Raw genomic sequence first — 66,885 nt, 5'->3', positions numbered from 1 at the left:
GATGATGAAGCATTGTTTGTCAGATATTATATCCTTATGGACTTGTCTCCCATTGTTAGTTGTCACAACTGTGGATGAAATCCCACGACATTTTCAAAAACACCTAACATGTTTCAACAACGTTTTGATTATCCTTATTCCCATATTTTTTGTTTTCGTGTTCCTTCATTGTTGTACTTTTATTTCATGACTCATTAATATAGGTGGAAATAAGGATATTCGATTGCTATGCCGTGGTTTTAAAACTAGTTGGATGTTTTCTTGCAGGAACCAAAGCAAAAGAGTAAGGAGTTTAGAGGCAGTGGCAAGAGGAAGGGATTTGAATCAGATGAGGAGTCTCCTCCAAGGAAAACAACCACCCATCGACGGATGGCAGTTGTGTATGATAGTGATGAGGAATGAACTTCCTTATGCCAGATTTTCGCGGTGAGTATTCTTAGTCTCTAGAATTTAATTACAATACAGGGTACGAGTTTTAACTACGGATCATCTATGTAAGATTATTGAATTTATAATTATTTTAATTTGCAGTGATGTTCCAGCGAAGGGTGTGCGTAAGAACTGCAGCTTTCGGATGCATCAGAGGCTGAGATGACTCAATATTTTTCCTTATATAGCTATAAATTTAATATTTCATCCTTGTATACATAAAGCAGAGGCTGATATATTGATGTAGTACTTAGTCTCAGTCTCTCAGGTAACGCAATATATGTTGATTCTCTTGATAATGGTTTTAAAAAAGATCAGTGTAAATAAGTTTGTTCTCTGTATTTTCCGTTCGCAAACCTTTCGCCCTAGGGAAGGTAATGGAAACGGGAGGCACCTTCCCTTCTTACTTTCTCATAGAACGCTGACATTAGTTTGCGACTTTATATCTTCTTTTGATAAAAAATACATTAAAGAACATACACACTCAGGTTCTAGAAGGAGACTAGAAAACAAGAGTTCTTCCATATGTATATATTCAAATACCAACGTGATTTTATTAAATGATAAATTCATGAAGTTTAGTTACTATTATGTTTAATTATATAGTGTGATTTTTATTTCAGAAGTAAATGGTTTTGGTTTTGGATGTTTAATGACTCTTTTGTTGATGTTGATGTAAGTGTTTTGGGGTGGGCAGATTTAGTTATGTAAGGGGATTATCCCACGAATAGAAATGATTAGGTTGGAATGTAATTTTAAAATCCTTGGTATCTGTTCCTATACATCATCGTTACAAAATCCAATGAAATTTTAACCCTTCTGAAATAACGACAACCCAATCCGCCACTCGGGCCATCAAGGAATGAGTGATTTTCTTTGCATGAGATTGAATCCTGTCCACGTGTATGAATCATAAATTTCATTACTTTTATGAAAATTTAAGTGCACTAAATTTCCAATGTCTCTTTTTATTTTTATTGAATTTTAATCTTGTAGACTTTATGAAGTATTTCAATTACTATCAAATATAATATTTATTTTAATATTAAATATGTTTAATAATTAATTTTTTTTACTTTGTAACTACTTAAATAATCTTGGTTGACATTATTTTCTTTTCATCAAAGATTGCATGATTTTTCTAGCCGATATTGACAAGGACTTTTTTTTTTATGTTAAAATGAACTAAAGTTGTTTTTAACATCGTAATTATTGACGTATTTTTGTGCTAGTGTTTATCAAATTTCTCCATTTTACTCGGTTGAAACAATCAAAATTAAGGTTGGTTGAAAATACTTTCATTTACGGTAGATCAAACACAAAGACATGTGTATAGTTTGCATAAAAGAACCTGTGTAGATTGAGTCATCAATTCATTGATCTGCGGACTGTGATAACATTATAGTGTAATCGGAATAAACAATAACTGCTAACAAATTAAATGACAGACATGAGTTTTATTGAGATGGAGGAAGTAATAAGATTGTTCATGGGAACTGATAACTGCTGAAGCAAAACTACAGTGCTTTATAACTCGTCCTTAAAATCTTCAGCTTTTTTGGTTTTCTTAGAAACACGAGTGCAAACCCTAGCTTCCTTATAAATTTTCCCTGGTCTGCATAAGTAATCCTTCTTTGGTGCACAGTGTCTATCTTCTGAGCAAATGCACATCCCTTCCATTGCACACCCATCCTTAAATACTGTCACTCCTTCTCTAAGTCCAAGCATTTGATCTGTCCACTCGCTCGAGAAGATCCCATCTGGGTCATACTCTTCTTTAACCTTCAAAAATTTCTCTGCATTATTATACTTTTTGATTATTCCAAGAAACGCTAAGTTTCTATTTTTGCCCCAGTGGGGTAATCCTCCGTATTTGAACAATCCAATCTGTTCTATTTCTTCAAGTATATCTTGGAAAAGCCTAGGAGCCAATGGATCTTTACTGCGATAGTAGGTGATGTCAAAATCCACAGCGTCTTCTGATTTTCCAAGGTAAGCGCTGGAAACTGTAACATAGCGCATAAGGATTCCATTCGCTATTTCTAACCCACACAGTGACTTTGGCTCCAACTCAACAAGTTTTTGCACATCTTCCACGAAGTTTTTTACTACAGACAGGGAAATGCTAAACGCAGTTTGGTGAAAGAACTCCCCTTTTATTCTTGAATCCCATGGACATGCCGTAATCAATCCATCGTTCAAACTATCTAAACATGTTCCTGATGATTGCATCCTGTTGCTAAATCCAACGACAGGATATCCAAGAAAGATGCCTGCATCATCATAATCACATGTTTAAATATATTTATATTCTTTTATTTCAATCTGAAAGTTTTTTTATTTTACTCAGATCAGTACCGTTGTTAGTCAACCCATAAGCAATGCCTGACAGTAGTGCAGTTATCAACTTCGCACCGACACACTTCCCATTATCATCGCGTGTTGCTTCTTGAAATTCCTCTGTTAAATGAACATGTGAAGAAACAACTATTATAAGCAGAAAATTTGCCAATCTCGAAAAACAAGTGATCGGATTTGTTAAAGAAGAAGACTATTGAAGTTAAATAACGATATCTATTAATGATTGTCCTTTTCTTTATTTTTTTATTCTTGTACACTCATATTCAAACATGCATGCACTTGATTAAAGAAGAACACACTTGAAGTTAAATAATATATAACTGTGTTTGGATTGATCTTTCCAAAAGTACGTTCCAGATGAAAGAAATATAAAATGCATGCACTGATATAGATCATGGAAGAATAGAAAAATTATGAACAGATATATCTATCTGGAACCTGTTGATCTGACAACAGCTAATGCTGCTGAGGCTGTGGAACGAAATGGAAAGAAATTGTATAAGCCATTTCCAGATGCATTAACAGATACACGGTCATCAATTCTATAGACAGCCTTTTTCTGACTTGGGTACCATATTACATCACCAAACTCATGTTTTCTTCCAAAAGTAACCAGTTCATCTCCTAAATCTGAATCATCTTTGGTGATATATGTAATGGATCGCTTGAAGAGAGGCTCCAATTTTAGGGTAACCTGTACACATAAAACTGTAAATCAAACTGGTGATTGTGGAAGCATAGTTATACCATTCATATATATTTGAAAAAAGTAAAATTTGATTTAGTTATATTTTTCAATCATTAGATTTTTAAGTTATTTTTTTTAATTCAATAGGATGTTCTTAAGCGAAGTATTCAGTGGTATATATTAAGAAAAATATCTGTACATTAGACTGAGATGAAAGAGAATATACAGTAAAATGTAAGTAATTATCATGTTTTGAAGGAGGAGGGTGAAATTCTTGGTTTTATCTTAGCTGCATTGATTCAAGATAAGAAAGGCTTTATGACATTTATAGAGGTGAAAAAGTATTGGTGCATAATTTGGAGGTTTATTTCATTAGAAAGATTTGACTTGGCATACAATTGGTTATTAAAAATTATACTAGTTGGATCTTTTAAGATTTGAAATTTTGCCGAAATTATTGACTAATTCAAATTAAAATTACACATCAATCTTGTTGCCATTTTAAAATGACAAGAACCACAGTTAATGTAAATTGAAAGAGATGTTTTCCATAAAAAAATTAAATAAAATTAAAATAGATTTTTTGACATTATAAATCAATCATAGAAGATCAATTTCTCAATACAAGAATTATTTTTTTTTTTCGTAAAATTTAAGTCTAATTTAATCCCACAAAATCAACTTATAGAATATGTATCCGGTTATATACTTTAAATTAACTTTATTTTAATCAATGTGAGACTTTCAACACAAAAACAACTTTTATATATATTTTGGATAAATGAATTATTTGATATTGAAAAATGGTACCATAACACACTTTTACATTCATTTGACACATGATACAAGGATAAAATGATCATAAAATGGATCTTTTAAGATTTGAAATTTTGCCAAAATTATTGACTAATTCAAATTAAAATTACACATCAATCTTGTTGCCATTTTAAAATGACAAGAACCCGAGTCAGTGTAAATTGAAAGAGATGTTTTCCATAAAAAAAAGTAAATAAAATTAAAATAGATTTTTTGACATTATAAATCACTCATCGAAGATCAGTTCCTCTCGTAGCAAATAAGACTAGAATTAGTTGTTTTTTTTTTTTCTGTTTTAATAAAATTTAAGCCTAATTTAATCCCAAAAATCAGCTTATAGACGATGTTTGTATCCACTTATATACTTTAAATTAACTTTATTTTTATATTTTTGATAAATGAATTATTTGATATTGAGAAATGATACCATAACACACTTTTACATTCATTTGACACATGATACAAGAGTAAAATGGTCATAAAAGTGTAAAGTTTTATATTTTTTTAAGAAAGAAAATATTAAAAAATAAGTAAGGATATTATGAAATGAATGTAAAAAATTTAGGTGTGTTCGAATAATTATTATTCTTCTATCTTTAAATATATAAAATTAATGAATTATTTTGATTAGTATTATAACCTTATGAAAGACTGACATATGTATACCTGAGAAAGAACTCCAAGAACCCCGAGGGAAACTCTGGCTGCATCGAGAGAAGGGTGAGATTGGTTGAGGGTTCGAACCTTAGCATAGCCATCTTCCTGTCCAGCAGGAGTAACGATTCTCAACTCTACCACATACTCATGAACGGCGCTTCCTTTGCCCCACAACGTGCTTCCATGAGCACCTGTTCCCATCATTCCACCAATGGTTAAACCCCACCAGTACGGCGCATAAGGCAAGGCCAAACCATTCTCTCCGGCCGCCGTGATGATCTGTCTCAACGACACGCCACTCTGCACTGTCATTGTCCTTCCCTTCGGGTCGACGTTCAGTATCTTGTTCAGATTCTTAGTGCTTATCAGCAACCCGTTTTCGCCATCAGGACAAGCCAGCTTGGTTATGCTGTGGGAAAAGCGCGTTGCGGCTTTCACTTTTCTTTTGTTTTTGGAAGCTGAGGCCACCGCGGATACCAGCTCCTCCTCCGAGGTGGGGTAGACAACCTCGGCGGCGCGGCAAGTGGTCCGGTCGGGGAAGATGCCATAGGTGTTGGTGATGGTGCAGTTTGTGTTTTTTGAAGCACACCGGATCGGATCTTCTGGAGGAGTTGCAATCACTCCACCCACATAGATCAGTAAGAACACAAACCTTAAAACTTGTTCCTTCATCTTTTTAATGTTTTCATCTACTCACCCTGTTTGTGCTGACTATTTATACAACCATTTGCTAAGGTCAATGCTTGACTATTACCTACCACTTTACAATTTGATACTGTTTTTCAAATTTCAATGTACCGCACGTTATCTCAGTCTGCATCCCATATTGAGTAATACAAGTAAACTCAGTCTACTTGTAATTTAAATTCAGGTTTATAGGTTTAGTGTGATTAGTTTACGTCATAATTAAAAAATCTTTTTAAGTAATTAATTGTTTTGTTTGATAAAAGTCGAGATAAAATTATTATCTTTATATACCACATTTCTTGTTAGATCAAACAATGTAAATTTCCCCTCATAATAATACGCACTATAGTGTTGTTGCAAACTTTATTTCAGATTTGGAGTAAGTATTTTAATTTGGAGGTAATCAACTTCTAAAGATATTTTAATGATTCCAAATTAACCATGAAATTCCATTTATATGGTACCATCTACGTTTAATTGGCATTTTTATGAATAATTTTTTAATGTTGGTTATATAAAAAAATTGACATAAAAAATTGTTATCTATGGAACTAGTAAAATGTTTGGACTCCTCCTCAAGTGTATCATCAAATTATGAGGTTCCCGTGCTAATTATTTTAATTTCTTGGCACCACATATAACAAATTTTTCTTTAAATCACTTGGAAAAAGTTTTATTATACTTATTCAATAACCATTTTTCATTTACAAATTTATTGTCTTTTGATTAGTTACATAAGAAAAATCTTTATCAATGTTATTCAATATGTACAAATATATATACAAATCTGTTTAAAGGAATTGCTCTCAATCATTTGAAATCATTCAAACATTTCTTATAAATTATCTTGTTTCATGTTGAGACTTTGAAACATCTAAAACTTATACTTCTTGTTTCAGAACATAGGATCGAGATATACATTTTCATATTTTCATATTTAATGGATATAAAATTTGTGTGTTTCATGTAATTTTTACTAAGTCATTTTACTCTCTTTTGAGTTTATCGTCTCCCTCTCTCCCAGTCTAGATTTGAGTGGTGAATTCATGCTATCAATCGATTATAACAATCAAGTCTTAAATATTAAATAAATACCACTTTCTACCTCTTTATCTTATTTTTGTATTTATAGATTTCAATGAATATTTAATTAGGACTGAACCAATTGTCACCCGATGCCTTTTAAACGTGGTTTTCTTTTGCTAATCAGAAAATAAGACCGCCGTACCAAACGGTTGCAGCGTTGGAGCTTCACCATTCGATAACAAGTTGTAGTTTTTATGAGAATTAATTTTTTGTAAGGTTGACCAAACCTTAAGAATAGATTGGTCGATGTTTATTGTACACTTATAATATATTTATATTCAATTCAATTACTTTTGTAACAATATACTTCTCAACCATATATATTTTCATATATTTTTTAAATATATTTACGTATAATTTAAAAACACATTTTCATATCTAATGAATATAAAATTATATAAAATTTGTGTGTTTCATGTATGCCCTTTTTTGTACTTGTGTCAATCCTAATATTTATTAATTAACCATTTTTTATAATAATAAAAATAAAAAGTAAAGATAATATTGTAAAAAGTTTAATATCAAAACACATTATTTTATCAAAATAAGTAATTAAAATTATACAAATTCCAAAATAAAATTCCAAATAAATTGATATGTCTTTAACAATTAAAAATAAAAATAATTATGAAGAAATAAAAGGTATATATGTACATGTTTATCTTCATTCTCCTAACAGATTTAAAAAATTTAATATTATCTTTCTTCTATTGTTACTTAATGATTTCAAATATTTAATGTCTATATAAAAAATAAATATACAATACTATGTGCATTTTTTTTTCATTCATCACTCCATCTTTTATTAGAGCTAACCATGCTTAAATGAAATGAAGTTTTTATACGGAAGACAAAGTTCATTTAGTCTACAAGTAAGAGTTATTTTCGTAAATCACACGAGATAGTTGTGAACATGTATAATATTTAATTATTAGAAGTCCCATGACTTAATAGATTAGATATCGTGGAATTCAATAGTGCATTTAGCAATTGTTTATTAATTGAATTGCTGTCATTGTTGACAATTTCGTAGGTTCAACAAAAATAATTATATCCTTTAATATTGCATAATCTAAGGACTCTTTTGGTGTTATCTCCAACGCAAGTTCGACTGTATTTTAATGGAAATCACACACTTGCATTTAGGAGATGAATATAAATGATGATATATATTTCTACAAGAAATACTACATTCTTATATTAAAGTTGGTAAATAGAAATTTGAATTAAAATATACTATAAATTCCGTTTCAATGAAAAAAAATGAAGAGAATTGCTACTATGCCATTTAAAGGTTTAGTGTTTTTTTAAAGGCTGATATGGTGAATTTTGTTAATAATACTAATTAAAAAAAATTATGGTTTAGTACTTTATGTTATATAGTGAAATTTATACTAATTAAAAAAGTTATGATTTATTGCTTATATGATAAAAATTAAAAAGCAAAATTAATTTGTATGTAGAAATCAAGTTGTAGAATTTTTTTTATAGGGTATGTAGAAATCCTTAAATGATAGAATTTTTTTGTTTATATATAATATGATACAGAAGGATTTTTTTGGATAATGTTTGTGAGATAAAGTTAATGAAATTATTTTGTTTGAAAATGGTAAGTTGTTATGTGCATGTAATATTATATATTATAAGTTGAGAAAAACTGAAAAAAAAAATACTCACTTACCATATGTTAGATTTAGGAGTACATGAGACTTACTATAATATTTATAGACTTGTACTGAGTTTGATTAATGTCAGTTCTACAAATATCTACTATAGTAAGTCATTAATAAGACTTCAATATTTCTGCTGTGTATAGTTATCGGCATTCATATATGAAATTAGAAGAGAACTCAAAGTGGTACACTTCTTAATGTTTTCATCCCTCAAAATTTCTGATTATTTATCTTAATGTAGCTTAAATATTAATCTACTTGCTCTTCTTTAATTCCCCATATATAATATATAACAACATGTCATAGTGACAAGTAAGCAAATGATGTGTTTTGAACTGTTCAAGGTTGATGACCAATATATAAAGTTTCTATGCGTAATGTGGTGTGCTGAGAGATTAGCCACTCCACGTTTATTCTTTTATATCTTTTTTATTTATTTCTGTTCAATTATGCAGATAAGTTGTTTGTTGAAAGTCATTTGAAAATTGTTGCATCTTAAGAGCCTGAACCAGCACAAACCTTTGCTTCTTTGTAGACTTTGCCTGGTCTGCAAAAGTAGCCTTTGGTTGGTGCACAATGATTGTGATTGGAGCATATGCACAGACCTTCTAATGCACACCCATCCTTTGATACCATCAACCCTTCTTTCAGACCAAGAACTTGGTCTGTCCACTCGCTGGAGAATAGCCTTTCTGGATCATACTCATCTTTCACCTTCAGAAACTTGTCTGCATTTTTGTACTTGTTCATCACTCCTTCAAATGCCACATTCCTGTTCTTACCCCAATGGGGTAAACCTCCATATTTGAAAATCCCTATCTGCTCAACCTCTTCAATAATGTCTTCGTACAGCCTAGGAGCCATTGGGTCTTTGCTACGGTAGTATGTGATATCAAAGTCTACGCCATCTTCCTGTTTCCCTAGGTATGCACTTGAACCCTTCACATAACGCATCAGAATCCCGTTGTACATCTCTATGCCACAAAATGCCTTTGGTTCCAATTCAACCAGCTTTTTCAAATCTTCAATAAAGTTATTTACCACAGACAACCCAATGCTAAATGCTGTTTGGTGAAAGAACTCTCCTTTGATTCTAGAGTCCCAGGGACATAATGTTGCTGTCTTTGTATTCCTATCACTGCCCAGGCATGACCCAGAAGCCTGAATCTGGTTATGAAATCCAACTGCAGGGAATCCGGAGAAGACTAAACCTGCAACTTCCAATTGTAGAGTTACGTGATTTTATTCATATTATACAGACAATTCTTAGTGCTCATTTGAATGAAATAGATTAGATGAATTCAGCACCATTGTTAGTTAGTCCATAAGCAGTGGCTATAAGGGCATTGGTTGCAGTCTTTGCAACTAAGCATTTCCCCTCTGCATCACCAGTAAACTCCACAGCTTCCTCTGTAGTCAAAAAACATAAAAGGGAAACTATTATTTTCATCAGAAAATTTTAAGAGATGTTAGTATAAAACTATTGCATGGACTAACAAAAGCAATCAATGAGTTAATCATATCAACCTAAAAAGGAGATTCATCGCTTTTGGGTGAAAATCCAAAATCAATATCTATCAACTCTTAAAGTTTTCACGTTTATACTTTCCAAATACTGAATCAAGCACGATGTTAGTATGTAACGCTGAGTAGTAGTTTACATGCATTGTGTAGTGAATTAAGAAAAACTCGCCTGTGGTTCTGAGGAGTTGTAATTGAGTTGCAGGAGTGGAACGGAAAGGGATGAAATCGTAAACAGCATTGCCTGATGTATGAATTGGAACACGATCATCAACACGGTATACAGCCTTGTGTTGATTTGGGTACCAAATTATATCTGCAAACTCATGTTCTTGTCCAAATGTTATGACTTGATTCTCCAAATTTGAATCGTTTTCTGTAACATATGTAATGGATCGCTTGAACAGAGGTTCAAGTTTGAAAGTAATCTGCAAAGTTCATATACAAATCAGCATTTTGTATCATAATCATTTTCCCAACAAAAATGTAGTGTCACAGTTAAGACGTACGTTGAAAAGAAATTTCCGTGTACATCCAAAATTACACCATTTAATTATAGATAAAATTGTTTTTTAAAATATGTAAAGTTCAATTTTAAATTCTCCACACAAAAAAAATCTATTTTTAGTTTCCTTAATTTTAAAATGTATTACTTTTGGTTCTCCAAATCATTTAAATAGCAACTTATAAAGAAGACGGTTTGCGAGGATAGAATATTTTTTTGAGGAATTAAAACAGCAGAATTTTACACAAAGATAGAAGTATAATTTATTCAATTAAAAGTTAATAAATAAAATAAAAAGTTTATTGAATAGACAGGAGGATAAATTAAATTAAACAGACAATATTTAATATTGTCAAACAAAAAAAAAATCTTAATTAAAGTAATGCTTCTATTTCTCCTTTGTATGGTACTCATTTATTTTTCTAATAATAGTAATGCTTCTTCTCCTTTGTATATTATTACAGATTACAGATTGTAATGCTGCATTTGTCCAACATAATATCGCAAATATATTCACAAAAGTGATAAGTCTCTTTTTATGATATTTATCATTGTTGATGATATCATCATAATCGATGGCTTCAAAGAAGTTAATTCATTATTTCTCATTTGAACAAACTCTGTTTCGTTACAAGGCTTGGATCCATACAATTATCACGTAAACTCATAATGACTTGATTACCTATACTTTGTTTGTTGTTAGACTAATTAGTCTCGTGTATGCCTTGTACGAATCTTTTTCACAGTAGAACAAATTTTTACTATTTTCTTTTAATTTTTGTGTAAATTCATTAGTTTTTCTCACACGTTAACGTACCAATTTCTTGTTCACATGTTTTGGCTGTATTCTAGGAAGGTGCTACACAGTGATAGATAATCCGTAATAAAAAGATAGTATGTTCTTCGTATTGTATATTAAATTAAAAATAAAACATTATATGAATCACATCACCGTGAGAAACACACATTAAAAAGTGATTGAGTAAAAAGAATGTGATGATCAGAAGGTTCAAAACTTGAAAGTAAAAGTTGATTAGATTAAAAGAAACAAAAAGATAAAGAGGAAAAGGAAGTTGAAGGAGGAAATGGTGCATGCATGGTAACATACGTACCTGTGAAATGACCCCAAGCAAGCCGAGTGAGACTTTTGCTGCATTGAGATGCTGATCATGATCTTCTTCTGTAAGAATATGAAGCTTGGCATATCCATGTTCAGGAGGTGCAGGCGTAACAATTCTAATCTCCATCACCTGTTCATGAACCGCACTTCCTTTCCCCCACAAACTGCTTCCATGAGCTCCTGTCCCCAAAATGCCCCCCATCGTCAAACCCCACCAGTACGGCGTGTATGGCAGGGCCAAGCCCGCCTTGGCTGCCTCCTCCACCAGCTGCTTCAACGTCACGCCACTCTGCACCCTCGCCGTCCTTTTCTCGGCGTCAATTTCCATTACCCGGTTCAGATATTTGGTGCTTATTAGCCACCCATTCTGACCTTCAGGGCACACCCACTTGGGGATGCTGTGGGAGAAACGGGTCGCAACTTTCATCTTCTTTCCGTTTCGAGAGGCTGATGCAACCACTCTGAGAAGATCTTCTTCCTGTGTGGGGTAAAACACCTTTTGTGCTTCACAGATGCTTCGATCAGGGAATGTACCATAGGAGTTAGTGATGGTGCAGTTTGTGTTGTGTGAGGAGCAGTTGATGGGATCCTCCGGAGTAGAGAATGCGACGTAGAAACCTAGGAAGAACAGAAGAAAAGCAGTTGGTTTGAAGGATAACTGCGACATCCTCTTCAAGCACATCATGCAGCAGAGTTGCTTTTGTGAGAGCGAGTTTTTGTTATGTTTTTCAGAACTCTTCATGTTTGTGGTTGCTATAAATAAAGTCGAGTACAGAGCAGAGGAAGGTTGACGTTTGAGGGTAACATGCGTTTATAATCATGAGCTGAGAAGGAACCTATGCATGTTCAAACATCTGGGTTCGTACTCGCTACGTGTCGCTTTAGATTAATTTTTACGTGACATGTGTGGTCCCAATCACAAGGTGAAAATGTTGAGAAAGGAGATTGTAGTAAAACATGAGAAGAGATGATCTACCACTATATCAACACCACTCCACGAACACAACTTCACAACTATAAGTCCTTCCATTGTACATTTCCAACTTCAGCCTGGCTTTCTATTATGGATCTTTAGCTTCAGTTTGGTCTTTCCACCATATATCTAGTTCTAGTTCGATCTTTCTATCATGAATTTGCAGCTCCATCACAAATTTGTTGCTTTAGTTCAACTTTTTCATTACGGATTTTCAGCTCCAGCTTAACCTTTTGACTACAGATCTCCAATTCCAGTTTGACCTTTTCATCACAAATCTCAAGTTCTAGCTCGACCCTTTCCCCATGGATTTCCAACTCCAGCTCGATCTTTTCACCACGGATCCAACTCCATCTTAGCCTTTCCATCACAAAACTCCATCTCCAGCTCAGACGTTCCATCACAAATGTTTAATCAAATTCTTTTACATGTTAAATTGATTAAATGTGGTCCATTCTCTTAAATTGACTTTAATGTCGTGTGAAAGTGACCATTATAATAGAAGGTTTAGTTATTAATTTAGTCTACATATTATCTTTTTGGACTCAATTAAGTTCCTATCTTATCTAAATAGAGACAATGTGATATAAATCAAGGTTAACACAAGCAACCACATACGAGTTCAAACTCTCTTCTCCCTCTCTAACTCCTTTCTTCTTTAGGTTTCACAATCCCATCGAAATCGATCGCTTTGAAATATCCTTTTTCTCATTATATTTAACTTTTTCTCATTATTTTTCCATGTATAAACATAATAAATATCCTTTTGTTGATAAGCCTAAAACCAATGTATTGGTATATAATTTTATCTTTCAAGTATTTTCCTTCTATCGATATGCCTCTAATATATGCATTAGAATCCTAAAAAGCATGATCTTCAAAATTATTCTATATATGCATTAGACTTAAACTTTATATTACATGCTCAGTAATCTGAATAATAGTGTGTAATCACGATCTTAATAAAAAAGAAACATGTGAAAGACTGAAGATTAACCCTGTGAATTGTGAAAATCAAATAAACAATAAAAGAGCACACTTTTAAGCATCTCTAAACCTTGATTTTCAGTCACAGGCAGTTGAGTGATCAGAATTCGGCGCCGACAGCACCCCATTGCCGCACTTTGCCACGGTCCTCAAGCTCTCCACGAACGCCTCCGTCTGTGACTCCTGCGACAATATCTCCGCTAGCTGTTCCGGGCTTATTGCCAATTTCACCTTCCACACTCCTTTCCTCGGAAACACTTCACCGGTTTCCGACCACATCCTACTGCTGTTGTTATCATAGGTACACATTCTGTACGGCGTTAAGGTCGCACTGGCGGCGGCGTTGTTGGAAAGTTGTCTGGCGATGTTCTTGGTGGATGACAACCTGCAAGAAGGGTCGAGAGGGAGAAGGTAGTAGAGCTCCCCGGCATGAAGCTCATCATCACGGTGGAGCGGCTCCGAGAACAATTCGCGGCGGCTTTGGAATATTCCGTGGCCGGAAAACTCGTTGGTTATGCAGTCGGCGGTTATGGGGGTGTAGAGCTCCATGATGCCTCCGTTTGGGGTGATGACCTTCACCATCTTATCCTTTTCCCAAGCACCTTCAGCTTTGGTGATTCCTCTGAACGCACAGTTCCCCATTGATGGATTAACTGACGAGGTTTTTCTTGATTATGTTTTTATGGGAAGATGACTATTAACTACCCGACACATAAAGCATCTAATTCTTTTCTTCTTTCTTTCCGAACCTTTCGGGGTATCTTTCTAACATGCCCGGACCCACTTAGTTTGTATCATTAGCAAAGCAAGATTGGATCATTATTGTAATTTTCGTTAATCATCAGTACAGTAACACTAGATTAAGAATATAAATTAAGAAGAAAGGCATTTAAGCAGTGATGTTTGGAAAGAAAATTGATAATTAGTAATGTAAAGAATGAGTGAAAACGAAAGCGTTTAAAGAGGGAACAATGTCTGAAAAGGAGGTGGAAGACTGTGATGGAGAATGGTAGGAAGGAGGATAAGAGGCATGGCGTCCAGGTTTAGCAGATGATCGTCAATGGACACCATGATGGCTTCATGGAAAGAGTGCCTCTCCCACTGTTTTATCTTTGTTTTTTTTGGGTGAACACATGCACACTGAACTGAGGATTGTAAATTAAGCTTCTTACATTAATTTTTATATATATAGTATATTTAGATGACGTGTTATTCTTTTCCAAAAATATTAATAAACATATAGATTATGTAAATAAATTTATAAGGCGTAGATAAAAAATATAACCTTATTTATATTATTTTATTTACTACAATATAGTAGTGATTTTTTTTATATAAGGTAAGGTAAAATTAATAATGATAAGAAGCCCTCTACTGTGACAAAAGTTCATTAATTATATGTACGTTTATTAATTCAAAAGTAATATGTAACATATGATAGTGAGATGTAAATTTATAATTTGAGATGGTGTATATATGACTACCACAAATTATAATCCTTAGATTAGACATCATAGGTTGCACCAAAAAATGAGCCAAAACAGAAAAGAATAAAAAAACGAAGATACAGTAACGTAACGAAGAAAATGAAATTGGGCCAATGGTTAATAAATGGGCTAGAAATCAATAGGCCCATGAACTGGTTTATGAACTTTTAAACCTAGAATCTGCAATCGTATTTCATTAGCGGCTGCAGCAGGGAAGCAAACTTCTTGTTCCTGATCTTTTATCTTTGAAGGTACAGGTTTTGCGGTTTTGCGGTTTTGCGGTTTTGCAGTTTTGCTTTTGACGATTTTGTTTCAGTGTTTCGCCTTTGTCATATGTGACTATGCTGTTTTGATTTGTTTTATTTGTACAATTGTCTGTGTTGCAGTGTGAAAATGTCTGTCGGGGAAACTGCTTGTTCATACGCATCTCTCATCCTTCACGATGAAGGAATCGCTGTCACTGTATCCTTTGATGTTCTCATAGGTTTACCGTTGATGAATTGTTAGTAAATGTATGAAGCAATTTATTTTACTTATTTCACTTTTTTTTTATTGATGGATTGAGTAATTGGGATTAAAACAAAACATAAGTTATTTTTCGGAAGAAGGTTTAGGGTTCGTATCATGATTCTGTTAACGTACTTTTGTTGAGTAATGTGGGTTTAATTTAACCCGTGTTTTAAGGTAGGAATTCGTGTAGAAACAATTTAAACACGGAGGGAAGTGGCGATGGATTATGTTATGTTGCAGCATAATTTTTCTCTCTTGTTGGCTTGGATATCTAATCAATTTAAGTTCTTGGGCAATCGTGAACAAAAGTTTTTTGAAGGAGGAAAGGGGTTAAGGGGAACATCTTAACGTTATTTTGTTTCAATTTAATAATGGTGATTATTTGGATAAGTGGGTTTAATCTATTTCGTACTTTTGTTTGGAGATAAATAGTGGGTTTTTTCGTTTAATCGCAAATGAATTTGCTTGGATATAATTGTGTTGTTCCTTAAATCATAAATAGGCCGACAATATCACCACTTTGTTGAAAACTGCCAAGGTTCAAGTCGAATCTTACTGGCCTACCTTGTTTGCTAAACTTGCCGAGAAGAAAAATCTTGGCGATTTGATTGCAAATGCTGCAGGCGGTGGGGCACCAGCCGCTGTTGCAGCTGCCCCAGTTGCTGCCGCAGGTGGAGGTGCAGCTGCGGCCGCCCCTGCCGCTGAGGAGAAAAAGAAGGTAACTCTTTTGAACCAGTTCATGCCGCAATTTTTGTTTGTTCTCCTTTTTTTTATCGTCTAATTTGTATCATTTACATTTTTACAGGAAGAACCTGAAGAAGAGAGTGACGATGATATGGGATTCGGCTTGTTCGATTAGGGACTTTTTCACTATCATCTTGTCAATTTTTGTGGTTCTTTAACTGTTAGTTGATGTTACATATATTTTTGGTTTTCTTTTTTGTGCTAATTATTTATGTATACGACTTGATTTTGTAGTACTACGAACTAAGCAATGGTGGTTTATGTTCATTTGAGAATTCTGATCGGAGAAATGTTTACCGTGACGTTTTTTTTTCTGCCTCCACTGTTGTCTTGTCCCACTTTGTTTTTGTCTCTGACCCCATATTTTCCATATTGGATTTGTTTGCAGTTGTTTTGGTTCAAGTTTGTTGAACTAAAATGTAGTTCTGATTTCCCAAACAGCACCATATTAAACCAACGATCTTTGTCTTGGATCTGTTTTAGTGAAGATCTGCGGAAGAATTTTTTTTTATTAAACTACTTGATTGCCTGTTACAAAGGCTTTAGCGTGAGATTCAGCTTTTTGGTTTTTCATGTTTGCACCAAAGTTTAGAAAGATACAATCGCTAAAATCGGGAGCGAACAAGAATGTCTAGGTTTATTGGAAATGAAAATTTTTTCACAGCTTTCAAATTTTAAAGGATGATCAAATGAGGATGGAAGTAAGATGCTTGATTCTACAATGAAATTCATAAGTCCCATGTTTACCTTAATTAAGGAAGTTTTCGTAGCTGTTTTTTCTTTTCTGATTATCACTCTTATATTAGTTATTGGGAATATTAATTAAGATGGAAGTACATTAAAGAAATTGATTATAAATATAAACCGGTTTATTTAAATAAATAAATTACCAAAGAAAATATGTTTCGTGATATAAAAATGTCTGCTTATATTAAAGAAATTGATGGATTTATTAAAATAATTTCATGTTGTTAATTTGTATTTTATTAATATAAGCAGATATTTTTATGTCGCTAAACGTATTTTCTTTGGTAATTTATTTATTTAAATAAACTGGTTTATATTTATAATCTTCTGATAATTATAATTACGTAATTTTCTGTTTACGATAATTAGGAATATTAAAACCACTCTCCTACTAGAATTAAGGTATATTAAATGTATAATGTTGGTTCTTTTTCGGTGAAGAAAACAATAAATGTAATTCAAACCATGCGACACAAGTAAATCTATTTGGTTTGAGTTGTTTTTTTCAACGTAAAATGATTATTTTAAGACAAATCTTTTGTTGAAATACTTTTTAGACTCAATGTTTGATAGTATTTGTATATAGTTTTTTTTAATATTTGTCATTATCACAATATATATATTTATTCAAAATAACTTTCAGTACTTTATAAGCAAGAAAAATATTTTGAAGTCGATAGCAGTGTTTTCTTGCTGTAAAAAAAAACATCAAGGTTTGTTGGTTTTAATGGTGACGTAGGTTCAAGATAGTTTTCACTCAATTCTTTTTATAACTTAAATGGTTAGATATTTTAATATTGACTAGAGAATAAATTACTTCACATTTATGGTTCGAATTGGAAAAAAATATCAAACTATAAATAAAAATTAAAGATATGATTATTAAAGTTTTTACAACATTTATTTTAATATTAATTACTTGATTGATTGAATATAAATTAATTTAAGTATCAAAGTGAAGATCACTTTAAGTGAACAGTTGATCCTATATGTTTGGAACATTTTGGCACTCATGGTAGGATCGAGCGAAAAAATTTAAGTTTACATGATGACCACAAGAATTATGACAAGCAACCAAACACAAGGGAAATACTCGATGGAGATCATGATGAGGATGTAAAGGCAGATAAATGAGACAAAGAAAATATGAAGAGGAAATAAGAGTATTAAGAGATGAGAATGACATCATTCAGCAAGATAAGGGTGGTAACAATCTTGTGTCATTGATTACAACTCTTCTAAGATTAGCTAAGCAACCTTAGGAGGATTGGACTGAACAATCCAAGCCAGTAGCTTTACCGCGAGCAAGCACCATCACTACTTTGTTATAACGTTTAACACAACCGACCTTTTATCATTCGTTGGAGGGATTATAGATATTATTTTGCTCAATAACTTGAGAATGTCAATATGATGGTTCCATGGACCTAGACGAGCCCATTCAAATCTTCATGAATCAAGAAGTTACAGAGGCCGAGGTCAAGAAGTTGCATGAGGTGAGATTCATCCAGGAGGTCAAGTACACTATATGGCTCTCCAATGTGGTCCTTGTGAAGAAATCAAGCGGTCAATAACGGATGTGCATCGATTTCACTAACCTGAACAAAGCATGACCTAAGGACACATACCATTTACCTAGTATCAATCAACTAGTGGACAGAGCCTTAGGTCACTGATTGTTAAGCTTTTTGGACGTTTATTCGGGATACAACTAGATCCCAATATTCAATCCGAACAAAGAGAAAATGACGTTCATTATTGAGCGGACCAATTACTACTATGAGGTGATGTCGTTATGTCTGAAGAATGCAGGGATCACTTACCAACGTGTCATGGACAAGGTCTTCGAAGACTAGATAAGTAAAAAATGCATGGAGGTGTACATTGACGACATAATGGTAAAATCCCAATGATCAATGATACATAAAGGAACTAGTCAAATTTTTTTTATCATATTCAAAGATACAACATGCACCTTAATCCAATGAAGTGTGTGTTCAACGTTTGGCTAGGAAAATTCTTGGAATTCATATTGATTGCTTAAGACATTGAGTTGAGAGGAAACTGATCAGAATCAACTAATCTAAACATATAAGTAATCAAATTTAACATAATTGGATTGTGATTAGACTGACCCTAATCAAAAGCTCATGAAGAAACCTATAAATACAAATCAAAGGTATTGTTGAAACTTTTATGATATATTTATTACAACATTGATTATTTGACTAATCAAACCTAAATTAACTTAAACTTCAAAATATGTTTAACACGGACACTTTGAAATATAAAAAAAACAACAACAAAATATAAGAAATTACTTTAAATAAATATTCTATCCATTCGTTCATAAACAATTACCAAACAAAAAGGATGTAAAATAGTTATTAAAAAACATATACTAATTTCGTTATTTCTTAATAACTAATTTTAAAAATAATTAGACATATGCAAGTCTTTATTTTGCTCATGATCATTCAAGTTATCATTAATTTTATGTAATAATTTATACCAGTATGTGTATCTATGAATGAAAGATTGATGACATTTACCGGTAATGACTTGTATGTAAAATAAGAAAAATTTAATTTAATTTTATTTAAGTTTCAAAAGTTTAAATTTTATAAAATATATTGGTTTAATTTTATTTGGATAAACATTATAATAAATATTGATAGAGAATAAGTTGAGATAAACAAATTTTTAAAGTTAAAATAAATTTATACTTAAGTTAATTGGTATAAACAATCTTATACCAGTGTCTTTTGAACTTTAGTGTTTTTTTTTATACGGAAATGTGTATAAATAAGTTACATTTAATATTTTGTCCAATTTTTAAATTAGAAAATTTTCCTTAGCCCATATTTTTTTACTACTAAATATTTGTACTATGCTTATTTTCTCAAAAGATTACAACTTTGTCGAAATTAAAAATCAGACATGAGATAGCTAAGTGATCATATATTTTGAGTATGCTTTAAATAGGTCCAATATATACAACTTCAACAATGTTTTCTGATTAGGGAAATATCTTCTAAGATTAAGGAACTAATTTGATGTTTAATGTTTCATTTAAATTTTGCACTTTACAAGGGTCCTTCACTAAGCTAAAAAAAAAAAGATAATACGATTTAGACTCCAAATTTTCTTTTTCAGAAACCTATTATATGCTAAAAGTATGCTATCAATATGTTTAGATGTTTCTAAGTGACCTACCCACTTCCAATCTTTCTAAATGAGTAACTTTTTTACACTAATAGCCCTCTTTCCACTTTTTTGTGTGGTTTAATTATTATTATTTTTTTTCTTTGGACACATTGCAATTTAAGTTAAAAACAAAAGAAAAATGTGTAGGGCCCAACCGGGTTCGAACCGGTGACCTCTTGATCTGCAGTCAAATGCTCTACCACTGAGCTATGGACCCTTCTTGTTATACTGGGGGAAAATTATTATTATGATATTTTAACTTTAAAGTTCACCATAATTCAATATTAGGCTATTGCTTAACATGAGATATAATTTTGAAAACCTTTTAATTATGACCTCATGATTACGATTTATTTGCCTAGGTGATAAAATATACAAACTCAGGTGAAAATTGAACCTTGGGTTATGTGTTGAAGAGAAAATTATTGTCTCAACCATACACATAATGTTGATAATGAATGGTTTATTAGGGGCGATTTTGTAGGAGCAAAGTGAGATAAAAATGATGTGTCAATTGAATTAGTTGAACAATAATTTGAATAAGAGAAAAGAAGAAGAATAAGTATTAGTAGGAAAAGTTAGTTGCGTATTGGTGGCTTCTTTGTCTCCTCTCCGTGATGTGTGATTGAATGTGTAATGTGTTCTGAATTTGTGTTTTGATTATTTCGGCTTTCATGCATTTTTCTCTTCTCTCTTTTGCATTTCCTCAAACACATTAACCTCTTTCTTTTTCTCATTCGCATCTCGCCATACCATAATATTAACAATGTCTCTCTCCGCTCCCAAGTTTGCGCACCCTCTTCCTCTCCATCACAGATCCAATGGCGGCCCCATGTCTTTCAACACGTCCACTCCCTTCCTTGGATCCACTCAGAAGCTTCGTTTCATCGCCCCCATTAAGCTCAATGCTCGCTCTAATTCCACTGTTGTCTCTGTCTCCGATGCTGTCAAGAACAAGAACCTCAAATCAGCCACAAATCTGGTAACCCTTTTACCGTTTTGTTTTTCGTATCAAATATCAATAATCCACTCCTTTGGGTAGAAGAGATTTTAATTTGTTCTGCATCCTGCATAATGGGTTTCTGAATATTAAATAAAAAAATCATCTTTCCACTTATTTCAACCTACCCAATTTGTTTGTGTAAATAGTGTAATCACGAACCGTATAGAGAGTTTTTGCACTGTCTATCAATTGGAAATTGTTACAATACTTACCTTGAAAGTTATGGAAGAGTTTTGATTTGATGACATGCATAAAGAGTGTTACACTTATGGTACGTAGAGATTAAACTCTTGTTTTATAAGTTTCGTGGTTCAATATTTTATTTAAAATGTTGTAGATATTTCCCAATTTGATGGTATAGGTTTTGTATTAACTGTAAGGAAAGAAGAGATCCTTTTTTGCCAGCTATATCCTATTAGCTTCAGATTCTGGAAAATATGTTTTTTGTTATTTGGAAACGAGTGTTTGAGATTATTTTTCTTGTTTGTATTTGTGTGTGCAGCTTATTACGAAAGAGGAGGGCTTGTTGCTCTACGAAGACATGATATTAGGCAGGTTCTTTGAAGACATGTGTGCCCAGATGTATTATAGAGGCAAAATGTTTGGCTTTGTTCACTTGTACAATGGCCAAGAAGCTGTGTCAACTGGCTTCATCAAGCTTCTCAAGAAAGAAGACTCGGTGGTGAGTACGTACCGGGACCATGTTCATTCATTGAGTAAGGGGGTCCCGGCACGTGCTGTAATGAGTGAGCTCTTTGGGAAGGCCACGGGATGCTCCCGTGGTCAAGGTGGATCTATGCATATGTTCTCAAAGGAACATAATGTGATTGGGGGGTTTGCTTTCATTGCTGAAGGAATCCCTATTGCCACTGGGGCAGCATTTTCCAGTAAGTATAGAAGGGAGGTTCTGAAAGAGGCAGATTGTGATCACGTGACATTGGCATTTTTTGGAGATGGAACATGTAACAATGGACAGTTCTACGAATGCCTAAACATGGCAGCTTTATGGAAATTGCCTATTGTGTTTGTGGTGGAAAATAATCTGTGGGCTATTGGGATGTCACATCTCAGGTCAACTTCAGATCCTCAAATATGGAAGAAAGGGCCGGCATTTGGAATGCCTGGGGTTCATGTTGATGGGATGGACGTTTTGAAGGTCAGGGAGGTGGCAAAGGAAGCTATTGAAAGAGCCAGACGAGGAGAGGGACCAACTTTAGTAGAATGTGAGACCTATAGATTTAGAGGACATTCATTGGCCGATCCTGATGAACTTCGTGACCCTGGTGAGGTTTATGTTATGCTTTCTTCTCTTAGAATTTACTTCAAATATGCTGTTAATTTTTTAGTGAGTTATGTAGCATTTCCTTTGCACTTTTGTTGGTATCTTCAGCGGTATTGCATACTACTTGTACATTTATTCTGCCGTATGGTTTCTGTACATTATCTCTGTAGTTTAGTTTTAGGAGCAATTTTCTCTTGATGTTAGATGTGGGGCATGCAATTGATATTAAGATTAAGATCATGGATTTGGATCACTGTGAAACTTATATGTTAAAGAAATTGAACTTTTCGTTGTGCACTCTAAATGTGTTAATGGTGTAAAGATGAAACACTTGATAGATTGAATTTGAAATAGGGTTAACTATGTTTTTGTTACAGCAATAGTGTCACGTGATCCATGTAACCAACCTAACTAGTGGGATAAGGTTTTATTGTTGTTTTCATTCTTGTGGGTAATAATATTACCGTTTTACTAATTTCAACAAGTCAGGATATTCATGCCATGATCAAAATGAGTCACATCTTTCCGTAGTTTTCTGTCTTCTATTTGTGTTGTGTCTGCCAAGTTCATGGTAATTGTTCACCATCATCTGTATGTGCTTTGTCAGCTGAGAAGGCACATTATGCTGATAGGGATCCCATCTCTGCGTTGAAGAAATACATGTTCGAGAACAAATTAGCCAATGAACAAGAGTTGAAGGCCATAGAGAAGAAGATTGATGAGGTTCTTGAGAATGCAGTTGAGTTTGCAGATGAGAGCCCTCTTCCACAACGCAGCCAGCTTCTGGAGAATGTCTTTGCTGATCCCAAAGGTTTTGGAATTGGACCTGATGGCAAGTACAGATGCGAGGACCCAAAATTCACTGAAGGCACTGCTCATGTCTAATGTTTTTCAAGTCTGACATGTATCTGCTTGGAGTTTTCAGTTTTAGATTCATGTTCTTATTCTAATAGTTTCTAGAAATCAAACATTACCGGCAAAATGCCCTCCATAAAATATAGAGGATTATTCTTTTGGTTGAAGTTTTGTTTTTTCTTTCCTTATATTTGTTAGTATTCTCAGAACTAGTGTCAACAATGACATTTTCCAATCATTTTTTATTTGTCAGTTGTTGCAATTATACCAGCCATCTACTATTCTAATGGATTCCTATAATTTTTTCAATGAGTATCTTCTAGTGGAGCATGAATTCCATATCCACGCGGTGTCCTCCTCTTGGTATACTCATGATTTATCCTGAACTCAGTTTCATATGATTGAGTTTGGTTGATGGTTGATATAATCTAATTTACTCTAATGTTGGATATTGGATTGAATTTTTATTAGAGATTTTTGCACTGTAGTAAATTATTTTTAAATTTTATGACATGAAATTACCTAAATAAGTAATATGGTTCACTAAAATTTAAATTTACTAAAATACTTGTGATTTTATATCTTTTAAACTTAACTACGATCTCAATTTTGAAAAATTTTCAATTTGTATTTAGGATTTTAAAATTTGAATTACAACAAATTCTTCACATATAAACTTCGTCATGATTCTTTAAAGAGAGGCTAGCAGTGCCAATCACCTTTCTTGTGTGTTTTTCTTTTAGTTTTTATGCAACCTATACACTTTAAACTTTGTAAAGCATTTCAAAAGTGTGGCTAATGCTAGAACGGATAAATATGCATTCCTTCATTATTATCACCTTTTTGTGACTTTCTAGTGACATCTTAATATTTTTTTAACTTAAAATTTAAACTTCAAAGTAAAATTTAAATTCATTATTGTTCTAAATTTTGATACATTTTTTTCAATGTAAAATCCTTTTAACGTAATAATGTCAACTTCTTTTTATGTATAAACACAGTATTATGTAAAGAGTTCAAATGTTAATGTTAAATACAGTCTAACACATTAAAAAAATTTCACATTGTTAACTTAGAAAAATTGTATTTATTCAATTATAAAGTTTGAGATGATATTATATTAAAATTTGAAATAAAGATGAATTTCAATATCGTATAAAAAATTTAAGATTAAAAACATATTTAACTATATTTTTTTTAAAATAAGATTCTCACTATTAAAGTTCTTTCCTAATGCAATGAGATAATTTACCAGGAGTTATATAGACACAAGATATAATTGTTAACAAAGACACACATGATTTATGTGTTTTTCAGTAGTATAAGATTTGTAAATTAAACTTATTTTTTTACAATTTGTAAATTAAACTTCTTCAGTTGAGTGTTTGCCTCTTCCACCATTTATCTGGTTTCTTGTGTTAGGTTATAGCTACTGAAGTGAGTGTTGATAGCATTGTTTTTCACTGATGATTGTTTACTCATGCTAGCTGGTGAGCTAGCTGCATTGACTTTGGAGGTTAGCTGAAAACTTTCATGAATAATGTGAACGGATTCTATGACTAATATTGAATTAGTTTATGTCGTGGACTCTGTTTTGTAGTGATTATTTAACCATAGTATTATTAATTAACTCATATATATATATGGCAGGAAAAAAAGAAGAAGCTAGAAAACTATCCTTATCGGAAACCTGGATAATAAATTCAAAATAAAAATAAAAATATAGATTGACAAGTAATGACATTCCAAACTAGAGTATTAATTTGTGATATCTGCAGGGGGTGTCTAACATATGCAGCATATATGATGTGATTACAGAAGTGCGTAAAATGATACTTTGGACTTTGTCAGCATCATTATTTAAATAACAATTAATTATTCAAATAAATGCAACACTCGTATATTCCGCAACGAAACGCAAGAAAAGTTGTTTGGAAGTTAAATATTTAATGAACTTTACTAAACACGCATGAACTATGTCTCAAATTGATTTACAGAAAAATATTCAAAAATTCAAAATTGGAAAGTGGATATTCAGGAACAAAGACCATTTTACACTATACGAGTAATATCTTGGCCTCTCGGGCGCCAAATCTGAATACTCTGCCTATTATTTTGCCATTGAAGCTAACAATGTGAGTCGTATAACGAAACTGTAGGTTAACTTACCAAACACCAAAAGTAGTAAGAATGAATCTGTAATACTTATCACATGAAAAATTAAAGTAGAAAAAAAAAGAAAAGAATGTGAAGAGACCATATAAACCGATATTACAACTTCACAGCAGCTATTGCTTCTGGTTTAAAATCAATCCGCAGACCCAATACACGCCTAACTTCTGCTGGAGTTAATCTCCAGGTCATAGGTCCAGAGTTCTCACCCCAGAAATCTAGAATCTCAGAAACCTTTTCTAAATTTAGAATTGTTGCCATTTGAGTAAGACGTGCAAACTTGTCTCTGACAGTTCTCTGTGTCATGACACTGAAGTGACTTACCAAAGCTCTAGCATCTCTGTCAAGTTGAAGACCGCCTAGCTGACTAAATCTCTTTTGCATCATAATAACTTCTAGCCTTTTCACAATGAAGTCAATAATCAAATGAACAAACGTGTCATAATTGTTAGCTGTCATTAGTGGCTGCAGCCATGCCACATTCGTCTCAACAGCATGGAGAAGTCTCTGAACCCATGGATCATTCACCTCATTATTTGCATACTCAGCCTCCGAAAGCTCATAGCTAATTGTTCCAACGCTGTCTAATATTGGTCTTATTCGAGGTGTAATGGTTGACACAAGTTGTTCTATGCCAGCAGTCAAAGCTTGCTTGAAAGCATTGCTGCTATCTGCCAACTCAGTCAAACAAGATTTTACCTTTTCTCGATCAGCTAATGCAGGAAACACCTGCATGAAGTTATTCAGTCCGTTAATTCTGCAACTTTAAACTTGTATGTTATATAGGCAAAACAAATATACATAAATAAAGAATGACCTATACATTATAAACCAACACAGGACAAATCGACATAGCGCTGTATATATTGAGAAACAGTTCTTAAAAATAAATAGTCTGTAAGTCTGTTCCAGCTACATTCTTTTCGTTTAAAAATGAAGGAGGAGCAGTTGACAAAGCTAAAGACAAATATGAAATATTCAATTAGTAAACTCGCACGTCTCAAGAAACATCTAGTTTAAAATGGAAAATAGTTCATAAAGTGAATCATCAATACAAAAATTTTGAATTTCTAAACCATACTTTGATTGCACTTTTCTAATCAATCATCTCCGTATTAATGTTAACAGAAGGGTTGCTATAAATTTGAACATGTATTCATCACAACATTCAGGGGAAACCGATGTACATAGTTCATTGGGCAAAATCATTGCTACAATTTCTGAATTTCTAAATCATGCTTCAAGTGCATTCTTTTAATCAATTGTCTCAATATTTATGTTACTGAGAGGATTGCTACAGATTAGACTGTGTATTCATCAACACTAAGGACAGAAACATCCTCAATCTGTGGTTTTGAAGTTGCAAAAATGTCAATCTTGAAATTGGTTTTTCCTATACCGTCTATAACTTTATCCAAGATTTGTAAATATCACATAAAACTCTAAATCATGTTACAGAAATTCAGAACTACATCCTGCACAAATAAAATGACACAAACTGCCCCTAACCTAGGAACCTAAAATTACCTCATAATGGGACCCCAGGCAAACAATGAATAAGGCAAGGGTGTGCCAACTATACTTACTGCTCATAATTCAAAATTTAATGAGTTTCATTAGTGATATACAATTGTAAGGTACTAAAAATATACAACACTCACCTCAGCACACTGTTCTTCAATTTCATGTTTTAGCTTCAGAACATACTCACTGCTAACGTCCATATTATTCAAAGCTGTTGCAATTTCTGTCCCTGTCTTTTGCACACCAACGCCACCAAAGAACAACTTTGCACCAAGGTTTGGCTCTCTTATTTTTTGCTGCAAGGCTTCATTATATTCATTACCGAGTAAACTGCTGGCACCACTCAAAACGGCAACAACAGAACTGATATTGGAAGTGGATATTGCCCTCCGCAGGCAACTCTGCAATACATAAAATACATCATCCACCATAGAAGTGGTAAGGCTGTCAGGCACGTGTTCATCAATCCTTATTGCTTTCCTGACGTTCTCCAACATGAAAAATCCCTCCAAAATCACATAAAATCCAGTTAAATCTTGTGCAACCTTGCTGAAACTGCCACTACGAAAAGCTCTGGTGGCACGGGGAAGCAACTCAGGGTCAACAGAAGTAAGCCCTTTGATCTTTGAAATCATGAATTCAGTGTAGTCTTCACCAAGCTGCATAAGGGAGAGAATCTCCTCCAAATATAATTCAACCTCTCGTGGGTCAGGACCCTCAGGACCTCCTCCAACAGCAAGCAAATTGGTGTTGTGAGCATTTATCTCAGAGGACAACTTAGCCAACTTCCTATACTCCATATACTTGTTCAAAATCACAGAACCGCGAGAATCACACTCCTCCTGAAGCTCACAGATGGCATATACAATACCATCCTCCCCACAAAGACCACTCAAGATCTCACTATTCTCCTCAATCGCCAACACAATGTCCTTGAACAAATTGGTCAAACAACCAACAAAGTTGACATTACGCTGATCCATTGTCTCCACCAATTGCTCAAACTCCATTTTTGACCTCATTGCAATCACTTTCTTCAAGTACCCAACATACAACTGCAATCCCTCCTCCTCCACACCCAGCGGGGTGAAGAGTCGAATGAACCTGAGCAATGATGGATCAAGGTTCAGGCATTGTGGCACAAGTTTTTTTTCTTAACATAATATCAACTTCAATTTCTACGCACTCATTGCAAAAACTATATGTACACATTATTATACAAACAGAAAAGTCATGGTATGAATGAGTATTAAATTAACAAATGTGAAAGTGGACAAACTCATCAAATATAACAATTTGCAATTGGATGACAGGATTCCAGCGAAAAAAATTGTGCATATACAGTTTGCTCATATCTGTAATATATATGTATATGCATTACTCCCATAATTTACGATATAGTAGAAAAAAGAGTCAATCTACTATACTGTTGTACCCGCAACTTAAAATTTATAGATCCGTGACTGAACCTGAGAATGGCGGGGTGGTCGCGCTGATCCACTGCGGCAGAGAGCTTCTTCCTTACAATTCCCTCCAACTGCTTCTTCGCTGCCAACAAGCGATCCCTCTGAAGCTGATCGGAGCCGGAATCTTTATACTGCGTGTCAATTTGGAGGAAGGTCTGGACGTAGCGGGAGGCAGACTCATAGTCCTCTGCCTCCAGGGCACGGTGGACGCCTTCGAGGGAGTTGGCGCGCTCCACAATGGCGTCGATGCGGAGGAGCGAGTTGCGGACGCGCGACTGCGCCAGGTCAAGCTCGCGGACCTTGCTGCTGACCTGGTCAGCGAGGTCGGATGTGGAAGCCACATTAGAGAGCATGTAGTCGGCGTCGGAGTTGACGATGTCAAGGACATCGGAGGAGCGCTGGAGCTGGAGGAGGTGACGGTCGAGGTCAGTGCGCTGCGAGAGAAGCTCGTCGAGTTCGACGTCGACGGCTCTCTGGTGAGCGATGCACTCATGGAGGAGGCGCGTCATGGCGCCGACGTCGGTGAGCGAACGGACGTATTCAACGGCCTCCGCCGTGCCGAAATGAATTGAGCCGCCGAGAGTTTCTTCGTCCGCTACATTATTCCCGTTGACCTCAGGCGTAGTCCCCATCCTTCTCACACCATGAATTGCCCAACCTACAATCACATTCCCCTTCAGATCAGATCTGAAGTAACTACAACAACAAAGGGAGTTTATTATCTAACTCTTAATTACTATTACACTCTTTTCTTAATTATGGTACCCATGGTTTTTCTAAGAACTTATTTTCTCATGAAATATTTAACTTTATTCTTTATTTTATAATTTTTTCCTTTAAAATTCATCATTTATAAACTATTCTTTATTTATTAGTAATTTTTTCAATGTTATTTTAATAAAAGTAATGTTTTAGAAAAGAAAAAAAAAGTGTATTTGGGGTTAAATGGATTGGGTGTAAAAGAAAACACAGCACAGCATAGCACACACCGAGGCTAAACATGGCACCTAATACCATTTTCTTGCTCTCCTTCACATCTTCCTCCTTACCCACACCCTTATTCAACCACCATCTCCACACCCAATTCAGATCTTCCCGCAAACCATTCGTTTCCTTTTCCAAGGCTACGACTTTCTCCTTCACCGCCTCGGCGGCCACGGTGGATAAAGGAAGGGTCGTTCACGGAGGACAAAACGCGGAGGAAGAAACGTTCAAGCAACCAAGACCAACCGAAGTCTACATCTGCAACCTTCCAAGAAGCTGTGACGTACAACATCTACTTCATATGTTCAACCCTCATGGAACCGTACTCTCTGCTCAGGTTTTATGGCTTCTTTCACCTTTTCCTTATTTGACATTCATTTTACTATACCCTCTCTTCTCTTCTCACTAAATTATTCAATTTTTTTTTAAAAAAAACAGAGCTTGAAATCTTCTTTGCTCTATTTATCATCTTCGTTTTCATTATTAACTAGCTAGTTCAGCAGCACAAATGTTTCCCCCTTTCATAGTTATGATCTGAATCAGCAATGGTGGTAATGATGACAAGGTACTGTGTTGATGGGTGACTGCACTTTTGCAGGTTTGCCGCAGTGAGGAGACTGGTGAGAGTAGAGGGAGTGCTTATGTCACAATGGCATCTATTGACTCCGCAAAAAAGGCAATTGAGGCATTGGATGCATCGGTTCGTGAGTGTGAAACTCGATGATGCATTATTTCGTTAATGTGTTCTGGCTGTTCGTTTGTTCTGAAAATGTGTTTTTGGTTCCTTTTTCACAACTGAAGGATGTTGGTGGGCGCGAAGTGCTGGTTAGATTTTCAGCTGAGATGAATCCCAAGAGGAGGAGGAATCTTGACACGATGAATTCGTTACCCATGAGAACTATATACTATGAAGGTCCTCATAAGTTGTATGTTGGGAATCTTTCCAAGTTTACCATGCCTGAAGACCTGAGGCAGCTTTTTGGTAGATTTGGTAATGTGACCAGTGTAAGGGTGTTGCAAGATACGAGACAAGGAAAACAAAGGGTTTATGCGTTTGTTTCCTATCTTTCAGAGAGAGAACGAAATGCTGCACTATCTCTCAATGGAACGGTATATATATGCATTCTATCTCTGCCGCTTTTCATTGTTGTGCTTCTTATTCATGAGCTACTGTCTGATACCTGGTCTGGTCTTTCTGGCAGGTGCTTTGTGGTCGAACACTAGTGATTAGAGAGCGTTTAAAGAGAGAGGAATAAGATCTGACAGGATATTCAGATTTTGCGCAGTGATAGTTGCAATTTTGATTGTTTGGGAGGAAGCTCTGGTCTGGTATCCATAACTGAGATTGATGGGAGAACTTGAGAGCTAGAATATGTCAGCAAGTGGGGGTAGATCTACTGTGAAAAGTCCATCAAAATCTGGATTTATTCCTTGTATTCAAATTTCCAATCAACAATATCTCTGTATATGTGATAGTTCAAAACATGATTTTTTGAGTGAAAAAGTATTCAACTTAAGATCAAGAAATAGAACGGCAGACCTGATAGGAAACTTCAGTTTATTTTCACATATCTGTAATTCTTTAAATTAGCAGCGACTAATTAGGTGCAGGATTATGCTCACTTGTAGAGCAAGCAAAAATCAAAATGAGAAATATCACTGAGGCAACTCTTTACCACTGCCGTGCAGTTCAAAGTAATATTAAATGATTCTTCAGAAAATATAATCAAATTTTCAGCATAAGTTTTGGGAATTTCTGAAGTAATATTTTTAGAACAAAATTTTCTAAACTAAAAGTTTGACATAAACTTTTCAGAATAAAATTTTTAGAACAAATTTTTTAAAAATGCCTATAATGTCTTTTTGGAAAGTTTTCCTAACACTATATGTGTTTTGGAAAGAACTTTCCGAAACACATTAAATGCCCTTTAGGAAAAACCTTTGCAAAATGATTTTTTTTTTCCATGTTTTCTTTGTCTGCAGCAGTAACAATGGTGGAAGCGGCGCGGGAGGTGGTGTGGTTCAATTTTGGGGAGTGTTTTAATCTTTTTCTACTATTATGCGGTGCAGTTAGTAATTGTGGGGCTGTAGGAATGAAAAGCCTTTTTTTTAACTTTGATTGTTGTTTTTATTGGGCCTTTTTGTTGGGCCTCGATTTCACTTCTTCTTTCATTCTCGCGCTGCAAAACATCAGAGCACAACATAAACAAACCCTTAAGCCGTTAACCACCTTCGACGGCGCAGAGGTTTGATATTGGTTTCATTTGTTGAAACTGAAAATGACGGAGATGGAGATTGAGGGTGAGAAACAGCACAAGTTCGATGTGGACCTTGGGCACCTCATGGCTTTCGACTCCAGTCACACTTTCCCCTCTCAACCACCTCTTTCCAGGTACCCAGGTACCGTCTTCTTCCTCTTCTTTAGGGTTTTTGGTTTTTGACACTGTCCTTGCTTACTTTAATTGAACACAGGGAGGAAATCGTCAAGCAGTGTTTGCTGAAAGGCACTCACTTGATTCAAGCGATCGCAGATGCTCTCTTCACCTTACCATCAACCGAAGATGTAGATGGCCCCCTTGTCAACTTGCCTACGCCACTAACTAAACTGCCAAGAGAAAAACATGTAATCCCACACTCAAATATTTATTATTCTTTAATTTCAAAGGTTATGCAATCTATTAATTGTGACTTTTCACTTTAATGCTCGTATTCCTGATCCTTATTCTATTGTATTGCAACTTTCAAACGGCTAAATAAAAGCCTCTTCCTATATATGTGTTTGCATTGCAATTAGCTATTCAATTGTATTGGTTCTGTGATTCTATCGTCGTTCTTTGCTTGTAGTATTTTTTGCTTCATGTCTAATTAGTTAAATCACTTGCTCATCAATTTTTATGATGCTTTCAGCTTCCAAAACCTAAGCCTCCTACTAAATGGGAAGTTTTTGCCAAAAAGAAAGGTTTGTCTATTCATAATGCACTTGTGACTCTCAAATAATCTTAATGCTGTTCATGCAGTCCGTGTTGGGCTTAGTGCTCCCTACTTTTATTAGTTGAACTGATGTATATCATCCTGTGTTATTTTTTCAGGCATACAGAATCGGAAAAAAGACAAGATTGTGTATGATGAACAATCTGGAACCTGGAAACGGAGATTTGGGTATGATCGTGCAAATGATGAAGACGCTGTACCTATCATTGAGGCAAAAGAAACTGATGGTAAATGATCGAACATCCTATTCCACATGAACTGCTACCATGTTTCTCTTAATGGTCACGAATTAGGTGTAGACTGCCGACACTCTACTTTAAGTTGTCACTTTCGGGCACCAACAGAACCACTACAATGTGTTCAGCATATGATAAAATTTTAACATAGGATACTTCATGGCAGACCTTTATAAGGTCTGTGTACTAAAAAACAGTTCTAATGAGAAAAATTATGAATCAGGACAGCATTGGCTCTTTAGAAGACCCAGGTTGTACAATGGAAATATTTATATATATCAGGGCATGCTCAATGCCTAGTCGGACATATGGTTGGCATTGTGGGTTACCAGAGCATTAAACACGGAATCTGTTTAATTGAATACCCTTCGGTCAAGATTTCAAATCTTGAGGATTTTATTTTCCTACCATTTTGGGGTTGTTATTTTTGGTTATGAAATTTATTGTATGTGATAATGTGGAAGTTAGATAGTGTTTATATGTCTATATTTCAAACCATATAGATATTCGTTTACACCATTTATGCTTAATGTTATTATTCTTTTGACGTCAACATATCTTTTCATGAATATAAACTTGTAATTAACATTTTTTGGCTTTGTTTTTAGTACACTGATTAAAGCTATATTTATGTCATATTAGTAATGGTATTGTAACATTTTGTAGATCCAGCAGAGGATCCTTTTGCAAAAAGAAAAGAAAATAAGAAGAAAAGAATTGAAAAGCAGGATAAAAATCGACTACAGAACTTGAAAGAAGCTGCTAAATTTGGTGCTTTACCAAGGTTTGTAACATAATGTTTTCCAATTTACCTTGAAGATTTTGTAGCAGGGAATTCTATTCGTTAATGTTCATTATAGTATACATTATTGACTTATAGTTGTGTGCACACTTTATTTCATGGATCATGGACCTTTGCGTTTTATTTTGGCCATTGGAGTCAGTTATATCTCACCTTGGAGAGTTGGGCCATCGCCTACTTTCTTTTCTCATTCAGGAAGTCTTTACTGAGTTTTCTTATACTAAACTTTGCATAAGCCAAATGATATATGCAGTTTCAGTTAGTGATATTTTTCTTTTATTTGTTAAGGCATCTGCATTGGGAGGTGCTTAACTCCTTCTTTTCCCTTACCATTACCTCATAAGCACCTACGTTGTACTTAATTTTTCAAGTGGACCATGTTTTTATTTTAAGAAAGTGTGAAATTTTAATTTTATTTTTACTTTTCATTTTATAATGTGTTTGGGTATTTCTATTGGTAAAATGAGATTATCAGTGGGATCTATTTAATTTTTTTTCAGAGCTACTGAATTAGAGAATATGGGTGCAATGATAAAAACAAGTGAAAGTGATTAATATGTAGAAGTGGATCCCATTTAGGAATCATAGGAATTGATACTGGGTTGGAGATGACGGCCTTACATGCTCCAATGGTGGAATAACTTTTACTGTTGTGGGTATATGATATTCTAGATGGAAAATCTTACCTTTTCTATTGGTGGCATCTCAACTTTATTTAAAGTCTGACTTTCTTGCATGTGGTAATTTCCCGAACTTTGGAAGCAATTGAGTAATCTAGAGGCTATTGTTGTCCCCCCAAAGTCCTATCTTTTGACTAAGATTGTTGTAGGGTGTTGACCTGGTGTTTCTTGTTTTCTTTAATATACTCTTTATTGTTTTTCTCCCTGCTACTCATCATATGTTCGTTATTGTAATGAAGTCTGAACACATTATTATGCAGCCATGTTCAGTTGGCAGCTACAGCTTTGCCTATAACAGGAACTCAGGCAGCGCCCAAGAAAGTTACAAAGGATGAACTAGGTAATGTAGCAGGAATCGCAGCAACTGCAACAGCCAGTGGTGGGAAATTTGACAAGAAATTGCTGGGTGAAAAGCCTGCAAAACATAAAGGAAAATATCGAAAGGTTGTGCACTGTAAACTCACAGATAACTGTTTCTCTTAGCCATGTAAATTGTTATAGAAGCACCCATTTTTAACTAAATTGACTTATCAACTTCCATTGTTTTATTTTCATTTAGTTCCTGCCAGTGGTGGAAGGAACCGGGATAGGATCACTAGAGAGGGAGCAAACTGAAAAAATATTGAACAAAATCATCTCCAAGAATTCTCATAACATACTAAATGTTGAAAAGGTACAGTAAAGTCATTTAGTGACATGGATTTCAAATTTGCCCAGTTTTGTTAACTTTTTTATTTTGTCAAAAATGTGCTCTCTGAATTCTAGGCCGTCACAATGCACAATGTGAAGAAAGAGAAGAAACGAAGGAGCGAGAAAGGGAAGGCTTCACCAGCTGACAACAAATTGAAACCTGAGAAAAAGTCCTTTAAAAAGGGAAATTTCAAGAAAAAGGGAGATTTCAAGAAAGGAAAAGGGAAAGGAAAATAATTTAGATTTTATTAAAACAAGTTTTGAAGAGTTATCGGAAGCTCTATTTACTAGTTTCAAGTTTTGTAGTCTAATTTCATATTACGATTTGTAACCTGAAAAAGAGTCTCTTAGAAAGGGAAATTTCAAGGAAGGCAAGGCGAAAAGGGGAATAGTTTGGATTTTATTAAAACGAGTATTGTAGAGTTCTTGGAAACTGTTTATTGGTTTCAAGTTTTGTAGACTAATTTCATCTATCTGTTGCAATCCTCTTTATTTCCCATCTATATATTAATTACATCTTTTATTTGGCAAGGCTTTTTAATTTATCGAATGGATGACAAATATTATGGATAAAATAGAACATGTATTATTTTACCTAATTTGTACGGTATGTATAGTTAAACCTTTTAATTTTTATAAAACAAAATTCAATATTTAGTGTAACTAACGAAATATACAAAAGAAAACTTCAGTGAAAATGTAATTTATTGAATCATTTTAAATGATTTTAAATCACATTAATTTGTAAAGTACTTCGGACTATGCCAGTATAATTGTTTAAATACAAATTAATTATCCAAAACACGTGCAACGTAACTTTACTGAACAATCAAGAACTAAGTCTTAATTGATTTGCAGAATTAAAAAAATACGAGTGTTCCAAATGGATTTACAAAAAAGAAAACCATTTTACGCAGGATGGTCCGATGGTCCGTATATATGCTTAATATCTCAGCCTCTCCGGTGGCAAACTTGAATACTCTTGCTAACTCTTTATTTGAAGCTAACAATGCAACTCACAACAAATTGTGTGTTAACTAACCAAACAACAAATGTAGTAAGAATGAAGGTGTAATACTTATCCGATGAAAATTTAATGAAAAAAAATGTGAAGAGGCCATATAAACGGATGATACAACTTCACAGCAGCTACTGCTTCTAGTTTAAAACCAACCCGCAGACCCAACACACCCCTAACCTCTCCTGGAGTTAACTCCAGGTCATATAGATCAAGGGTTCTCACCCAAGAAATCTAGAATCCCACAAACCTTTTCTAAATTTAGAATCGTTTCCATTTGGGTAAGGCATGCGAACTCGTCCCTTCTGAGGCATGACACTGAAGTGACTTACCAAAGCTCTAGCATCTGGGTTATACTGAAGACCGCCTAGCTAAATCTTTTCTGCATCATAATGACTTTTAGCCTTTTACACAATGAGGTTAATACTCATATGAACAAAGTGTCATAAGTGTTAGCAGTCATTAGTGGTCGCAGCCATGCCACATTTGTCTCAACAGTATGGAGAAGTCTCTGAACCCATGGGTTGGAAGTTGTACGTCCTACATAAGTTTTAGAATACTCTGGTGGAGTTGGCTCGTATCTTCCTAATCAAGTAGTTCTCCAAACCAATGCCAGCATCGACAATTCTAGTATGTCCTTTTATTTCAATCATAAGAACTTCCTCCAAAGCACCACTGATTTTCCCACCATCATCCACTTCACATATTACAGGCATTAAGACCATCCAAGTATCCACATGAGGAGCTTCCCCATGTTCAAGAGACTTAGTAAGAACTCCACAAGCATCCTCAATCCTACCAACATTACAAAACCCCTTCACCAAGGCGTGAACAACAGAAAAATGAGGAGAAAAACCTTTGCAGAACATCTCCTCGACATACTGACTAGCCTCATCAAGCATTCCCATGTCACACAAGCCACTCACCAAAGTACGATAGGACACAAGATTAGGCAAGCACCCATTGGCCCGCATGTCAGTAATAACCTTGCAAGCATCGTGAGCGCGCCCTTCTCTACAGAACCCTAGTATAACAGTATTATAATGAACAATATCAGGATTGCACCCTTTGACCTTCATCCTACAGAGAAGCTTGTAAGCCTCCCTGAGCTTCTTCTTCCTACACAAACTATTCAACAAAGTGGTGTAAGTCAAAGAATCCGGAACAAACCCTTTGTTGAGCATATCCTCCAAAAGATCAACAGCACCATTCACTTGACTCTTCCGACACAAGGCCTGCATCAAAATCCGGTAAGACTCGATATCCGGCACAACATCTCGTTTGAACATTTTGTTGAACAGTGAGTAGGCAATGCTAATGTCCCCATTGAGACAGAACGCGCGCATGAGAATGTTGTAGGACTTGGTGTTGGGTTCCACCCCAAACCTGTGAGCATCCTTGAAGAGAATGAAGGCGGGACGAATGTAATTACGGTGGGAAACGAGGATCTCGAGAATGCGGTTAAGGTGTTTGGGCAAAGGCTTGCAATTGAAGTGGAGAATGTTGTAGAAGGTTTTGAGGGCTTTGTCGGGCAAATCGGCTTCCGCGTAGACTCTGATCAAGTAAGTGAAGAGGGTGGGGGTGATGGGGTGGGAATCGGATTTGATGCAGCGGAGGAGATGGTCGATGAGAGAGAAGTGTTTGGAGCGACCCAACTTGAGGATGAGAATGAGATAGGTTGAGTAAGTGTGGCGGAAGTTGGGTTGGCGAGAGGCCACATCGAAGATTTCCTTGGCCAAAAGAGGGTCTGATTGCGAAGCTATCAGCTTCTGAACTCGAGTTGGTGATCCGAAAGGGGTGTTCCCGTTGCTGTTGCTGTGGAAAGCTTGTTGATTTTGCAAGTAAAAGGGTAGTGGTGGAGGGAAGAAGATGCAATTGGAAGTAACCGAAATTAGGGTTTTGGACCGAACAAAGACCCTCTGCATCTCGTCTTCTTCTTCGCTTCTGATGGGTGACGGAAGCAGAAACGATTATACATAATTAACTCCACGTGTCACAGTGGCCACCAAGACCTCGAAAATGTGTTGGCGCATAGACGACGTGGCATTTTTCGGAATATGAATGAGGCACGTGTATAATAACCAATGGTGGAGAATGGGACACGTCAGAAGGGGAAACATGGCACGTTTAGATGCGGTGGAAGTTGAGATCTGAGAGAGTGATGAGATTCACGTTCGCATGTATCTATGCATGTATGTGGCATATGGTGAGAAGATATTTTGTAGGATTTTCGCGGTTGTGAAGCAAAGTATAGAAGGCGGTTTGAAAATTCTGAAATTCTCTTTCTCTCTCTTTCTTCCTCCACTCAATTTAGCAGACTTTTAAGATATTTTCACTGCACAACTTAAGACTCAGCATGAGGTCTTCCTCTTCTTCTTACTTTTCTAGCGTTCAATTAGGGTTTTGGATTAATGCAGCAGAAGCAAATTGATTGAGAATGGGTGAAGTGGCGGGTGAGAAGGGTGTGATGCAGACTCAGGAGGAACAGAGCAACAATGGCTCCATGGTTCGGTGGGAACGTTTTCTGCCTCGGATGGTGCTTCGGGTGTTGCTTGTGGAAGCTGATGATTCGACTCGACAGATCATTGCTGCGCTTCTCCGTAAATGCAGTTACAAAGGTCCCTTTTTTTTGTCTTCTCTTTTTCTTAAAAAAATATTGTTTAAATTATGTTTCTGGAGAAAATGAAAACTACGTCTCTTTTCTCTCTAAACGTGTTTAATGTAAACAAACGAACACAGGTAGATTTTTCAATAACTGGCTTTCAATCTGGTTTGTTTCACCTACGACTTCATGTGGTCTTTTTCCTGGAGGTCCCGCTTAGCCACGTAATCCAGGCATGAATTAGCATCGCGAAGAACATAATTCACCTTCACTCTGCTGCGGGAAAATCAATTTTTAAAATACTCAGTAGATAGCAATCGACCTAGGAGTTTAATTTATGTTAACAGTTCAGCTAATAACAACGTACTTGAACTGAATAATTGTTTTTTTTCTTTTAATTAAATATAAAGGGTATTGTTTCATGCAAATGTGTATTTTGTGATGGCACTGAGTTATTTCCTTCCAAGGTAGTGTTTGAAAATTGAGTTTACCCTCAAGCTCAAGATGCTTATGAACTTCTTAATTGCAATATTTACATGCAGTTGCCACAGCTTGTGATGGCCTAAAGGCATGGGAGACATTGAAGAACAAAGCATCTGACATAGATCTCATATTAACTGAAGTGGATTTGCCATCAATATCTGGATTTTCACTTCTTAGTTTAATCATGGAGCATGACGTTTGCAAAAACATTCCCGTCATAAGTATGAGTTGACTCGGTGCTGTTAGTAGTTAGATATGGCTAATGGTCTCAAATTTGTTCTCACCTTCTTATGGTTTTGCAGTGATGTCTTCTCACGATTCAGTTAGCATGGTGTTCAGATGCATGTTAAAAGGTGCAGCTGATTTTCTTATAAAACCTGTTCGCAAGAATGAGCTAAGAAACTTGTGGCAGCATGTGTGGAGAAGGCATGTCGTACGTCATATTCTTCATTGTTTTTCTGGCAATGTTTTGATATTTCTTTTGTCTACTAGTGTGAACTTACTACTTTGACTTATATTTACTTTCCTTTTCTTGATTCAATTCATGTTTTCTATACATATAAGCGGGCCTCCTCAAAATTTAACACTGCCACAGATGGAACTTGGTTTTGCTGCAGAAAATCATGCTGCTAGCAATGATTCTAGCGGTTCTGTGGCTTCTACACCAAAAAATAATGAATGCAGCGAGAAAACAAGTGAGATTCAAGTAAGTTTTTCTCTTCCAGTCTCTTAACTTCCACTGAAATAACATGCTGTAATATGACTGTTACATATGTCAGTTTCTCAGATTTCAGTGTTATGTGTGAAATAGCAACTAATTTTTTATTGTGCTAATTCAATTTCTGAAGTATTTTCTACATTTTCATTGCTTGGCATGAGTAAGTTACAAAGACATAAACCTTGAATCCATTTTCCATTGCATTTATATGAAGCCACTCTTCTCCCAACTTGGAAATTTTCCTTTATAGGTTAGGCTGGTTTCATGACTTTGTATAGAAACTGCATGTTTTGCCAACTCCTATGTAGAGAGAACTTGTGCACCTCCATTTTTTGAAGCTGAAAGTACATGCATGGAAAATATTCAGGATATTTCACAGCTGAAGAGTTCTTCAAATTTGACCGATATTGGCACAATTAAGCATGACAACTCTACAAAATGTGAAAGGGAATCAGATAAGCATAATGACAAAGCTGGAGGTGCGCAAGTTTCCTTTATTTTGTACTTGTGTTCAAATCTTTGGCCCTTATTTTGTTACTCAGTTACAATTAGCATGTATTGCAGCCAAATCAATATTTATATCAGAAGATGAAGGGTCCAACAAAACTTTTAAACCAACAGGCTTAAGGCCAGGTCAAGGATATGATTTTGGTGAAATGAGAAATCAGGATGAAGTTCTAAGAATAGAGTTGAGCAAAGCCAATCCTGCAATTAGTGTTGATATTCGTGGAAGCAGTGATGAATTGGAAGGTCCGTCTACTGGGGCCATTGACTTGATTGGTACATTCAAGACACTTCCAGAGAGCACTGATGAAAAATGTAGTTTCAGTAGTGGTAACGTTTCCAAGTTTGACTTTGATACACAACTGGAACTTTCTATAAGAAGATATTTTCCTGGAGGCTCGTACAAAGCTGTATTTGAGGAAAGGCAAATATTGAACCATTCAAATGCTTCTGCCTTTTCTAGGTGAATTCTCTATTTGCCTGCTATTGTTGTAGGTCAAGAAATAAGTACCAATTCTTGCTTTGAACTTCCAAAAAATAGATATTTTTTAATAATTTGTTATAAAAAAAATTGCAGGTATGGTAGTAGTAAATTGTTGCAGCCCCTTTGTCCAACACCATCAACTATCTCTGCAAAATTAACAAACGTTAGTCATGATTCTCAGAAATCTCCTAAGTTATTTGAAAACGCTACTACATCTCATCAATGTGGTGCAAAAGATCAAACTAAGGATAAAATCACCACTCCAGATATTGGTCAATCTGGACAAGTTGATCCAAAATTACCGAACAGTCAAGTTGGATTCTTTCCTGCTACAGGGGTTACTTATGATCACAAGTCAACTGGAAATGGAAATGTCTTCCCTTCTATGCTTTATTCTCAATCAGATGTCCATACCATATGGACTCCAAAATCATTGTTCCAGAAAGAGAGTTCTCCGTTTCCCACTAGTACTTCCTCCCAGTCTAATCCTCAAAGTCGCAACTCAAAACATCATCACTGCTCTGACGATGCAACCCATGATTCAATTCAAAATGTAAATCACCAAAGCCATTTGGATTTTGAGACACAGGACTCTCCTGCTGCTAGTGAGACTGCTGATACTGCCCTTTACCATGATACAACAAATCATAATTGTAGTGGTGTATACAGAAGCATAGGCTGCACAAGTGATGGAAATACTACTTCAGCCAAGGTAGCCAAGGACAACCACGAAAGTTTCACTGATATTGGTCACCTTAGTCATGATGGATACATAGGGACAGATTCTCATCGCACCAGCCAACGAGAAGCAGCTCTAACAAAGTTTCGACTTAAGCGGAAAGACAGATGCTATGAGAAAAAGGTATTGCTACCGTGCTATTACTGCTTCTGAAAAGAGCTACTTCTGAAATATTTATGGTAAAGGCATTATCGGGGCGTCATGCGATTGCTTGCTGCCATGTATTTCTGAAATTGCCAGACTTTAGGATTTGAAACTTCATTAGTTTAGCATTTATGTTATTAGCGGGTCTAGTCAATTTTGAAATTCCTATATCATATTTTAACTAAAAATCTCACAATTTAAATTGTGATTACTTTCTTATCTATGTTGCTTAGACTAACATATTTGGTTATTGTTGAATAAGCAGCTGCTTATTGTTGAATTTTTTGCATAGGTACGATATCAAAGCCGGAAGAGATTGGCAGAGCAGCGCCCTCGGGTGAAAGGGCAATTTGTTCGCCAAGTAGACAGTAGTCATCCGGTATCAGATCTGGGTGGTGATTCCTGAAATTATTTTCTTATGGCTTATTGAAATTACCTTCATCACTGAATTAAAATTTGACTTCCAGAACTGATTTGCCTGTCTCGACAAGGATTAACTATAGGTATAGTGTGTCTGGTGAAATATGTACCTTTTAGCGTTGTTAGTATTTTCTTATGACTGGTCATCTTGGTTGTCTTTTAGAATGTAGGATTGTAATTATTTAGTAGGATTGGTTTGAAATTTTGATTTTATCTCGTGTATATGTTTCTCAATTGAATGCTAGTATAGGGTTATCCTTATATAGGCAGTGGTATGCTTTCATCTTAAAGGGTTGAAATATGATGTAAAATGGAGTTATATTTTATATGGATTGTAATCTTTCTTTAATATTTCCACTGATCATTTGGGCCCCCTTTAAGAGTACTAGAGTCTTGGTTGCACAATCAAGTTAAGCTAGTCAACGTAGGTACATTGGTATTTTGCTTGAAATTTCTGTAATCACTGAACATTGGGAAAAGCACTTGGACCCCACTGTTCATGTATTTCACTTTTCTTTTCCTAATTCATGCTAATATATTATTTTCAGATTCTATTTTTATGTTTTTAATTAATGTGAAATTTAATGTCTAATACTACTAGACTTCATTCTTAGTTAAAAAAAATATAGCGATCAATTTTTTAAATAGAGTTAGTGATAGATTTTAATGTTATCTATAATAATTTGGATAAGTCAGTTTTGAAGTCTTAATTAGGGCAACGAAAACATAAATAGTGTTAACATGTGTGATGTGTATAAATTGTATGGGACGCGTGCATACCAGATATGGGAAACACATCGCATTATGTTGAGTTTGCTGTAGGATGTTGCGAGGTAAGGTCCAAACGGAACCAAACGTGTGTATAACTGAATAGAAAACACATAAGTGCTTGTTATCTCATCTCTCTTTCATTGCATGCAGAAACTGTTCATTTTTTAAGTCTAAGTTTATCCATATGTCGGCGAAAGGAGTCAAATCGAGGCACATCTCCTTTAGCTCTTCTTTCGGTTCCCTCTCCTCTACTTTTGTTTTCTTTTGGTGCTTCATTTATTTTCCAGAGCAAAAACCAGACCCCATGAAAAGGAAGCTATTCTTTTTGTTTTTTTAACATAAGGTTGCATAAGAAAGCAGTGAACTTTGTTGGTTCCACATTTGATTTTCAATATAGGTTTGACTATTAGTGTACACTGACATAAGCAGCATGAGAGCTAATTGTGTAGCTTACCTACGAAGAGATTAAATGAGGCTCTTGATTTAATTAAACATAAGATTTACAGTACTTCAGTGTTATATAGTTCAAGAGAAATTGAAGGGATTTAAAGTATATTTAATAAATTTGTTTGGTTTGGATACCAAAAAAGGAGAGTATAATTAAATCTTTTCAATCCATCATCAAAGAAAAAACAGGAGTAACACAGTTTTCCTTTTACTCAATTAGAAAATTTAAGCAATTCATTCATTCTGCTAAATCAACTTACTAGACTTCTTTAGTATAATATCACAGTGTAATCACGTGTCAACAGAACAAGAATACAGACGCTCCATATGTAGTTGTCACATTTGATCACTGTGATGTCAAATTAAATAAAATGAAGATCTACAGGCTTACTGTTTTTTTCACTAACTAATTTCTACCAAAAAACTTAGAATATTCCCAATTCTCATGGGATTAATTTATAAATTAATTAATTAGTTAATTCATATTGTTTTTATTCACTCATCTTCGCTTGACAGTTAAAGCAAGTGTAATGAGAGAGAAAAACACACATAAATAGTTAGGAGTCTGGGTCTGCAAAAGAAGTGATGAGTAATCAGAATCAAAATGTACACTGACAGAGATATATTATTTGCAAGATATAGGAAAAGAAAAGTGAAAGGGATAACAAGGAAAAAAGAAAAAAAAAATGGATTGAAAGAGATGTAAAAGCACTTCAATACCAAGTGAACCAATTCCAACTCTCCTTTGTGACTTTTGCGATCTATATAACATTATTACAGCATCTTTCTTTTGTACAGACTTAGTTAAAAATATGCAATTGCTGGATAATGATTTACAAAACACGATTAAAGTGTGTCAAGAATGAGAGTTGCTTATCATAAGCAAAAAAACAAAATAAAAAGAGACAGAGACACGTGTATATATGAAAAAAATGTGAAGTAAAAGCACTAAACAATTTGCTCTTAGATTCCTCTCCTATATTGACCTCTCATTTCTCCATCTTTTTCCTCTTCTTCACTGCCAAACTCCATAGTCATACACTGCAACAAAGGAAAAATGTCGAAGGACAAACATTCCAATGATCCGAGACGCGCAGCATGCACGGCCATCACCATCTTCCTCCTCTTAGCAGGTGTTACTCTTCTCGTGCTCTGGCTGGTCTACCGTCCCCACAAGCCCCGCTTCACGGTGATCGGAGCCGCCATCTACGGCCTCAACGCCACCACCCCACCGCTCATGTCCACCACCATGCAATTTTCCGTCCTCATAAAGAACCCCAACAGGCGCGTCTCCATTTACTACGACAGGTTATCCGCCTTCGTCTCGTACAGGAACCAGGCCATAACGCCTCAGGTCCTGCTGCCGCCGCTGCACCAGGGCAAACACACCGCGGTCTCGGTGTCGCCGGTGATCGGAGGAACGGCGGTTCCGGTGTCGGTGGAGGTGTCAAACGGGTTGGTGGTGGACGAGGCTTATGGGGTGGTGGGTCTGAGGCTCATATTTCAAGGCAGGGTGAGGTGGAAAGTTGGTGCCATCAAAACTGCGCACTATGGACTGTATGTGAAGTGCGATGTGTTGATGGGTTTGAAGAAAGGTTTGGTGGGTCCGGTTCCTCTCCTCGGAGTTACACCCTGCGACGTCGATGTATGATGTTTTTTTTTTTCTGTCTTCAATTCAGTGTAATAATGTGCAACTCTATTTTTTTTATTCCCTTCCAAACCAGAAAATTATGTAAAGGGGTTAGTTTTTTTCAAATTCAGTGTGTTAGAAAAGGTAAAAATGAAAGAATTTCCAAGTTGCAGTGTACAAGGTTATGTTTTTATTAATATAGAGGAACCAAGGTATGCGTGTTTCTTCTCTTACTCCTCAAATTATTTGTGAATGGAGCTTTTTCAACTGTGCTGCAATGGTTATGGCACTTGTGCAGCAAGTAATTGGTTACATAGCATTGATATTTTTACACCATAACTTGTCTCTGGTTAGAAAGGTGGAAAACGATGCTAAAATTTGCAGGCTATGGGAATGGAACATTTGGATTTGTAGACTCTAAAACTGGAGAAATTTGTTGATATGAAGTGAAGTTTTGTTGTAGATGTATGAACATAAATTCAATAATTGAGACTTATCTATTTATCATAGTTCATAATCTTAAATAAAATCAATAACTAATAACATTAATGCTTCAAAAAAACTTGATTTCTAAATTAAAAATTATTTATTTATTTATTTCAAAATAAAATATTGTTTTAATATTTTTAGAACTTATAAGCTATGATTAAGAAAATAATATTTAATATTGTCCTAGAATTTCAAAATCAATAAGGTTTCCTCCAAAAGTTAGGAATGAAAATAAATAGAAATAATAGATGAAGATGAAAGTATAATTAAAAATATAATAAGTAATTTAATCTGAAATGAATAAAAGATATATAGGTGATAAAAGAACAATGGTATAAATTCTGAGGTAGTGAATGGTGAGCATAGCATCTATGAAGCTTCCTCCATTGGAGTTTGATTTTGAGAGTGAAGTTTTGTTATGAAGGTATTGGATTCCCTTTTATGTGATTGATTTAGTGCATAGTGGAATGAAGAACCACAACTTAGTAGGTAAAGGAATCACTTTTTTAATGTATGTTTTATTCAAAGGGTCCAAGATTATAACTTTTTCATAATCTTCCATCTTCTGTCTAAGCCTTCTTCCTGCAAAATTTTAAAAGTTGGATTTTGAATCAAATTTTAAAAGTTAAGTAGGAAATGTAACATTCAAATTTCTTCTCATATCAATTATCTTTGTTTTTTTTTAAGTTCTATATTAAAACATGATCTGGATTTTGCTTCCTGTACTCCATAATTTCTTCGTGGACTCAAATTTTCCAAAACGAGTTATTTTCTGCATTTTTTCTGTTCTTCTTTGTCTACAATAGTGGTGTAGCAACGATAGTGGCAATAGTGACAACAGCGGTAGTAAAAGTGGTGATGTTTGAATTTTTTTCTGTTTTGTACAGTTTAGTAATTATGTGTATAGTTAGCAATTGTGGGGTGAAAGTAATAGCCCGTTCCTTTCTTTGTAAGTTTGTTTGGAGTTGTAGGCCTAATATTTTCCTACACCCACTTGTATTTACTATCGGCACTGCTATATTTACTTCTTTCGGTACTCTTAAGTTATTTTCATGAAATATTTAACAGTGTTTTTGTCTTCTTCGGTTCTTCTTCTTCCTTATAACGAGTTCTTCTTCTTCAACGACCTTCTTTTTCTTCAACGAAATTCTTATTTCATATTTATTTTGGTTGAAGCTTAGCGATATGTACTTACTTTTTCTTCATTTACACTGTTTTTGTCAAGTTTTCCAACGAGAATTATTTATAATTATTTATCATTTTAATTCAATTTGTATAATGGAAAATTTAGTTTAGAGTAAATATCGGATTTTAAAATCTAGTATATGAATGTTTCAAATTTCGAAATTTGATCTAGGTACTAAATTTTGAAATTCAGTTTAAAAGTATACTAGATTTTGAAATTCGGTTAACGAGTGTCTTAATTTTTTAATATACCAGATTTTAAAATCTAATTTAGAAGTGTATTATATTTTAAAATTTGGTGTAGGAGTGTATTAAATTTTGAAATCCAATTTAGAACTATATCGGATTTTGAAATCCGATTTAGATGATACATTTACAAAATCTCATAATTGACATGTTCTACAACTAAACTATAACAACGAATGATGTTGTTAAAACGTGATGAATATATTTATTTAAATAATTGTGTTGACGAATTTAAGATGGTAAGTGACCTCTTTTGGACACATCCTAAAATGCACTAAAATTCTTGAATGCATTTAACATTGTAATCTTGATTGATAACACATACAAAACCAACAAATATAGTCGTCATTACTTGAGCTTGTTGGTGTGACATTAATATGGCTAACTTTCTCAGCTATCTTTGTAATTTTATTAAGGGAAGTGAGTTCTTGAAAGACTAGTAGGATTAATTCTTACATTTAAGAATGGTCCTAAAGTCATTGTTAGTAGCATATACCTAGCTTTGATAAATGCGATTAGTATTGTATTTCATAAATGTTATCATTTATTGTGTCGTTTCCAAAAGTTTTCTAAAATCTAGTTTTGAAATATGGTATTTACCCTTAAAATTCAGTGCTTTTCTTAATAGATCTCATTTACTATGGATTTCTAAATCCGTTTTACCTATTTACCAAAATTAACTATTTACCAAAATTAACCATCTAAACTCTAGAATTTCAAATTCCATTCACCCTCAAGTTATTTCCAAATAAATAAGCAATACAAAAGTAAAAATAAATAAAACTTACCTTTAGAGGAGTGTTGTGCAAAGAAGAGTATGCGTAGAGAAAATGTAGAAAGGAAAGATTGTGCTTGTAGAAATTCGAAGAAAGAAGGTTGTAAGTTGGGGAGAGACACTAGGATAAACGTGAGGGGTGAGGGTTGTTGAGAAAATAAATAAGAAGAGAAAGAGAATAATTATGTTTTTAGTAAAAGTCAAAAGAAGTCATTTAAAGTATTTTGGGAGTACAGAAAGAAAAACTAGGAGTGCATATATACTCAAGTAGAATCCATGGGCCATTATCCATTTCTTTCCTTTTATCCTACCAATTATGTCAGGTTGTTCTTTATTTCACCATAACATAACAGATTGACATGAATGAGATATCTTGTGCAGACATTTTAGATGCAAGATATTTTTGCATGATCCTAAAAAAAGAGTTTGATTTGGAAAAGGGCAGGCAACCAGGAACCTCCTATCCAAGGAAAAACCATAAAAGCCCTATCCTACAACCTTCAAGCCATGTCATCACACTATCCATAATCAGAACAAACGAGTGGTTCAGCACTTCAAACTGTGGCAGAAGCACTTCCACATTCATATCTATGCCAACAAAATTACAAACACACCAAATAAATATCTCAACAACATAATCTATATTCTTTCCCTGTTGTCCTCAGAATCCATCATACCACTACTTGCAATGGCTTCAACCTCCTCCTCCACCCTCTCTTTATCCTCTTCCTCCACCCTTGTTGACGCCAAGGCTCCAAGGCAATCGCCATCTTCTTCCCCACAATGTGTCACCCTTCCCACTCTTCCTCCACCGCCTGTTCAGTCTCAGACTCGTCCTGGGAAAACTGCTGCTTTCTGTAAGTCGATTACCTCAAAACCTTCCTCAGATTTCATAAACAACTTAATCAATTTCTCTTATAACGTCGGTCTGAGTCGTGAAGATTATAACTTTCTGCTTCTCTCTACCACTTTTGTCATGCCCAAATCATGGGTAGTTCTAGCTTTTCTTCTTCACTGTTGTCAACTTTTCAAGGTTGATTCTTTCAGGTCGCAGGATTGCTCGAAATGTTATGGGAATGGCTACCACAAGAGAGGCACCGGCAGCAGAAGTTGCCACGACTGAGCTTGCTATTGCTGAGACGCCAGAGATTGTGAAGACTATTCAAGAAGCTGTAAGGATCTCAAATTATCTGATCAAGTAACGTACTTGTGCTAATTATAAAAGGGTGATGCATGTGAAGTTGGTATTGTGTTTCTGACTTTACTGATTAATGTTGGCTACGTAGTGGGAGAAAGTCGAAGATAAATATGCAGTGAGTTCACTGGCCGTAGCTGGTGTGGTTGCATTGTGGGGCTCAGCTGGAATGATCTCAGTAGGTTACTTTTTAATACTGAATTTTGTACTGTGTTGCCATCGAATGCATTATCAAGTTGTTTCTGATGTAAATTATCAAGCTGTGGTAACATAAGCAATGATTGTCACTTGTAAAACAGGCAATTGATAGGCTTCCTTTAATTCCTGGGGTTCTTGAGGTTGTAGGCATTGGCTACACTGGGGTAAGTTCATTGAACTGTTTTCAATTGAAAATGATCATCAGTAGTAGTTCATCTTCAATTTGTCTTTCTTTGCAGTGGTTTGCTTACAAGAACTTAGCTTTCAAGCCAGACAGGTAGAGCCAGATTCTGTTGATAATATAGTATGATTTTGTTGCATGAATTAACTGGATGATGAATGTTTTATTTCCATAATCTGGTTGGTGTTACAGGGAAGCTTTTCTAAGAAAGGTAAAAGAAACATATAATGAAATACTTGGGAGCAGCTAAAGCAGTGAGGAATTGGTGCTTAGATGCAATAGAGATCTGTCTTGCAGCATTTTGTTGAAGATGCAATTTGTCCCAATAAGCTTCTGACCATACTTCATCCCATGTAATGTAATCTAGCCTCAAAATAAATGTAATATTTTTAATATATCAAATCTACTTCAACATGATAAACATTTTAGTTCAGTTAATGTGCATGAATTTTAAGGACACCTTATCATTTTTTCCATTTCATTTTCTATGTTTAGCATACTTGCTAAAATAACTTGTAAAAGAGAGCATCAACACTATTAATCTTAAGTCACTTCAAGCAAATGGAGCATAAGACAAGGGAACAATTAGAAATAGGTTAGTATTCTATATGTCACATCATATAACTTACTAAATAAAAAATATACAATTAAATTTATGTTACAAAATTTTTAATATCACTAGCTAATTTTGACAACGTTTTAAGCTAACACATAAAGTAAGCCCTTTTTTAACTTCTACACGTTCAAATTTATAAATCCTTTTATATCTATAAGTTGACCTAATTAAAAACATAACTTGACCACACCTTATTTAATTTAAAGATTGGAAGAGGGAAAAAATTTTCCAAGCAACTTATGGGAAAATAATAATAATAATGCTTTCCAAAATCCATAAATAATATGGTATTATTACTGTTAGAAATAGATCTTTCTATAAAACCATTTTCATGAAAGGAGTTCTCAAACTTATGTGAAAGTTAAGTAAAATGAAATAATATTAATAGTACTCATAACTAAACAAAAAAAAAAAACAAAACACTGACATATTTTAAGTGCTTTTTTGTTATATCTATGTCCCATGTTTTAGGGTTGAATTATTCCAAGTTTTTAAGAAATAGATAAGCTTAAAATATTTAGAAGTGGGTTGCCTTTGTATCTTTTACCTGCATTGCGATTTTTTTATGAGTTTTAATAAGAGGAAACACTAATAATATATCACAGGAAAATAATATTTTGACACGATATTTGAATGTTACATTCAAATCAAATCACACGTGGTATTGTGATTGCAATTACTTATATGCATTATTAGTTATGTGCATTTAGTGTAAAATATGTAATATAAATATATAGCAGTATTTAACACATTTATTTGTTGTAAGGATAATATGTTATTGTAGAAAAATATTTTTGATAATTTTAGATGTGATAAATATGATATACTGTTCTACATTAGTTTTGTGATATTTTGTGCTAATTTAATAGGTAAGAAAAAGTAAAAACAAAAAAATTATTAAAAAAATACACTTAAGTTTTGGTTATATTCAAAACTAAAACCAAAAAAATATTAGATTTTAGTTCTAGTGATATAAGAAGTGTAATACTTTTGGATTAAAAACATTATTTAATTTTAAAGATATTAAATATCATCACTTTCTACATACACCAATATTATTAAACCATGATATTAGACATTAAATTCTTAAAACATAAAAGTACTTATAGACATTCTTTCATTATGTTGTGAGTCTTACGAAGTTATTTAAAACACATTAAAAGCTATTTAAGATTGAGTTTGATGGATTCATGATTTGCATTTAGATTGAAGGATAGGGAAGCATTGAAGACGAAATAAAATTTCAATCGAAGATGAACTAAAATTTCAATAACTTCGTCTTCTATCTTTTCCACTGTTCGTGTAATACTAATAATGTGAGTCTTCTTCAATCAAGTCTTTCCCATCTTCGCTTTGAAGGAAAAGATGGAAAAGTTGATAAGAGTTTAATGCTTCGACCTCATTGCATGTGTCATTATTCAATAGACTTCTATACTACGTAACCCTTTCAGCTCTATTCTATTCCACATGATCTTTTCAATTTTCCTCTTCCCTTATTACCCTTAATAAAATTCTCTCTCTACGTGAGCATGTAAGTTTGTAATTTGAACATCAAATTCAAATAGATTATGATATATTAATAAATTTTTCACATGTGTCACTGTTTTATTAGTTTGTATATTTAAAACGATAAATCACTTATAAAAAAAAATTGTTAAAAAAATATTTTTCAAATTCAAATAGCGTATGGTGCCGCTACTTTGTATCAAATAGAAGCTGCAACATGTCGTCTTTATTAAAAAGAATAACGAAGACCTTCTTTATGATAATATATTATTCATGGAGATCATCTCATAAGCACTAGTTTCCCATTCTATGGTAGAATTTCACATTCTGCATAATAATATTCATTACTTGTAGAATTCCATAACCCAGTTGCCACATACAGAGCATATGAATCTGATCCCACTAAACCCAGATGCTTCTGCCAATTCTATGATTTGTTGACGTGTTCGCTCTTTCCCTCCTGGGTTTTGAGTCATCATTATGAGATCAGATCCCAAAGCACCCTTAGCAGTAACACTTGTCTCCGGCACCATCGACACAATTGAGTCCACCACAATAACCTTTCCATCATCAGGAATCCCTTTGTAGCAATTCTTCAACAGCTTCACGCAATGTTCATCACTCCAATCATGAAGTACCCACTGAAATTTTTTATCCACACCAAGTTATCATGTCAATCAATCGTGTCATAAACACATCAAAAATCGTTGCTTGACAATATTAATTACCTTCATAAAAATGGCATCTCCTGAAGGAACGCTTTCAAACATGTCTCCTCCCACATGCTCCACACCTGCAGATTAGAACCACCGTGAGTTTATTACTTGTATGTCAGAGTTCATCGTAGATGACGAATTAGAGATCATACCTGAATGGAGAGGGGCATTTTCCACCACATGAGGCAAGTCAAAATTAATAGCCTGAATGTGAGGGTATTTGGATTTGATCAATTTGAGGTTGACTCCATAACCTCCACCAACGTCGACGAGCCTGGTGACATGCTCAAAACCGTTGTATAACTCAAGAATCCTCTTCATAATTATAGTGGTGAGGCCTATCATACCGTTGTTGAAAACCTCGTTAAACCTGGGATCCACACGTGGATATTCGAAGGCATGCATGCCATGGGCCCTGTCGAATGCCACACCCCCTTCTAGGATTGCTCCTTTCAGTTCGCCCCTGAGTCAACACCCCACAACTCAATAATTTGTTGCCTCAAAAGAAAACCAAAAACAACTGAAAATTAAGGAAAGATTTATGTTCCATGAATAAGGGTAAGAAAAAGTTACCAGCTTTTCAAGAAGATGTCGTCCAGAAGTAATTTGACGGAGGATCCCAATGATGCACCTTGAGGATCGGTGACAAAATATTTGGAAGCAGGAGAGAGGGTGTAGAACTTCTGAGGGTGTTGTTCTTGTTGAGAGATAGAACAAGATAGCAGAGAGTGACTCACCAAAAGGCTAAGAAGACGATCCAACATTGCAGGAGCTTCAGGGTTCTTGCTTCCTATCTCAACTGCGATCTCTTTCGCACAGAGTTTGCCACCTTTGGCTAAGATATCAAACACCCTCAGCTCAGACAATGTTTTCAAAGCCATTGGAACCACAAAAGCAACCGTCTTTTCCATGCAAAATGCCAACTCATCTTCTTCTTCTTCTTCCCTTTTAAGATACCCCTCTCTCCCATTCACAGCTTTTCTACTTGATTCTAACATTTCAGCCATGGCAGTTCAAAAACCTGACACACAACAGTTATAGTAATATTGATTTCTGCAACGCAGGTTTCAGTTCACCTGGCGATTCACCTTTTTATAGACACCAACTCATGCCGACAACATATTTCTGTTGTTAGTCAAAAGTTACTACGTTAGTTAAGTTTTACTCTTCACAGAATGAAACTTTACTTAGAATTTTGAATGAATTGGAGTTGGAAAGAGTGTGCATTAAGTCAACAAAGAAGAGTACAAAAAATTCTCTTTAAGTTTCCTAATTAGACCGCTATTCTATCTTTCAGCGGAAATGAATGGAATATTGTTGAAATGGAAAGTTCTTTGGTCATACTTAGATTGTTCAAAGCAGTCGCTAGAAGATATTTGAATTACTCTCATTAAATGAATAAACAATTTACTTTTTCTTAAAAAAATATTTAAAAGGTAATGATAATGACTTTTCTCGTATTCAATAAAAATTATTTTATTATTATTATTATTTTCTTAACGTAGTGTGCTAAAAAATTATCATATTTGTTAATATTTATTTTGTTTGCAGTTTCATTTGATTTTTTTTTTTAAATAACTCATTATAATTTAACTTAAACATGATGGACTCCGTATATAAAAGAAAGCGATGGAATCACTTTAATAAAAAATAATATCATTTTAAAATTAATAAAACTTGTATTTTAGTGAGTCTGAGTCTGAATGTAATGATCCTTGAAAAAAACATAATAGCACCTGTTCTCACTGCATCATTTTTTCCACAAAGCATTCATTATATAATTTAAACTTTTAAGTTATTATAAAATTGTGATAGCTGACAATAAATTAGTAATTATGAATTTAATATTTTGAGTTGATTGAAAAATTATATTTTCATTCCTAAAAATTGTGAGTGATTGATATTAAAGAATTTAATTAAAAGAATATAGTTTATTTCTTTTTGCAACTGATATTGATTAATTAATTTTACTACTGTAATTTAATTAAATAAGATTATATTTATTTTAATTTTAATGATTTTTATAATAAATGTTTAATTAAATGTTAACATAGATTGCCAAGTAAAATTGAATTAAAATGTTCAATTAAATGTACCTTTTAATAACTTGTAAAATAAATGTTTAATTAAATGTTAACATAGATTACCAAGTAAAATTTTAATTCTAATTAAAAAACCTTATAGAATTTTTAAATTAAGAAACTATTTTATTTCTTAATCTGAGAAAAATAATAATTTCCTATTCTAAACCCTAATATAATAATAATAAATATTTATTCTAAAAAAGACATGCACAAAGTTATATTTTAGGATTCTGTATAAATCAAATTTCACCTTTTTTTCATTACGCATTTAATGAAGAATAAATTTCATTAACATTTATATGTTTTCTTATATGTAAAATTGGTGGAATGGAGCTCCCATTTTTTCACGGTTGTTAAGACTAGTGGTTTGCTAATATAATTTTGGAAAAAAAAATGTTGTTTACAAAGCTTAAAAGTTAAAAAAATTACAACTTTTTTATAAATTGATTTATACACAAGTTACTTTTAATTTCTAAAAAGTATTTTTTTATTCTTTGAAATATTTATAAAACTTTGACCAAACGTACCATTTAATACATGAAAGAATAGTCAAATTTATTCTTTATTTTGATGAAAAAGATATAAATCAAATTAAAATAATTATTTTTAAATATTACGACCACAAGTAGTGATCAGAAGCAAGTATGGTCAATCGTGAAATTTAAATTCAAATTTGATGTCTTTACGCTAACTCATTTAATGAAAAATGTATTATTTTAATAATATATGACTAAAGATGTTTTTAATTGATAGGCTTTTATTTTTTTCTATCAAAAATATTTTTATTCTTTAAAAAATAAAACACTCTCAACTTTATTTTTAATATTATATGATACTAATTATTTATTTAGATATTAAATAAAAAATTTTAAAAATCACATAATATAATATCGAAATGGGTTATTTTAAAAGTAATATTTACATCTATGTAATATATATTATTCATTAATTCAAAATAAATATTAATATATAAACTAATTAAGAGAAAAATTTCATTCAACATGAAATAATAAATTCAAATTTAATGTTCATGTTTAAAAGCTAGACTGTATTAAGAAATATTCATAACTTGGACACTAAATCTAATATTGCTTTATGAGTTACTTAATTTATTTATTTTTTGTAATTTTATGAGTGATGTTAAAGTTGAACACATGTCTTTAGTAGGTAGCCTTTTACATGTTCCACGTCATCATGAATCTAATTAAAACTGTTGTAAACAAAGATGACATTCCAAAGAAAAATAAAAGAACAAATTTGTTGTGTTCACGACAACTAAATTTAAACATTAAAATGAAATATTACGATAATTAAATAAGTTTTAATTTATTTCATCAAGTTAATATGACCAATAAAATAAAATGGACTTTGGCACATATTTTTCCTTCCACTAATTCTTCTTGGGTGTTGTTTCCTCTACCACCATCACTTCTCTCTCCACTTCCTCAACCTTAATGCAAAATATTTTAATTACAAAAATAACCTTTTTTACTTTTAATCGTATTTATTTACTTTAAATTCAAACCCTATGTATCTATCCATTCTCACTTTTCACTCAACCACACCTTCCAACTCTCCTTCTCTCTTTTCAAATTCCTCCCAACTCCACCACATTCGTTCTTCTCATCTCCTATCTCTTATTTCTCTCTTGGGAGTCACTTTCCTGTTTGCCAAGACATGACACATTATAATAATGTGCAAATGTGTTTTTGCAGTCTTTCTGACTATGCTTTGTGTTGTTTGCTCTCTGAATGCAAACATGAAAACACTTAGCATTCCTTGCCCTTCATAATTTCTGATGTTGTTTTATTAACTTTTTTTTTAAATGTCATATATCTATACTCATGTCCTTGCAATTAGGTTTTTATGTTATGGTAGTGAAAAATATGATTGAAAGTTCTCAAACAATAGCTGTATATGTATTGGCCATTTGTCTGCATTGTGCTACTGAATAATTTTATTCTACTGGAGTAACATCTTTGAGCAAAACATTGCAAAGAATAATTGGAAAATCAATATAAGCCTTTTTATGTATTTTTTGTGAGCCACTTGATATAGTTTTTTGGCCCAACGGATATGGAAGAGAGAAATAAGAGATGAGAGATGAGAAGAACGGATGTGGTGTCTAAAAAGAGAGAGAGAGAAGGAGAGTTGGGAGGTGGGAAAGTGAGAATGGATAGATAGATAGGATCTGAGTTTAAAATAAATAAATAGATTAAAAATAAAAAAGGTTATTTTTGTAATTAAAAAGATTTTGCACAAGGTTGGGAGGTGGAGGGAGAAGTGGTGGTGGTGGAGGGAGCAACACCCATCCTTCTTTGACTTTCATGCTACCTTTTTTTGCACCTCATTTTTTCTTTCTGCACTCCCTAAAACATGTAAGTTTCAAGCTATTCTCATAAAAAATATAATAAAAACCCTGCATTTTTTTAAAAATTTTTTGGATTAGATATTCCAAAACAAAATTCTAGTCTAAAATTTTTTCCACAAAAATGACTTGTTTGAATCAAAAAATTAAAAAAAATTTAAATTTGAAAAATTTTGGAAAGTATTTCAAGTGAATAGAATAGAATAATTTAAAATATTTTTAAAAATATAAAAAAAAAATTGTGATTATGTTCACTCTATTCACGAAAGTCGAATCAAGTGAATAACATTTTATGAGGTTGGTATACTTTCAATAAAAACCCTTTTTTTAATCAACGTTACATGACACCTCGGTTTTCGCAAATAACATTTTTATCTGTACTGAAACTCTGGATGTTATGTTTAAAGACATCGCTTTTCCTTTTTAGTTCGTAGCTTTCTTCCTTTGTCTGACATTTTTTTCATTAAGAAATGAGAAAGATCACAAAGGGTTCATTCTCTTCATCATTGTGCCGGGAAAAAAAAGTATTTTATACAAAACTGGAACGCATTTCTGCCCTCTGCTTTCCATCCACTATGAAAAAAATAATTCTCTCGAAACTTAACAACTAAAGTGTTTCCTGCAATATTCTCTTTTAAAGTTGAAATCAGAAAAGAAAACGACGACGACCAGGCATTGAGGCACGTTTAAATTTTGTATTGATCAATGAAAAACCCACAATAAAGTTTGAATAGAATGATATATTACGGTAAAAACTACTTTACAAGTATAGTTTATTAATTAAAAAAATTATTATTTTACTTTCTTTCTCTTCACGATTCATTATTATGCATTTTATATTAAAAAATGATCTATTATTCAACATTAAATGGTGTTCAATTATAAGAAATAGTTTTTCAAAATTAAATACTACTTTGTTTGGATACCATCCACCATCGGGTGTGAACCAAAACTCCCATTAACACACTACACACTACAGTGACCTTCAAAAAAATGGCATCTCCTTATATGGAGGTTAGGAAAGTACGTAAATGAATGCAGTAATTTTTTTAAAAGTTATCATTTTCAAGTATTAATTAAATTAAAAATAACACAGTGTTTATAAAATTAATTTAGTTTCAAGTAATTTAGTAAGGCAAATTATAATAAGTATGTTTAAACTAATTTAAGAGAAATAAAGAAAAAGACATAATTTTACTATTACAAAATTATTTTTCAAGTTACACAATTTATATTAAACTTAAAAAAATAAATAACAAAAAAATATGTGTGATAATATTTCTTTTTATATAACTAGAATTTATTTATGTTGGATTGTTAAGGGTGTAACGTAACATTTATATTGGACTAACCACTACAAGAATGTTTAGTTTTAGTTACATATAAGTACCTAAATTAAGCTAACTTTAAGATAATTTTAACATTTATCTTTGTTTTGATTTTGTTTAGATTATGTTTAAATTGGAAAATAGAGAAATTATATTAAAAATCATTTCATTATATACAGATTGTGATTAATGTGGTTAAGCGGTAGAAATGGTGTTCAGCACCACAAAGGCGGTTAAGGAAACTTTCATGAGTTGGAAACCTCAAACATTTACATTTGAAAAGATATGAAATGTGACTTTTATAGCTCGAGTCTAAAATATGCGCTTAAGTTCTAAGAAAGGTCGTTTGAAAAGATATAGAATGAAACTTTTGCGGTTGAATACTAAAATTGGAGCTGAGCACCTTTGACAGTTTATAAATACATACCTCATGTCCTCATTTTATGCATTGAGTGAATGATTAAATATATAGTAGCAAAGTAGGAATGCAGTGTAAGAGGCTCGAGAGATTTGCTTTCATTGTAAATCTTATGTCTAGATGGAACTAGGTTTGCATTGTAATATTTTATGAGTAGTTGAACTTTCTTGTTTCAAGATTAGATGTAATCAATTTTAATTATCTATACTTGTACTTCTTGAATATTTATCTATGCTTTTATCAATTTGTCTGTGAATTAGTCTATGCTTGTTATTGGATGAATTGATTACTCGTCTTATTTCACTAGCTTGGGATAGATTATGAACTAGTTTTAAGTTGTGGTTTAACTAATTTTCCTCCCGCTTTTATATGATAAGAATAGATCTAAGGTTTTAGCTAGTTATAATATTGATTTTAATGCAAGTGATTCATTAAAATATAGTTACGGAATAATCATAGTGAAGTTTGATGATCATAAGTTGTGTGTTAGGAACAAACTTAAAGTTGCATTTAAAGAGCACTCCTAGGACAATAAATGATTTGCGTAAGTACATAGACAAGATCAATAGTGATGTAGTAGAAGATGATGACTTTGCTATTATACCCTTGCACCACCACTCACATGGATGCTTTCACATATAGCAGCTACCTCCCTTTGTTTGTCTAAATTGCCAAACTTTGCTCTTAACTGCTCGTTAGTAAGGTTCATATCTCGTATTTGCCTTTTAAAAAAAGGTTCGCCTACTTCAATAGGTAACATCACATTCGTACTATTTGGCAATCATATTGATTTGACACGTGATATTGATACTGACTTAACACGTGACACTGACATTGTCATGTAACACACTATTGACTTGACACATGACAATTTCCTTAAATTAAGAAAAAAAAATTTAAAAATAATTAAAAAATGACAAATTGACAAGTGATATATTGTTCATCTTTAGTTAATAATTTAGACAATATCATTAAAAAAATGATCAAATTAAATATAATTTATTAAAATAGGAATCACATTGAACTATCTAATCAAAATAAGTCTCGTATTAAACAAAGTTAATGAAATTAGAAAAGAAGTATTTAAACCAAGAATAAACAAGTTTTTCCAAGACCATTCCTGCAGGTAAAAGCAATCACATTATAAAATATACATTCCCAGCCAGACCTAAAAGAGAAAGTTCCCTCCATGTATAGAAAGAACATGTGCAGTAGCGAAAAGATAGAATTCATGAGGTAGTAGTGCAATCGTAAGCTTTGCAGGTTGATAGCATGTGTATGTATAATATTTGTTTATGTTAGACAAACTTGTGCGCACCATTTGGTTTACTTATATACGAAAACTTTGTGATTTCAATTGGTCATGTTTTAATTCTATAAAATGTCTTCTCTTACTCAACACACGTCAAATTTTATCGTCAAACACCAATTCCAAAACAGAAGAATTATTATGTATTGTCTGTCCAATTTTAATGGGCTTGATAAAAAATATAATTTCAAAAAATAAGTATTCAAACTCTTTCCAAATAGCTAATAATTATTTTTTAAGGATACTAATGACTACATTGACTCTCAAATAGCTAATAATTTGAAATTTGCTTATAATATGCTATGTTACAGAACACGAGCTTTGTTCTGTTAATTTAAAATGCATAAAAGCAAACATGTAACGCAAAAAAGGACAATTAGAAGTAGAGCAGAGGAAGCAGAGGCATATAACGTAGCATATGGTGTGATCTACTTGAAGAACTCCATAACCCAGAAAAGGTTGACATGACATTCATATCTGATGCCACTAAATCCAGCTGCAGTAGCCAAATCCATGAACTCTTGTTCACATCGCTCTTTCCCTCCCGGGTTTTGAGTCATCATCAAAACATCCATTTGTGAAACTACCTTATAAGCATCATTAGTCTCTGGTGTTTTTGGAAGAACTGCTTCCACTACTATCACCTTTCCATCATCAGGAATTGCATCATAGCAGTTCTTCAACAGCTTCACACACTGTTCATCACTCCAATCATGAAGTATCCACTGCACAATTCACATATTGTCAAATCTCAATGAATGAGGTTGGTACAACAACTCATACATCATTTTCCATAAAGTTCTGTCTTCAACAATACCTAAACAAACTTCTAGCCTTACAACAATGTTTTCTGCAAGAATAATTCTATGACTAAGAGTCTACTTTAAAGTTGAAATTGGGAAAAAATACGACAACGACCAGGCACTGCACGTAAGAATTGAAGATGAGAAACACGTTTAAAGTTTGTATTAATAAAAGCCAAAAAAAGTTTGAATGAAAAGTTTAAAAGTTTAAACTAAAGTCAAAAAGATGTTTCATAAAACGATAATTCCTGTCTCCTTTAAAACCAAATACTACTACTTTATAGCTAGTTTGTCTTGCTATCATCCACCATCACCACCCAACCAAAACACTACACTTACCTTCATAAATGTGGCGTCTCCTTTAGGCACATTTTCAAACATATCTCCCCCAACGTGTTCCACTCCTGCAATATTAGGTAGCTTTAGCTATTAAAACCGAACGTCTTTAACAGTGCACAGCTCATATAGCCTTAGAGAAACTAGACACTAATGTTAATTGACAAAGAAAGTAGGCAGTGACACTATTTATGTTATCGAATGGTAAAACTCAAATTTTAGCAAATTACTGTTTAAAAGGTGGAAAAGAACTTTTTTGTTTTTTTGAACTTTCCACAACCACAGGGTTAGAACGTGTAAGGATAATACCAGGATAGGAAGGAGCATCTTGAATGACGTGAGGCAAGTCGAAATTGACGCCATGGATATGAGGGTATTTTGAAGTGATCAAGTTAATGTTGATCCCAAGACCACCACCAACATCCACCAGCCTTTTTATGCCGTCAAAACCTTTGTAGGATTCCAGAACCCTCTTCATCACCAAAGTGGTGTGATTAATCATTGCTGTGTTGAAAACTTTATTGAACCTTGAGTCCAACCTTGGATACTCAAAAGCATGGGTGCCATAGACCCTGTTGAATGGAATACCCCCCTCCCGAATTGCATCTTTCAGCTCAGTCCTGAGATTGTTAAAACACAGTCATTTCACATACAATCATTATACTGATATACCAAACCGTGTTTTTGACTCAGTAGTGCGGTTTTATTCTTTTATTTTAATTGAAACACTTATCACCAGCATTGAGTTTGAACTTGAGCTGTTGCCTCCATATGATTAGCAAGAGAGAAAATGAATGAAGTGGACATGAAGGAATGAAAATGACATGTATCTAACAGCGTAATTTGTCCAAATACTTTGTAAGTTCATGAGCAACGACCAAAAATTCCACACAGCCATAATAATTGATAATGATTATTAATTACTAATCATAGCTACACCGATTTTACCATAAAAAAGACAAAACTTCACTCAAATTAGATGATTATGCAGAAACCATTACCCCCTTCCACAACCTTCAATAACAAAAAAGAACTGGTCACAAGTTTGTGCGACCAATTTTCCATCTTCATTGTTAATTGAATCGAAGAAAGAAAAGTTTGAAAATTGCCAAGGTTCAGAATTGGAGAAGTTTGAATAGTAAAATCTCTTTCTCCTTCCTGTCTAAATCGTTTAAGCTAAAAGGGGATCCCTTGTGTAAATCGTTTGTGATGAAAAGGAGATAAAATGATAATGATAGTTTAGAGAGAGAGAGAGAGAGAGAGAGAGAGAGAGAGAGAGAGAGAGAGAGAGTTTAACCAGCTGTGTAGGAAGATTTTGTCTTGGAGCAAGGCCATCAAGGGTCCCAAGGAAACCCCATCAGAATTGCGAGCAAAGAATGTGGCGAGGGGAGTGATGGAGTAGAGCCTGTGAAAGGTGGGAGGGACAAGGTTGTCGGAAACGAGAGAAGAGTGAAGAATGGAGTGAGAGGAAAGAAGAATGAGGAGACGATCTAGCATTGAGGCTGCTTCTGGGTTGGTGCAGGAAATCTTGGATGCTATGTCCTTTGCAGAGAGCTTAGCACCTTCACCCGCTTCTTTCAGCACCTCAAACACACCCAGCTCCGTCGCCGATTGCAGTGCCATCGGTAGCACCACGGAGCTCACAAGCTGCATGGCACGCGAGAAGCTTTCTTCATCTTCTCTTCCTTCTGCTTCCTTCTTCTTCTCTTCGCCGTTCGGCATTGACTTTGGAAAGTTTTCCATCTCCACTTCAACCTGCAATCTCTCACTAGCTTTTACACTTTAAACTGCACACGCTGCTTTTATTCTTCTTCGTCCTTGTTTTTCCACTCTGCAGTAAAATGATTTATCTCAAGATAGATAGAGACGTTTCATCCTCTCTTTCTTGCTCTTTTGAGAGCTTCTTTACAAAAGATATTTTTTACAAATTAAAATATTTCTTTTTTAAAATAATAATAATATTAATAATGGTAGCTATATATAAAATATAATAAATTATTAAAAATAATAATAATATTTGTCTGACTTCAGTTTGGATGATTAGTTTTTTCTTTTTTTAAGTTTAGTTTAGTTAACTTCTTAATTTTTGGACAATTATATTTTTATATAGATTATTTTAACTTAATATATATATATATATATATATATATATATATATTATTAAATTTAGAATATATCAGTATAATAATAAATAAATAATGAATGAATGAATGAAAAAATAATAAATATATGTATGTGGTAAAAAATGTGTCAAAATATATTTTTTTAATCTTGTCCTTTTGTGATCAGCCTAATGCAGTAAATGGTGGTGATCATGATGGTTAGTGGGAACATGGGCCCCAAAGTTTTGAGATACACCTAAATAATCCTATTCAGCCAAACTTTCAAAGTACTTTCAAAGGATCATCAAGGAACCAATTGTACCTTCCTTCTCCTCCTCCGCTGCCAATTTATTTATTATCATCCTGAAAATTTATTTATTTCATTTCATTATTTGCTTTATAAGAAAAATAAAGTTTTAGAAAACATCATCGTACTATAAGTTGATGGAAACTAAGTGTTTGCAATTTTTACTCTATGGAAAATGAGAAATCTTTGTATATAACGTTGGAATCAAACAAAACAGGGTTTATGGTCTTGACCTTAGTTATTCAAAGCAGAAGAAGTATATGGTTGGTGGGTTGATTGGCCTGTGTGGCTCAAAGATATCGAGGATCAGAAATGAGTATGGAGCAATGTTCAAGGTTAGTTATATAAGGATAATATATTTTGATAATATTTTTTTATAATATTTTAATATTATCTATTTGTCATTATATAATTAATTCAAAATTATTTTATAATCAATAATAATTATTATAAACATCAATATGAACCAATCAATAATACATAAATAATATTAAAATATTATAAAAGAAAAATATTTCAAATTTTATACTTCCTCCTAGCTTTAGCCATAGCCTTACCATAGTTGATATTACACAGATAATCTCAAACCTCAATTTGTGGTTTACCTTATTTGTTTGACAATGATTTTTGTGTCATGCATTAGCTTCGGTGATCAGAGGGACCAAACATAAAAAAATATACTTTATAGTCACCAAAATACCAAGAGAATTGAGCATTCTACATGAATTTCAAAACAGCATATAAATTGTATATCAAATGGTGCTTGTAAATTGTTTTTTTTTTTCTACATAAATTCCCTGAACTAATTTGCATCTGATTTATGTATTTCATTGGAAAATGTTGCAGGTTTACGAAGGTAAGGTTGAACGAAAACATAGACAAATTCAAGTTGTCGGTATTGCTCAACAAGTGCACAACATAGATTTTATTAAAAAAAGGAAAAAATTAAGACTAAAAGATTATTTCGATCACTCTCTTTAGTTTTGTGCATCTTCATTTAAAGCAAAACTTTTTCTTAAAAAAATAAAACTTTTTCAATAATCATTTCCTCTAATAAAGTAATAAAACAAAATATAAGTAAATTCTTTTCACACAAATGCACACACAACATCCTCAAGGGTAGCTTCTCCAATCAAATTTGAAAACAGTAACTTCTTTGCTAAAAATGAAATATATCACTTTACATGGAGTCTCTTCGACAAAAAGTGAAATATATCATCTCAAACAACACAACCTTATCGACCAAAAGTTTAACATAACACAACACAAAAAGATGTAGACTCTCCTACATTTTTATGTTCACTTCTTCATTCTTCCACTTCAAAACTCAACCTTTATTTTTTTTTTCTATGTTGAATCTTACTATTACTTTTTCTTTAAATCTACTCAGTCGCACTTTTTGTTACCCAAGTATAATATACAATCACTCGTTTAGTATGTATATTTATAAATTTTATTCTCATCCTTAAAACTCTAGATACTCTTTAGAGATTTCAAATGATCTTTTAATAATAGTAGAATATTAAATATATTTTTCATACATTTCTATTCATGTTTATTAAAAAACTTCTTTAAATCCTATATACTCTTTAAAAAAATTTAAGTGATCTTGACTATTAAATTATATTTATATTTCTAGTTGTTAGAAAATATCTTTAAATTTATTGTATATAAAATAAATCTCACACATAATAAATGATATATTTTTAATAAATTTGTTTACGAAATAACCTATTTATATTATAATAATTGTAAGGGCCTGAAAATGTAGGGTTATTAGGCCTTAGGTTGAGGCAGCCAGACCCGTAAAACTAAGGACATTATGACCTTAAAAGGGACCTTTCAAAATCTGAGTTCATTAGCCAACTTTCCCTTCTCTCTCTAGAACTCTTATTTTCTCTAACCTTGCTCTGCCTTCTACCTATCATTCCCTCACATTCAGCTATTGCATGTTGGATTAGGTGGTGCTCAAGTGACCGCGGCGCAGTGAGCTTCGCAACCATCCAATTAGATTTTCCTTCTTCAGCGGGGTTTGGTCGGGTCCTTGCTGTGTGAGGCACTGTTAGAGCATTCTAGTGGATTGTACTGCTCAACTCCAAGGTAAGGGGAGCTAGAATACGTTTTTAAATTGGTTGCATGTGGTGTATGTATATGGATTTTTGTACTATTATGCTGTTGATGTTGTGCTTTGATTGAGAAGATTTATTTGCATGTGCTGGATTGTATGACTATGGAACAGTGCAATGTGTGTATACTATTTTGGATGTATCTCATTTCTGTAATTTCTATGTTGATGTGTTTGGGCTGAGGGATATGTTGTAACAGTGAATGGATGGAAAAATTGGTATTCGGTAAGGGTTTTAGGTCACTTTAAGAGGAAGTGAGGTGGTGATTTTGGGTATTGGAGGTCTTGAGTGCAACTGGGCAGTTGGGTAGCTCAGATAGGTCTATTTTGACTTGTTAGGAACTTTAAACTAGTCTAAAATAGGTTCAAAGTAGTAGAATTGGATTTGGGTCCCTAAGTTGTTGATTTTGTTGTTCTAGAATAGAATTTGAATCTAAATCACTTTAGAATTGTAGTAGGAAAGGTTATAATCATCTAGATAAGTTTAATTAGGTATAAAGCATAATCTAGGGGTGTTAGAAGTTGGGGAAACTGGTTAGAATTGGAAAATGGAGTGTGAGTTGCATAATTCTGCAAGATTCTCGTTCTGCAGATTATGCAGACTCGCTGTGCGAAAACATTCGCTCAGCGAGTCCTCGCAACGAGGTGCTCTTTGTTTAGTCATTCGCATAGCGAGTTGGTGTGCTGTGCGAGAGACTGAAGAGGGTCACTCTTTGTCTGGTGATTCACTTTGCGAATCTAGTCGCTATGCGACTGGTAGTGATCTGGGTTTAATGTCAATTAATTCGAATAGCGAATTTGGGGCGCTATGCGAGAGTTTAAGGTCTGATAATGTGTAGCAGAATTTTCAGTTTAGCATAGCGCACAGACTTGGTGCGTTGTGCGAATGGAGTTTAGCATAGCGCACAGGCTTAGTGCACTGAGCGAATGTGAGTGAGTAAAACCCACTGTTTTTATTATTCGCACAACGAGTTTGGTGCGCTGGGCGACTTGCCCAAAACCTGTTTTTATTCTTTTCATTCCTGTTTTATGATAACCTTGAAATGTGTTTTGATTATTAGAATGGTGTAAAAGTATCTATGATATTGTATGATCGGTGAGGTTATATGTTTGGATTCAATGTGATAATATTATGATATTTGGATGTTCATGTCTAGAGTTAAGTTTCAAAGTGACAATATGGTTGATAGACGTAATTCCATGGATCTTAAAGGAGGTTACATGGTGGTGTCTTATGTTATTGGACGTAATTTCATGGATCTCAAAAGGAGGTTACATGGTGGTGCCCCATATTATTGGACGTAATTCCATGATCTTCATGGAGAATATTCATGGTGGTGCCCTTAGTGTTTATAATGATTTGCATGGTAGCTCAGTCTTGGGGGTTATCCTGAAACTACAATGGTCAATCATTCTCAAGTAGAGAGGATTGAATCATGTCGTGAGTAGTAGCAGGAGGTCCTAGTCTTGGGTGCTTCCAGTATGGCCCAAGGTGAGTGATAACGGACTAACCTCGTGAGTGTGGTAGGGTGAAAGCCATTGGCAATGACTTTGCAAAGCAGTAGAGGCCACCACGAGTGCACGACCCGCCATAGTTCGGCAATCATTCTAAGTCCGGACGAGTCAAGTTTAAGTGCAACAATTCATGTGGGTGTAGTGTATTGTACCTGTCTTTGCTTGCATATTGCCTGTGACTGCTATAACATGATTTTTATATCTAGCTCACCCTTGCTTGTGTGTTTGTGTTTACTTGGG

The 66,885-nt window shown here is 33.9% G+C and overlaps 15 protein-coding genes and 1 non-coding gene across 16 annotated transcripts in view; 8 read left to right on the top strand and 8 right to left on the bottom strand.

Moving 5' to 3' along the window:
• Nucleotides 1-770, top strand: part of LOC124843125 (protein LEO1 homolog) — a 5,009-nt gene extending 4,239 nt beyond the window's left edge. Inside the window, exons 11-12 of the mRNA XM_088105742.1 lie at nucleotides 268-426; nucleotides 532-770. Coding sequence (XP_087961868.1) covers nucleotides 268-402 — 135 coding nt within the window. The 3' untranslated portion in view covers nucleotides 403-426; nucleotides 532-770. The remainder of the gene's footprint in view (nucleotides 1-267; nucleotides 427-531) is intronic.
• A 1,089-nt stretch (nucleotides 771-1,859) lies between these two features.
• LOC124843114 (putative L-gulonolactone oxidase 6) lies at nucleotides 1,860-5,734 on the bottom strand. The gene is made up of 4 exons (XM_047319751.2): nucleotides 4,961-5,734; nucleotides 3,229-3,484; nucleotides 2,788-2,889; nucleotides 1,860-2,702 (listed from the first exon to the last, which is right to left on the bottom strand). The coding sequence occupies exons 1-4, from the start codon at nucleotides 5,621-5,623 to the stop codon at nucleotides 1,957-1,959; spliced, it is 1,767 nt and encodes a 588-aa protein (XP_047175707.1). The 5' UTR covers nucleotides 5,624-5,734; the 3' UTR covers nucleotides 1,860-1,956.
• A 2,801-nt stretch (nucleotides 5,735-8,535) lies between these two features.
• LOC124843112 (L-gulonolactone oxidase 2-like) lies at nucleotides 8,536-13,129 on the bottom strand. The gene is made up of 4 exons (XM_047319749.2): nucleotides 11,536-13,129; nucleotides 10,091-10,346; nucleotides 9,706-9,807; nucleotides 8,536-9,608 (listed from the first exon to the last, which is right to left on the bottom strand). Exons 1-4 carry the CDS (start codon nucleotides 12,283-12,285, stop codon nucleotides 8,893-8,895), a joined length of 1,824 nt encoding a protein of 607 aa, XP_047175705.2. The 5' UTR covers nucleotides 12,286-13,129; the 3' UTR covers nucleotides 8,536-8,892.
• A 258-nt stretch (nucleotides 13,130-13,387) lies between these two features.
• Nucleotides 13,388-14,197, bottom strand: LOC124843142 (uncharacterized). Its single transcript, XM_047319789.2, has one exon. The coding sequence runs from the start codon at nucleotides 14,143-14,145 to the stop codon at nucleotides 13,582-13,584; it is 564 nt and encodes a 187-aa protein (XP_047175745.1). The 5' UTR covers nucleotides 14,146-14,197; the 3' UTR covers nucleotides 13,388-13,581.
• Nucleotides 14,198-15,105: 908 nt separating this feature from the next.
• Nucleotides 15,106-16,562, top strand: LOC124843150 (large ribosomal subunit protein P1y-like). Its single transcript, XM_047319796.2, has 4 exons — nucleotides 15,106-15,241; nucleotides 15,377-15,452; nucleotides 16,003-16,218; nucleotides 16,306-16,562. Exons 2-4 carry the CDS (start codon nucleotides 15,384-15,386, stop codon nucleotides 16,357-16,359), a joined length of 339 nt encoding a protein of 112 aa, XP_047175752.1. The 5' UTR covers nucleotides 15,106-15,241; nucleotides 15,377-15,383; the 3' UTR covers nucleotides 16,360-16,562.
• A 3,781-nt stretch (nucleotides 16,563-20,343) lies between these two features.
• TRNAC-GCA (transfer RNA cysteine (anticodon GCA)) lies at nucleotides 20,344-20,415 on the bottom strand. Its single transcript has one exon. It is a non-coding gene; the product is annotated as a tRNA-Cys (tRNA).
• A 266-nt stretch (nucleotides 20,416-20,681) lies between these two features.
• On the top strand, nucleotides 20,682-23,647 carry LOC124843145 (pyruvate dehydrogenase E1 component subunit alpha-3, chloroplastic-like). Its single transcript, XM_047319792.2, has 3 exons — nucleotides 20,682-21,180; nucleotides 21,704-22,484; nucleotides 23,091-23,647. The coding sequence occupies exons 1-3, from the start codon at nucleotides 20,965-20,967 to the stop codon at nucleotides 23,366-23,368; spliced, it is 1,275 nt and encodes a 424-aa protein (XP_047175748.2). The 5' UTR covers nucleotides 20,682-20,964; the 3' UTR covers nucleotides 23,369-23,647.
• A 1,834-nt stretch (nucleotides 23,648-25,481) lies between these two features.
• On the bottom strand, nucleotides 25,482-29,270 carry LOC124843132 (conserved oligomeric Golgi complex subunit 4). Its single transcript, XM_047319780.2, has 3 exons — nucleotides 28,504-29,270; nucleotides 27,172-28,138; nucleotides 25,482-26,239 (listed from the first exon to the last, which is right to left on the bottom strand). The coding sequence occupies exons 1-3, from the start codon at nucleotides 29,130-29,132 to the stop codon at nucleotides 25,610-25,612; spliced, it is 2,226 nt and encodes a 741-aa protein (XP_047175736.2). The 5' UTR covers nucleotides 29,133-29,270; the 3' UTR covers nucleotides 25,482-25,609.
• A 181-nt stretch (nucleotides 29,271-29,451) lies between these two features.
• LOC124843135 (28 kDa ribonucleoprotein, chloroplastic-like) lies at nucleotides 29,452-31,051 on the top strand. Its single transcript, XM_047319783.2, has 4 exons — nucleotides 29,452-29,821; nucleotides 30,083-30,184; nucleotides 30,286-30,594; nucleotides 30,687-31,051. Exons 1-4 carry the CDS (start codon nucleotides 29,501-29,503, stop codon nucleotides 30,738-30,740), a joined length of 786 nt encoding a protein of 261 aa, XP_047175739.2. The 5' UTR covers nucleotides 29,452-29,500; the 3' UTR covers nucleotides 30,741-31,051.
• A 582-nt stretch (nucleotides 31,052-31,633) lies between these two features.
• Nucleotides 31,634-35,414, top strand: LOC124843134 (ribosome biogenesis regulatory protein homolog). The gene is made up of 8 exons (XM_047319782.2): nucleotides 31,634-31,876; nucleotides 31,957-32,107; nucleotides 32,392-32,443; nucleotides 32,574-32,702; nucleotides 33,378-33,495; nucleotides 34,454-34,637; nucleotides 34,753-34,866; nucleotides 34,959-35,414. The coding sequence occupies exons 1-8, from the start codon at nucleotides 31,764-31,766 to the stop codon at nucleotides 35,118-35,120; spliced, it is 1,023 nt and encodes a 340-aa protein (XP_047175738.1). The 5' UTR covers nucleotides 31,634-31,763; the 3' UTR covers nucleotides 35,121-35,414.
• Nucleotides 35,415-35,938: 524 nt separating this feature from the next.
• On the bottom strand, nucleotides 35,939-37,953 carry LOC124843133 (oligomeric golgi complex subunit-like protein). Its single transcript, XM_047319781.2, has one exon. It carries the CDS (start codon nucleotides 37,824-37,826, stop codon nucleotides 36,453-36,455), a length of 1,374 nt encoding a protein of 457 aa, XP_047175737.2. The 5' UTR covers nucleotides 37,827-37,953; the 3' UTR covers nucleotides 35,939-36,452.
• A 172-nt stretch (nucleotides 37,954-38,125) lies between these two features.
• Nucleotides 38,126-42,346, top strand: LOC124843103 (two-component response regulator-like APRR9). Its single transcript, XM_088105741.1, has 8 exons — nucleotides 38,126-38,519; nucleotides 39,046-39,207; nucleotides 39,289-39,419; nucleotides 39,582-39,692; nucleotides 40,072-40,183; nucleotides 40,269-40,671; nucleotides 40,786-41,554; nucleotides 41,868-42,346. The coding sequence occupies exons 1-8, from the start codon at nucleotides 38,339-38,341 to the stop codon at nucleotides 41,979-41,981; spliced, it is 1,983 nt and encodes a 660-aa protein (XP_087961867.1). The 5' UTR covers nucleotides 38,126-38,338; the 3' UTR covers nucleotides 41,982-42,346.
• A 1,393-nt stretch (nucleotides 42,347-43,739) lies between these two features.
• On the top strand, nucleotides 43,740-45,076 carry LOC124843107 (Late embryogenesis abundant (LEA) hydroxyproline-rich glycoprotein family). The gene has a single exon (XM_047319744.2). The coding sequence runs from the start codon at nucleotides 44,271-44,273 to the stop codon at nucleotides 44,862-44,864; it is 594 nt and encodes a 197-aa protein (XP_047175700.2). The 5' UTR covers nucleotides 43,740-44,270; the 3' UTR covers nucleotides 44,865-45,076.
• Nucleotides 45,077-48,153: 3,077 nt separating this feature from the next.
• Nucleotides 48,154-49,545, top strand: PSI-P (photosystem I P subunit). Its single transcript, XM_047319785.2, has 6 exons — nucleotides 48,154-48,395; nucleotides 48,586-48,710; nucleotides 48,825-48,911; nucleotides 49,033-49,095; nucleotides 49,171-49,208; nucleotides 49,305-49,545. Exons 1-6 carry the CDS (start codon nucleotides 48,227-48,229, stop codon nucleotides 49,360-49,362), a joined length of 540 nt encoding a protein of 179 aa, XP_047175741.1. The 5' UTR covers nucleotides 48,154-48,226; the 3' UTR covers nucleotides 49,363-49,545.
• A 1,895-nt stretch (nucleotides 49,546-51,440) lies between these two features.
• On the bottom strand, nucleotides 51,441-53,101 carry LOC124843131 (cathecol O-methyltransferase 1-like). The gene is made up of 4 exons (XM_047319779.2): nucleotides 52,524-53,101; nucleotides 52,103-52,413; nucleotides 51,963-52,027; nucleotides 51,441-51,875 (listed from the first exon to the last, which is right to left on the bottom strand). Exons 1-4 carry the CDS (start codon nucleotides 52,955-52,957, stop codon nucleotides 51,579-51,581), a joined length of 1,107 nt encoding a protein of 368 aa, XP_047175735.2. The 5' UTR covers nucleotides 52,958-53,101; the 3' UTR covers nucleotides 51,441-51,578.
• A 6,566-nt stretch (nucleotides 53,102-59,667) lies between these two features.
• Nucleotides 59,668-62,422, bottom strand: LOC124843151 (cathecol O-methyltransferase 1-like). Its single transcript, XM_047319797.2, has 4 exons — nucleotides 61,894-62,422; nucleotides 60,906-61,216; nucleotides 60,600-60,664; nucleotides 59,668-60,182 (listed from the first exon to the last, which is right to left on the bottom strand). The coding sequence occupies exons 1-4, from the start codon at nucleotides 62,337-62,339 to the stop codon at nucleotides 59,886-59,888; spliced, it is 1,119 nt and encodes a 372-aa protein (XP_047175753.1). The 5' UTR covers nucleotides 62,340-62,422; the 3' UTR covers nucleotides 59,668-59,885.
• Nucleotides 62,423-66,885: the final 4,463 nt, after the last annotated feature.

The sequence above is a fragment of the Vigna umbellata genome, chromosome 2 (genome assembly GCF_029865625.1).
Source record: "Vigna umbellata cultivar VRB3 chromosome 2, Vumbellata_1.0, whole genome shotgun sequence".
In the NCBI taxonomy this organism is placed as follows: Eukaryota; Viridiplantae; Streptophyta; class Magnoliopsida; order Fabales; family Fabaceae; genus Vigna; species Vigna umbellata.
The sequence above is the reverse complement of the archived record's forward strand: the minus strand, read 5'-3'. Positions and strand labels throughout refer to the sequence as shown.

Coding starts and splice junctions, on each gene's coding strand:
- LOC124843114 (XM_047319751.2), bottom strand. CDS start 5,623: ATGAAGGAACAAGTTTTAAGGTTTGTGTTCTTACTGATCTATGTGGGT. Junction 2,890..3,228: donor AGCTGTTGTCAGATCAACAG/GTTCCAGATAGA, acceptor TTCATTTAACAG/AGGAATTTCAAGAAGCAACA. Junction 2,703..2,787: donor TTATGGGTTGACTAACAACG/GTACTGATCTGA, acceptor ATGATGATGCAG/GCATCTTTCTTGGATATCCT.
- LOC124843112 (XM_047319749.2), bottom strand. CDS start 12,285: ATGAAGAGTTCTGAAAAACATAACAAAAACTCGCTCTCACAAAAGCAA. Junction 10,347..11,535: donor TGCTTGGGGTCATTTCACAG/GTACGTATGTTA, acceptor TGAACTTTGCAG/ATTACTTTCAAACTTGAACC. Junction 9,609..9,705: donor TTATGGACTAACTAACAATG/GTGCTGAATTCA, acceptor TGGAAGTTGCAG/GTTTAGTCTTCTCCGGATTC.
- LOC124843142 (XM_047319789.2), bottom strand. CDS start 14,145: ATGGGGAACTGTGCGTTCAGAGGAATCACCAAAGCTGAAGGTGCTTGG.
- LOC124843150 (XM_047319796.2), top strand. CDS start 15,384: ATGTCTGTCGGGGAAACTGCTTGTTCATACGCATCTCTCATCCTTCAC. Junction 15,453..16,002: donor ATGAAGGAATCGCTGTCACT/GTATCCTTTGAT, acceptor AATCATAAATAG/GCCGACAATATCACCACTTT. Junction 16,219..16,305: donor CCGCTGAGGAGAAAAAGAAG/GTAACTCTTTTG, acceptor ACATTTTTACAG/GAAGAACCTGAAGAAGAGAG.
- LOC124843145 (XM_047319792.2), top strand. CDS start 20,965: ATGTCTCTCTCCGCTCCCAAGTTTGCGCACCCTCTTCCTCTCCATCAC. Junction 21,181..21,703: donor TCAAATCAGCCACAAATCTG/GTAACCCTTTTA, acceptor TTGTGTGTGCAG/CTTATTACGAAAGAGGAGGG. Junction 22,485..23,090: donor TGATGAACTTCGTGACCCTG/GTGAGGTTTATG, acceptor GTGCTTTGTCAG/CTGAGAAGGCACATTATGCT.
- LOC124843132 (XM_047319780.2), bottom strand. CDS start 29,132: ATGGGGACTACGCCTGAGGTCAACGGGAATAATGTAGCGGACGAAGAA. Junction 28,139..28,503: donor GACCACCCCGCCATTCTCAG/GTTCAGTCACGG, acceptor ATCATTGCTCAG/GTTCATTCGACTCTTCACCC. Junction 26,240..27,171: donor TTGAAGAACAGTGTGCTGAG/GTGAGTGTTGTA, acceptor AACTTCATGCAG/GTGTTTCCTGCATTAGCTGA.
- LOC124843135 (XM_047319783.2), top strand. CDS start 29,501: ATGGCACCTAATACCATTTTCTTGCTCTCCTTCACATCTTCCTCCTTA. Junction 29,822..30,082: donor GAACCGTACTCTCTGCTCAG/GTTTTATGGCTT, acceptor GCACTTTTGCAG/GTTTGCCGCAGTGAGGAGAC. Junction 30,185..30,285: donor TTGAGGCATTGGATGCATCG/GTTCGTGAGTGT, acceptor TCACAACTGAAG/GATGTTGGTGGGCGCGAAGT.
- LOC124843134 (XM_047319782.2), top strand. CDS start 31,764: ATGACGGAGATGGAGATTGAGGGTGAGAAACAGCACAAGTTCGATGTG. Junction 31,877..31,956: donor TCTCAACCACCTCTTTCCAG/GTACCCAGGTAC, acceptor AATTGAACACAG/GGAGGAAATCGTCAAGCAGT. Junction 32,703..33,377: donor TGAGGCAAAAGAAACTGATG/GTAAATGATCGA, acceptor AACATTTTGTAG/ATCCAGCAGAGGATCCTTTT.
- LOC124843133 (XM_047319781.2), bottom strand. CDS start 37,826: ATGCAGAGGGTCTTTGTTCGGTCCAAAACCCTAATTTCGGTTACTTCC.
- LOC124843103 (XM_088105741.1), top strand. CDS start 38,339: ATGGGTGAAGTGGCGGGTGAGAAGGGTGTGATGCAGACTCAGGAGGAA. Junction 39,693..40,071: donor AGAAAACAAGTGAGATTCAA/GTAAGTTTTTCT, acceptor GAAAATATTCAG/GATATTTCACAGCTGAAGAG. Junction 41,555..41,867: donor ACAGATGCTATGAGAAAAAG/GTATTGCTACCG, acceptor TTTTTTGCATAG/GTACGATATCAAAGCCGGAA.
- LOC124843107 (XM_047319744.2), top strand. CDS start 44,271: ATGTCGAAGGACAAACATTCCAATGATCCGAGACGCGCAGCATGCACG.
- PSI-P (XM_047319785.2), top strand. CDS start 48,227: ATGGCTTCAACCTCCTCCTCCACCCTCTCTTTATCCTCTTCCTCCACC. Junction 48,396..48,585: donor TGGGAAAACTGCTGCTTTCT/GTAAGTCGATTA, acceptor TGATTCTTTCAG/GTCGCAGGATTGCTCGAAAT. Junction 48,912..49,032: donor GCTCAGCTGGAATGATCTCA/GTAGGTTACTTT, acceptor CTTGTAAAACAG/GCAATTGATAGGCTTCCTTT.
- LOC124843131 (XM_047319779.2), bottom strand. CDS start 52,957: ATGGCTGAAATGTTAGAATCAAGTAGAAAAGCTGTGAATGGGAGAGAG. Junction 52,414..52,523: donor GACATCTTCTTGAAAAGCTG/GTAACTTTTTCT, acceptor GTGTTGACTCAG/GGGCGAACTGAAAGGAGCAA. Junction 51,876..51,962: donor GAGATGCCATTTTTATGAAG/GTAATTAATATT, acceptor AAAAAATTTCAG/TGGGTACTTCATGATTGGAG.
- LOC124843151 (XM_047319797.2), bottom strand. CDS start 62,339: ATGGAAAACTTTCCAAAGTCAATGCCGAACGGCGAAGAGAAGAAGAAG. Junction 61,217..61,893: donor AAAATCTTCCTACACAGCTG/GTTAAACTCTCT, acceptor TAACAATCTCAG/GACTGAGCTGAAAGATGCAA. Junction 60,665..60,905: donor AGATGCTCCTTCCTATCCTG/GTATTATCCTTA, acceptor CTAATATTGCAG/GAGTGGAACACGTTGGGGGA.